The 72,089-nt window shown below is 36.0% G+C and overlaps 1 protein-coding gene across 1 annotated transcript; it reads right to left on the bottom strand.

The window, feature by feature from the left end:
- Positions 1-11,766: 11,766 nt before the first annotated feature.
- Positions 11,767-14,671, bottom strand: LOC131029526 (pectinesterase QRT1). Its single transcript, XM_057960030.1, has 5 exons — positions 14,284-14,671; positions 14,010-14,199; positions 12,710-12,919; positions 12,368-12,621; positions 11,767-12,061 (listed from the first exon to the last, which is right to left on the bottom strand). The coding sequence occupies exons 1-5, from the start codon at positions 14,625-14,627 to the stop codon at positions 11,908-11,910; spliced, it is 1,152 nt and encodes a 383-aa protein (XP_057816013.1). The 5' UTR covers positions 14,628-14,671; the 3' UTR covers positions 11,767-11,907.
- Between the last annotated feature and the right edge of the window lie 57,418 nt (positions 14,672-72,089).

Genomic DNA, 72,089 nt, shown 5'->3' on the forward strand with positions numbered 1-72,089 from the left:
AATAATTTCTCATTTATTAATTGGCCCATAAAAGGGAAATTAGCCAGTTAAATAAAATATTTAATTGTGACACAAGAGATAGGGTAAATGGATAAATTCATTTATCCTAAGGAGGATGTCGGAAAGGATTAATAATCAAAGAATTATTAAACCCTGGAAAGGAGAAAAGGAATGAAATAGGTCAAAACAATATCATGACACAATTAATTCAATAAATGAATGATGATCATGATCACGAAGATAATTGACAAGGACCAAAAGTTTATTAAATTTAGGACCCCTTATGACACCATATGGTGTTGTTAGGGGTCATATGCTATCCTAAGGGGTCATAAGGGGTCATGGGACACTATATGACCCCTAAGGACAACATACAACCCCTTATGACACCATATGGTGTCCTAAGGTGTCATATTGTGTCTTGAGACCCCTTAGGACACCATATGACCCCTTAAGACACTAAATTGTGTTGTTATGGGTCATATTGTGTCCTAATGGGTCATATTGTGTCATATGACCCCTTTAAGACATCATATGACCCCTTAGGACACCATATGACCCCTTAAGACACCAAATTGTATCGTTATGGGTCATATTGTGTCCTAATGGGTCATATTGTGTCATATGACCCCTTAGTACACAATACGACCCCTTATGACACCATATTGGGTTGCTATGGGTCCTATGGTGTCCTAAGGGGTCATATTGTGTCCTACAACTCCTTAGGACACCATATGACCCATAATGACATTATTTGGTGTCTTAAGGGGTGATATGGTGTCCTAGGACACCATATGACCCTTAACAACACCATATGGTGTCATAAGGGGTCTTATGTTGTCCTTAGGGGTGATATGGTGTCCCATGACCCCTTATGACCCCTTAGGATACCATATGGCCTGTTACAACACAATATTGGGTTGTAATGGGTCCTATGGTGTCCTAAGGGGTCATATTATGTCCTACAACCCCTTAGGATACCATATGATCCCTAACAATATAATTTGGTGTCTTAAGGGGTCGTATGGTGTCCTAAGGGGTCATATTATGTCCTACGACCCCTTAGGACACCATATGACCCCTAACGACACAATTTGGTGTCTTAAGGGGTCATATGGCACCCTAAGGGGTCATATTGTGTCCTACGACCCCTTAGGACACCATATGACCCCTATGGACACCATAGGACTATGGTGTTGTTAGGGGTCATATGGTGTCTTAAGGGGTCATAAGGGGTCATGGGACACCATATGACCCCTTAAGACACCAAATTGTGTCGTTATGGGTCATATTGTGTCTTAAAGGGTCATGGGACAACATATGACCCCTAAGGACAATATACGACCCCTTATGACACCATATTGGGTCGTTATGGGTCCTATGGTGTGCTAAGGGGTTATATTGCATCCTAGGACCCCTTAGGACACCATATGACCCCTTAAGACACCATATTGGGTTGTTATGGGTCCTATGGTGTCCTAAGGGGTCATATTGTGTCCTACAACCCCTTAGGACACCATATGACCCCTTAAGACACCAAATTGTGTCGGTATGAGTCATATTGTATCCTAATGGGTCATATTGTGTCATATGACCCCTTTAAGACATCATATGACCCCTTAGGACACAATATGACCCCTTCTGAAACCATATTGGGTCTCTTTGGGTCCTATGGTGTCTTAAGGGGTCATATTGTGTCCTACGACCCCTTAGGACACCACATGACCCATAATGACACAATTTGGTGTGTTAATCTCTCTCTCTCTCCCTCTCCCCTAATCTCTCTCTCCCCCTCCCCTGATCTCTCTCTCTCTCTCTCTCTCTCTCTCTCTCTCTCTCTCTCTCTCTCTCTCTCCCTCTCCCTTTCCCTTTCCCTCTCCCTAATATCATATACTAATTTATTTATAAATTAATATATTAATAAACATTAGATTGATTATGTGCAAATTTAGTTAGTGAATTTACTTATTAAAATTGGATATCCAATTTTTGTAGTAAAATTTTCAAATTTCAAATTTTGGCTGAGGAATGCTTTGGGATTTGGCTTGGAAGTGACAAGCCTGGAAAGTCAACTGAAAAAATGTGTTTTTCAGTATTCCTTGATTTTTCGGACTTTACACTAGTGGCTGACGACTTTTTTGGTAGCCAAAATTGATAAAACTAAAAGGGTTTTTTAAGGATGTTCTCAGCTTTCCAACAATATAAGGCTTGTCTTATTTTGACTTTAATAAATTATTATTATTTATTTTCTAATTGAATTCTGACAATAGTCCTGATTGATAGACCGATTGAAAAACACTCATAACTTTCAAACGGTATAACATTTTTTGAATTTGAAACATGCATCGCATCCTATGCTTCGTATACTATAGGGAAAAATAAATAAAATTCATAAGGTTTTGACCAAGTTCAGGTGGTCAAATGTAGGAGTTTCTAAATTTCTGAAAAGCTATAGTAAAAAATTCATAAATAATTATTTACTTTATAAAAAATTATAAAAAATATGTGTCACATCTGGACATAAGTCTAATACTTATATTATAAATATTATAAAAAAATGTTATGATTTGATTGTGATTAGGGTGGTCAGACATACGTCTACTTCTTATCTTTTTCCTGAAATTTTAGTACCACTGCATTGAAATTTTCATCAAATAGGATTTTTTTTTTTCCAAAAATCAACTAGTAGCTTAGAAACTACATTCAATTTTCTATAGATTCTCTTCTTACATATTTGAAAAATAATGTTCACAACTTATTCATATTTTCATCTCAAGTTGCATAACTCTAATTTTCTAAAATTTCATTGCCACTTAAGGGCTTGTTTTGGCACACCATGATCCTGCACATACCCTTACATTAAGCTTTATATTATTATAATGTTCTAGCATCATAAATTGTAACCGCTTTTAGAATTTCACACTCCTTTTTGGGGCCTTGCTTTAGGGTTCCCTGTCATAGCTCAAGTCAAAGTCTATTTATGGCCTTGCCATTACCAAACTATTGACATACACCTATTTAGTGACTAGATCCTATTTAGTGACTTGTGCACTCTACATCTCCCTTTGTTTCACCCTTTTTTGGGTGGACTATGACACTCAATGCCATTATTCTAGCACAAACTAGGGTGTCTAGTGCCATAGCCCCCTAAAATATATCCAAAATCAAATGTATTGATGTGCTAGTTCTTGCCATTTATTATTTGATCCCAGTATATGTCAATATGATTATTGGAAGATAGCCTAATTTATGAAATACCTTGTGATACCTATATAGAGGCATCTTTCCTAATTCATTTTCGTCTTACAATATTGAGCATTATTGAGATCGCATCCTTGAGAAAGTATTATGAGAATATATTTAGACTTGAGTATTATGGAGCAACAAAAGCTACAACAATCTACATGCAAGTATGTTTTCATGAGTGATCTTATCCTGCCAAGTCATGTTATTGTATCAACACCAAAAAGTCTTATCCAAATAGCATTTCATCACTACCATTATCAATATTGAGGTAATATCATTTTGATTTGAGAACAATATTTTACTTATATTTAGCCTTTTCCCTACTAGGGGTAAGCTCTCTTTTGTAATCATCAGTATTGTAGTGGAGGTTAATTTTCCTACCTAGGGTTTGACTTAGGCAAACCCTATACAACAAATCACTTTTTCTCTCTTTTGTGTGTGTAGATTCTAGATCCAATAACAAAGATTTGTAGATTCATAGAATTCAGACTAAGGCACAATTCCATATTTTGAATAGGAAATAACCCCTAGTCTATGGAGTGCCACTCTAGTGATTGACACTTTTCTACTAAAATTTTAGGAGAATGATAGATAGAGCACACTGATATAGAATCCACACATTACAATTGATGAAAACACCTCTAGTCTAGGACACCTCACTTTATAGATTGACATTTTTAGTTCCAAATTTTAGACACTAGTTCCTTTCTACATTCCATTTGTAGATCTGGTCCTAGATTTTGTATTATTATGTTGATTCTTTTCAATTACACATCTCTTGCATCATTTCTTGTCTTTGTCATATCCAATCATATAAACATCAAAAAATAACAATCAATCACAAGTGCTTATCTCTCTTAAGGTACTAAGTTGGGTCTAAATGGTTGTTATCCAATGAATTGATGGTACAAGTGCACCACAAATGTAATAATAAAATAAACATTATTACCTTATCCCAACAAAGCCACCAAACTAGCTAGAAATGTTTTTATCTCTAAAACTAATATTTTTTATAAGATTTTCATCCTTAAAAAAATTAGAGATGAACACAAGTTCTCTCTGAAGAAAATATCATAACATGTCTAGCCTTAGTTATGAGTTCTCAACCTTCTTCTATAACATTTCAAAGGAAAAATAATAAAAGAAAATAATAATTTCTCCTTTTCCTCCACAAATGTTTCTATAAAATTAAATAAATCTTTGTAAGAGAAAAATGTTCCGCAGTGCCTAGGCATCCCCCTAAAGGCACAACTTAAAATACTTCAAAATTAAAAATTATAATTAGTTGTTTTAAAAATAATTCCTTAGAAAAATTTAGATAAAATTATTCTAAGAATTTAATAAATCACTCAAGTTATGAAAAATATAAAATGAGACAAATATACAATTTGATCATATCAATATGTCACTAAGGACATAGGATGATGATTTTTAGAAGCAACTTGACTCTCAAGAAGTCAAAACTGTATTCTAAAATGATTAATAGGCTAGCCAAGGCATATAAACTCATTGCCATGGACAACACCACTACTTGACTAATCTTGTGCTCTCTAACAAATTTAGTGTTCACCATTGCTCACTAATTAGGCTATAGAAATTTTTTTAAAAAGAGGCTAGTTGTCCACAAATTGACTATGATTGAGAAGGGGACATTACACCAAATATGATGTCTACGGTCAAATTAATGGATCAAAGGTCAAAAGCTCATATAAATGAAGATCATTTCCATATTTACAAAACTAACCTGGAGAAAGTTAAAACTAGTTTAATAATTTAATAATTGTTATTTCTTTGAGATTTAAGAACAAATTATAATTAAAAAGTAATCAATTATCATTTAAAATAATCATTCACCACTAAAACTAATGGTTCTTCTCACATTAATCTAGGTGTTTCAAGAATTGGTGGGATTGGGTAGGAAAATGCTCGTATAGTTCACTTTATTTTTCTTTTCTATGAGGTTTGGCATTAATAACTAGATTTAGGCTTGAGCCATCCTTGTGGATCTAGAGAAATCCTATGAACTAGGTTGAAAGAAGATAATATGCGAGATAGATTTCATTATTTTAGTCTCACTTTTGAATAATGGAACATCTCATTAATCTTATTGGAAGTTCGTATCTTTTATGAAGTAGACTCTTTGTTTTTAACAAAACTTTGATTCCATCTCTCTCTTTTTAACAATATTAAAGAATTGAATTCTTTTGCAAACTATTTAGACAAATGGGTTGTTGATCTTAATCATAGTTTAAATTTTACAAGTTGGGAGTCCTTGTCATTTTCGCAACCTTTGTATTTTATTCAACTTTTGCAAAATGATTTGGTTTGATTATTCTGATATTTTTTCATCATTTTTTATAATATATTATACTTATTTTATAGTTGTCTTGGTTTCTTGTAGATGATTTAATTATGTGGTAAACCTCCCTGAATTTTCATTCTTTAGACTCTATTGATAGTTGTTGTTTAAAAATATTTTGAAAATATTTTGGTACTTAATTAATATAACCTTTTTCTATATAAAGAAATCAATCACACCAAATCTTAAAACTAAACATATTAATTTTCTAAATATATATGAAGTTAATTATACTTATTAATGCTTACCCACATATGTGTGATTCTATTTTCTTGCAAATATTGTATACAACATCATGCTTTACACGAAAAATTTATGTTATTGTAGTTGTTTGACATTTAAGGAACAAATAGCTTGGAAGGAAATACTCCAAACAAGGAAGAGTTTCACAACCTTGGAACATGAGATCCCAAGTTCACAATTCTATTAGAACAAATACAAAACTCTTGAGGCACAACCATTAATTGTGGAGATTTAGCTAGTCGTCACAGTCAATGAATTGTGTTCTCATGAAAGGTAGTGCTTGTGTATAACTCAAAATATTTTCCCATTTCACACTCTACTTAGGCACATATCTAGGGTTGTGTTGCACCCATATTTTGCCTACATAAAATTTGAACTTTAAGTCAATCTCAGTGTCAAGTAAAGATCCAATAGCTGTTTTTGCATAAACAGTGAACACGCAATCCAAGGTCCTTACTAGTCAGAATATGAAAAATGCAAGAATTTTGAAAATTATCACAAATTGAGGGATTCACTTAACAGTCAGGATCTAAACATCATTTTATATCATGTGGCCAACTTTCACCTGAACCCAGTTCATACTTTGTCGTATTTTAACCTTTCAATTTTTGGTGTCTGTTGCTCCCGAATGATTAAAATTTCTCGTTTAAGGCTTTTTCATGAGGTGTAAATAATTGTGTGGATCTATTTCGCTACCATTCATGCGTGTTTCAAATTTCAGGACCTAACTTCTCACCATTTGAAAGTTACGCCATTTTTCTCCAGCCAAAGTAATAAATTTAAAATATTTAAATTATTTTTCAAATAATAATTTAATATTTTAAATTATTTTAATATGTTTGGTCATTTGTGATTAAAAAAAGGTGTCCAAAAGCATCGGTTGCACTCTTCCTTGTTTCCTCTCTGTGATCAATGGTTTCTAAGGTCTAAAGGATAGTTCGTGGAGTAGAAGGTTAGAAATGCTCAGTTTTTGAGCATTCCTAACCTCATTTCTTAACCTTTTTGCCAAAAAGGTTAGAAATGCTCACTTTTTGAGCATTTCTGACCCATATTTCTAACCTTTTCCAAGAAGAGCATTTCTAACCCATATTTTTAACCTATCACAAAAGGTTAGGAATGCTAAAAAATTGAGCATTTCTAACCTCGTTTCTTAACCTTGCGGGTCCCACTTTATAAAGAGGTTAGAAATGCTCAAAAATTGAGCTTTCTTAACCTCTTTCATAAAAATTTAAAAATGTGCTTCAAACAGCAGGTTATGAGCATTCATCAATGCGTTCAAGGTAAATGGTTTCACCAGATGTTGAAGTTGCAGCTGCTTTGATCGACATGAATGCACATCACGAAAGCACGGATAACGCATGTGGATAGTTTGATAGAATTCCTCAAATAAATGTGGTCTCATGAGATGGGATGGTTGCTGGATATCTACAAAATGCAGACCGTGGGTATAAGGAGAGCACAGACAATGCATGTGAACTGGTGAAGTTGCTAACAAGGCAACAAACTGTTTGACTAAATGCCTCAGACATGTCATCCCACTATATGCAAATAAGGAAGTAGTTGTATGTGTTTGAGGAAAAGTTACAAAGGCATATGATCTTGTGTAGGTCCGTGAGGTGTTCGATAATACATTAACAAGCTGTGAGATAATTGACAAAATGCTTCGAGAGAACATCATCTTCCTCCAGGCCATTGTAATTAGAAATGCTCACATTAATATTCACGTGAATGCCCAAAGGAAATGTGAAATCATGGACAAAGCATGTAGGTTGTTTGACCAAATTGTTTTGGCAGATTAAGATGGCAGCGGGGAAGTATAAATGGCGCCTGTTAATTGTTTGACAAAAATCCCTCACAGCAGCGTGATCTCATGACATAGGGAATGCGTAGACAACGCATATAAACTGTTTGGCAAAATTCCTCAAAGTATACCATAATGGCATGCATATAAACTTTTTGGTGACATCCTTCACAGAAACCGTGGTCTCATAGCATATACGCTAATTCTAGCTGCTGTAATGTTTGACAGAGATCTTAAAGATGCCGTTGGAAGGAGTCACCGCATAAATAAAACACACCATGGCAATATAGCCCACGCATGTAGACCGTTTGATAAAATTCTCTCACAAAAACGTGGTCTCATGGCATATAGATGTGACAATGTGTGAAGGACTGTAATGGACGTTGATTCCAGCCGGGGTAGTCTTTGACAACATTTTTCAATGATGTTGCAAATCATGAGAAATGTCAATGCACAGACAACACACGTGAGTAGTTTGATAGAATTCCATCAAAGAACCGTTATCTCATGGCATGCGTTGATCACAGAAATGTGCTCATGAAATGCGATGCTTGCAAGATATGCACAAAATTGTCACCGTATGGCGCGCTGGAGCAGAATACAGATTTCATCAAGACATGTGAACTGTTTGTTAGAATGCCTCAAAGAGATGTCATCTCATGTAATACAATGATCGCAGGATTTGCACAAAGTGAATTTGATGAAAAACAATGTAAGCAAAAACATGAATTCAAAAAAACCACGATCCCTACCAAATCCTCACTGTTCTATGATAAAATGATAGGACGCCACAGCTGCATAGACATGTCGTGAAGCATTAGACAAATGCAAATTGTGGAAGCATACCTAACACACTGGAAGTGTTCGAAGGGAACACGACAGATGAAGATTATGGAAACATAGATAAAGCACGTCGGATTGCATGACCAAAATGCCACGTCCCAAATGCATGTAAACCGTCTGATATAATGCTTCAAAGAAAAGGTAGCTTATGGAATGCAATTCGCAGTGTAAGGCCAAATTCCACAACTGTTGCCAACATCCTTTCAGTCTGTACAAAAATGGAAGCTTTAGAGCAACAAGTATGACATAAAGATAGAGGTATTTCATCAGGTATTATTGTTGCAACTGCTCAGGAAGATGTGATTGCAAATCGTGGAAGCGTAGACAAGAATGGGCTTGGCGAAAATGCTTTACAATCTTTCAAGCAATGAATGGATCACTGCAGCAACATCATAACAACATGACTTGCAGACAAATAGATTTGTTGAGAATATTCTGCAAAAGCAATTGCAATTGGTATGGATACGCATCAAAGCATAGCGGCTAAAAGATATTTTTAGAAGAATGCCTAAAAAAAATAAGATAACATCTCATACAGTGTGACGATCACAAGTAATACAGTTTTTTTTTTTAAAGCAATGCAAGCGGTGGACCTGCATATAAAACGTGGATGAAGCTCATTAACTGTATGGCAAAATCCCTCAAAGAAATGTGGTCTCATGGTATGCTCGTAGTGCAAGATCCGTGATTGAAAATAATTTAGAAACTATCAAGCAAGTGCAATTGGCAGGTGTAACGTCCATTCCAAAAATCTTGTATCCTTCCTTTCTTGTATACACCAAGTAGACTGTTTGCATCCACATACGCAGAGGAGATACTTCTTGATAATAATGGCAAGCTATGAAATTTCATATGAACACCAAGATGGTTAGATGGTGAGATGATGACAACTTCAGATGAAGTGGATGAAGATGGAGAAGTGCCTCAACATAGCTTATCACTTGGTTCTTCATCGATATTACAAATAATTGGCTAACATGCAAGATGATAGTAAAGGATTCTAGTTGATGTGATCACAACGGGTGTCTCCTCGAACAAAAAATATTGGCAGATGAATGCCTTGTTTCAATGATAAAGATACCGACATATGGAATAGATGGTGAAGTGATGACAAGACCAAATGAAGTAGATGAAGGCATGGAGGCTACCTTGACAAAATCAATAAATGAATTAATTCTTCAATGTAATGGGTTTGATATTATTTTTGTAAAAAGTGACTTATGTCGCTTATTGTAACCCAGGGTTAGAAAGTTGACTTCTTCTGCGCATAAAAGTGTAGGTTTATAACTCATTGAAATTCATGCAGAAAAGAGTTAGTTATTAACCCAAGATTAAAGTTAGTTTCTAAGGTGGTTATTCTAGGGAGCTTATAAATACAAGGCTATTTGTAATGTAAAGGGGAGGGAGACTTTTGACAGAGGGGAAAACTCTGCTAGAATTCTAGGAGAAACTTGTAATGAGATTTTGATTTGCACTATGTATAGAAAGGATTTTGGACTTGTATATTTCCAAAAGGATACTAAAGAATACATCTTAGTTCGTGTGTTCTAAATGTATTCATGTGTTATCATTGCCGATTTCTTGTATGTTAAATTGGTAGTCTTTATATGCATGTGTAATTTGTATAATTGATGTGATGACACACAAGCAACCTTTGGTATCTCAGTTTGAATGTGTTGAAGTATCTTATCTCTCCGTATGTTGAGATTCGACATTCTTCCTTATCATCATCTCATGAATAAGCATATAACCTTATAGACTCCCCTTGTAATTTGTTTCTAATATTGAGAAATCTCAGTTGATGGGCGTATGTCTATTGTTGGGGTTTCTATCTTTATTTCTTTTTAGTTTTATGTTTTCTCCTTTACGTACTTTCAAGTTAAAAGTACACAAAAATCCTAAAAACCCTATCATATGAGGGAGCTGCCCCTCTCAAACGCAGAGGAAGATCATGTTTCACATAACGATCTCTCCAACTGTTGGAACGTTTGTCACTGCTTATCGGGCAAACAGGGTCAGTTTCAGGTAAATGACCGCAGTGACAAATCTGTTTACCAACAGGTTGTTGCACTCATATTTTGTAAAGAAGGAATTTCTACACACATTTGAGAAGAAACAAATAAATCACTCACATTATGAAAAATATTAAATGAGATATAAATATAATTTTTTTATCATATCAATATGTCACTGAGGACTTATGATGATGAACTAAAGAAACTTGACCTGATTATTTAAAAATTAAATGATTTTCTAAGAAGTTTGGAGATCTCTCAAAAAGTTGAAATTGCATTCTAAAAGCAAAAATAGGTCAACAAAGATATATAAACTCACTACCATGAAAAACTTCACTACTTGACTAATCTTGTGCTCCCCAAGAAATTTGGTGTTCTCCCTTGCTCACGCATTAGGTTATGTAAAAACTCAAAAAATAGGCTAGTTGTCCACAAATTGATTATGATTGAAAAGGGAACATTACACCGAATATGATGTCTAGGGGTCAAATTAATGAATCAAATGTCAAATTTGTAGAAATGAAGATCATTTACATAAATACAAAAATAACTTAGAGAAAGATAAATTTGTTTTAATAATTTAATAATCATTATCTCTTAGGGATGTAAGAACAAAGTAAGATTAAAAATTCATCAAATATCTAACAATTCTTCTCACAATAATCTAAAATAATGGAAAATAATATTATCTTGGAAGTTGGCATATTTTATGAAGTAGATTCTTTTTTTCTTCACAAAAACTTTGATTCCATCTCTCTTTTTTAACATTGTTGTAGAATGGAATGCTATTGCAAACTATTTAGCTAAATGGGTCATTGATATTAATCATAGTTGAAATTTTACAAATTGGAAGTCCTTGTCATTTGCTCAACCTTTGTAGTTTATTCTTGACTCTTGCACAATGATTTGACTTGATTATTCTAATCTTTTTTTTCAACTTTTTTTTATATTTTACTTACTTTTTGGTTTTCTTTATTTCTTGTAGATGATGAGTATGTGGTTGAACCTCCCTAATTTTCATTCTTTACACTCTAATAATAGTTTTTGTTTGAGAATCTTTCAATAATTTTTTTAATTCTTAATTAATATAACCTTTTTTATAAGAAGAAATTAATCACACCAAATTTTAAGATTAAATATATTTATTTTTGAAACATATATGAAACTAATTATACTTATTAACGCTTACCCACGTACATGTGATTTTATTTTCCTACACATATTATATACAACTCATATTTTAGATAAAACATTTATGTTATTAGAGTTGGTGGTTATTCAAGGTACAACTAGATTGCAAGGAAATACTCCAAACAAGGAATAGTTGAAGAACCTTGGAACAAGAGATCTCAAGTTTCACAGTTCCATTACAACAAAGACAAACTTGTGAGGCATGACCATTAATTGTGAAGATCTAGCCAGTCGTCACCGTCAATGAATTGTGTTCCCATGAAAGGCAATGCTTGTGTATAACTCAAAGTCTTTGCCCATTTCACACGTTGCATAGGCACATATCCAGGACCACTGCACTCATATTCTGCGAAGAAGGCAGTCCTACACACATTTAAGAAGAAACAATATTAATTAATTATTAATGTAAAGTAGTATATTACAATAGTGGCAAGAGGTGGAATGTAGGACTTGAATTTGTTAACATAAATTCTGAACTTTTATTTTAAATCTAATAGTCATTTATATATTTATATATCAAAATATTGATATTTAATATTTTCAAAATAATCATCACAAAACATTTTTGTCTACATATATTAACTTAAATAAAATAATTCTAAAATCTAAATTCTAAATTAATTTTTTTTTTTGCAATATTTTAGATGTCTATTTAAAAGCCATAATTACCATCTTCTAGAAGGATCTTCCCAGTCACTCCAACCCATAGGCATGACGACGTTGTCAAACTGGCAGTAGATGAATACGGTGAGAGCATAGCGACCCCATGCACGCCCCAGGTACGTCATGCCCGTAGATGATTCTCCTCCTCCTCCTGTCACTTTGCAGTTCACAAAAGAAAATCCCGACTTCTCACTTGGAGAATTACGCTGAGAAGCAGCCACGGCTCCATATCCTCCCCCTTTTACGTGCAGGTGACATCCCTGCTTAACAACTATTCTGTCACCTTCCATGACGTAATTGATTATCTTTATTTTAAACGTTAAAATGTAAAAGAAGACCAGAGTTTACCTTGTAAAGTGACCTCCCACTCCCAAATATGAAGTCTACGTAGCCTTGGATGAAACAGTTGAGAAAAAAATGCCTGCCCATATGATCGAACAATGTGTCTTGATATCCCACCATTCCACAGCCGATGAAGGAAGCTTTGTCTCCTGTCACGCGCAGAGCCACCGCCTGTGATCCTTCTGCGCCTCGCATGTTCACGAACAAGGCCGTGTTCTGTCCTCGAATCACCAGATGGGTTAGAGTTATAAGAAAAAGAATTGGTCTTATTTGAATAAAGATTTTGGATTAAATTGTGTTTATAATTTCAGGAATCAATGTTTTGATTTGATCTATTATCAGAAAGCATAGTAAATGAAATTTGGAATATAAGTTTTGGACCACATGTCTGATCTATCATTAGAAAGTAGAGAGTAAAAGTAGTCTATGAGACGAAACAAGAAGAACGACTATCAGTGGGACCTTTCCATGGACACCTCAGACCCCACTGATGTATAGAAAAATTCATGTGACCGAAATCTTTTTCACTTGTCTGCCATTGATTTAGCCACCTAGCATCATTATATTCATTTCTATATTTCCCTGATTTACCCACCTAGCACCATTTCTTGGCTGACTTTTGTTATTTCACTAGTCTATGGGACAAAAGAAGAAGAATGGCGATCAGTGTGACCCTCCCATGAACACCCCAGACCCCACTATTGTATAGAAAAAATTACGCGACTGAAATCCTCCTCACCCCTCTATTACTGATTTAGCCACCTAGCACCACTGTATTCATTTTTATATTTTTATGTTCTGAATTTTAGTTTCCTGTAGATTCTAAAGGTGTGACTTTTAACACTCATTCGTATACTTTGAATATATGTAATATTAAAATATAAATGATAATCTCAACACTTATTCATAAAAAAGTCAAAATAAAATATAAAATCGAATATCTTTGATTAGAACTCATATCAAAACTTTGGTATTTGTAATTATAAGAAGTTAAGATATTGTTAAGAGGGTAATGCAATAATTAAGGTATGGCGTTGCTTTGTTATGAATCTACATTGTTACTCAACTCATTAGCATTCAAATTGAAGCTGAAGGGATGCGGCTTAAACTAGTCATCTAAACATTGACTTGTTTAGGTGGAGAGCACATCTCTTTACATCTGCATTTTAATAACAGCCACCTATTAATGTGGTTTAAGCTGAGATGTTATGTAAGCCAAAAATAGTTAGAAGTCTATTAACACCTTCAATCAATCAATCAAAACATAAACTATCAAAACTAGAATCAAAATATTACTATTGCCTGCCTGAAATGTGATGTGTGTTGCAGAGAAATAATCAGCTTCAATGGCGACGGAGGCAGAATCTAAAGTGCCTATCACTTGCCCATTCACTCCCTTGTCCGATGCTCTATCCTGCCATGTAATAATCGTCACACTCCTTCCTTGTCCTATAAAACTTATGTATGGCTTGTGGGTGGGCACCAACACCTTCTCCCTGCAACACATCCTCCAAAACCACATAAACGTTACCAAATGTTCTCTTTGTTGAGTTATACATACTATTAATAGAATATCAAACCTGTAAACTCCTGCCCGGATGAAAATTTTCACTGGTTGTCTGTTATTCTGTGGAACCATATCCACTGCAGCTTGTACACTATTAGTATCACCGCTGCCATCCTTGGCAACATATATTTCCTGTTTATATGACTTGGCTGCCACATCTCTTACCTCAGGAAACCCAGGCCTGAAAGCTCTTGGTATTACACCATAGTAGTATCCTCTATAGTCATTACTCTTAAGCCCAGAGGGAAGGAATTGCAATCCTTTATGCAAATTATTGAAACCATTAGTTGCTGAAACATATGAACACAAGGTAGTGAAAACAAGTAGTGGAATTATAGGCACATAACTTGTTTCCATTGTAACTAATTCTGAATCTATAATTATAATATCAGACTCTGATCATAAATCTGAATCTATAACTATAATATCAGAGTCTGATCATTTATAAAGACTGAAACTAAAGTCATAGACTGGCCTAACGCAGTGCATGCGTAAGCTATTAACTACCACATGAGGGCAGTTAGTGTGAAATCAAATTCTATTTGACATGCAGGGAGGTCCCGTGAGCAGATTCTTTCTTTCGTATAAGGAGACAATTTTGAGAGATAGCGTACTTGCGCTGCCAAAGTAGATGTAAGGTTTGTAAAGTTGGGAGTAATATTTTAGTGTATACAACAGAAGTAAGTATACTACCATCCAACAACTAATTGATGTTATGTTTCTCACTTGATAGTGATGAAAAACAAATCCAGAAGGAGACAGTCATGGAGGATATTGTAACGCTGGAATTTGCCTACCCACGTCATTTTCCATTTAGATATATGTTGATTTTTATGGTAATCTTTTAATATATGTATATAATGATGATATATAGTATGATGATGTGTGAAGTTAATTTTTTTTAATCTATTTTCACCTACATTTTTATACATCTAATTTTATTTTATTCAAATATATACACTTTTATGGATTCATCTTCTCCACCTACTTGCATACTTATCCACCTACTTAACAAATTTATTTAGTTGTCTACTTCCATTTAGTTGTTTGTCATCAAAGTTGGCCACTATCCCATTATGGGGCAACTCCATGATTGCTTAAAATTCAGAATTCAAATTTGTCCAACTTCTCCCCTTCACTTTTCCACTAGTTGACTATACACACATTTAGCATGACTTATTGCTATTTGCTCAGGTCTAAAGACATTCAATACATTCATTCTAATCATCAAATCACTAGAGAATAATAAGGTAATCAACAACCATTTTAGAGAGCAATTAACAATGACAAATTTCATTTTGATGCAATAAGAAAAGTGCAGAGTTTAAATACTTAGATGTTTGCCTATTCTCTATTATATTATTCAGGTTCTAGGTATTGATGAGGGTGAAAAATCATTTTGATACAACAACAATACTTTAAGGTATGTTAAATATCATTATTCCTCGAGAATTTAGATAAATTAGAGTAGAAGGTCACATATCAAGCAAAGGTACAAAGGAAAACACTACTAACTATAAGGATGAATCTAGAACACAAGTACAAATCAACAATCATGAGTTTTTTCCAAATGGGTGAACTTATCTTCTAATAGGGAAAAGATTCAAAACAAAATTCCAAGTAGCTCAATGACAAAAAGGAATTGCTCCTATGTCTAACACCAAAAATATTTGATAATCTTATCCATTTGGTATCATTAATTCTTTTCATTCAATTCTAAAACATGTTATCTACTTTATCATCCCCGTTTATATTTAATTAATCTAGGTTGATTATATGTGTTTGGTTGCATCTACTAAATTATCCTAGGTTAACTACGAAAAGGAACTTTATTTTCCTTTTTAGTTTGGTGAGTATGTTTGATCCTACATATTCATGTTGAATATTGTTGCTACTAGGATATGTTGTTGTCATTGATGTCAACATATTCCTGTGTTCTAGTGTTGCAGAGAGTTATTTAGTGTTCTGATGTGTGCATTGAGTTGATCTATTTGGTTTAACTGTTTGGGATGTTGGAATACTTCATTCCTTATTGGTTTTGGTGATTCAGAAGTTTACTTGATCATATTATTTGGTCCGGTTTGAAGTTTAGTCTTTTTATTCAGTGGTTAGCAGAGTTTGATATTTGATCTGTTGTGATCTGGTATAATCAAATATTTGGTTGTGGATTTGGGAGAATGTTTTGGGTGTTCATGTGTATCTATATTTCAAATGGTTCATGATTTGGTGCTCCACAAGTTATCTTTCTAGTCCGAATTGTTGTTGTTAAGTGTTCTTGAGAGTTAGCATGTTGATCGATACAGATTTGAATAAGTGGTGTTGGTGCAACTATTGCGGATGGCTCTATTGGGCTTGTTGGTGTTTCCTAATTGTGTCATTTTTTTTTGGTCCACATTGATCTTTGTGTGTGGTATTGGTGATTGTGTTGATCCGGTGACTTATTTTTGATCCTACATATTCATGTTGGATATTGTTGCTGCTAGGATATGTTGTTGTCATTGATGTCAACATATTCCTATGTTCTAGTGTTGTAGAGAGTTGTTTGGTGTTCTGATGTTTGCATTGAGTTTATCTTTTTGGTTTAACTGTTTGGGATGCTGGAATACTTCATTCCTTATTGGTTTCGGTGATTCAGAAGTTTACTTGTGTTGGTATTTTGGTATGGTTTTGTCATTGATATCAACACCTACTAAAACACTAGCACTTTGGAGATCCAGCAGCATTCACCGGCAAGCAAGTAACTATTGCACAGTTACTAGTATATAGTACACCGGCAGGATATAATGATCACCGACACTTGGAAAGATATGGAAAACACTTGGTAATATTGAAGAAATCGTGTGGACATCTTGTCTTAATGAATTAATCATTGGTATATTCATATTTGCATATTTGCTTTTACCGGCAAATAGGTCCAGGGTTATCCAGGGTTATACCGACAGGTTTATCTTTTCCAAATCAGCATGGATGCTATGGAGATGATTAATTATTGTTGTAAATGCATTAAGATGACATGTTCAATCAGTTTTTGCATTGGATGTTATATTGTTTGTAAAATGTTTTTATTATAATATCTTGTAGAGCCGACCTACTAAAGTTGGTCTTAGGTTATGGTATAAATGTAAGATCTTATTTGTAAGATCAAATGTGGAATGCAAAAAAGATTTGTGTGAAGGTATATGCGAGATTAAACAGAGCAATACACGCAGACATCATTTGAAGGTGAAGCTAGGTTTTTGTGAAAGCATATCAACATTACACCAGTACTGAATCCAGCATATGAAGATGCTATTTTGAGCAGTACATTCTTATTGGATTTACCCATCCAATTGTAGTTAGTGTGACTCCCATTTTGTGATTGAGCAGTGAGCTCTAGGCGCTTGGCCTTTCTACATGTGTAGACCCCATTTATGTACACTTACTATCTGTAGTAGTATCATCTAATTGTGGGTAAGGTTTCCCACCATGGTTTTTCCCCTTATAGGGTTTCCACATACAAATATTGGTGTTATGTGTTGTGGATGACTTTGTGTTTATGTTTCATGCACTAATCTTTACCAGTATAGCAATTAACTGTTAAAACTGTCTACCGGCATACTTAACTGGTTTACCGGTATTAAGCATTAAGTTGGTTAAGTTGTTTTGGTTTGAATTTATTTGACAACTGATTCATCCCCCCCCCCCCTCTCAGTTGTCCCTGGGACCTAACAATTGGTATCAAAGCTTAGTCCTCTTTTGTAGAAGTTTAACAACTTGAGGAGATCCAATATCTACTAACTATTTCAGGAAGGACAATCCTAAACTTGATGGAACCAACTATGGCATATGGAAGATCAGAATGGAGACACATCTGAATTGCATTGGAAATTACATCTAGGATATTACAAAGAATGGTTATACTGTTGTTGTACCAGGTCAGCCCAGTCCAACTAACTTGACTAAAGATGAAGAAAATGATTGCAAAGCAAGAGAAGCACTTTTGAGCGCATTATCATATCAACAAATCATGGGACTATCAGATAGGTCTACTGCTAAAGCTATTTGGGACCATTTGGAAACACTGAATGAAGGAGATTCCACAGTCAAAATTGCAAAACTTGAAAGCTTCCGGGTCAGGTATGAACATCTGAAAATGGAAGAAGATGAAAGGATTTCTTCTTTTATGGAAAGAGTAAATGAAATTGTTTTGGGTATTAAATGTTGTGGAGGAACCTTAAGTGAGGATGAAATTGTTTCAAAAGTTCTAAGAGGATTGCCACCGGCATACAAAATGAAGGTTACTGCTATAAATGAGTTGAGAACAATGCCTAACACATCAGTAACTAGGGCTACATTGATTGGGAAACTTTCAGCTTTTGAAATTGAAGAATTTGGTCCTGTTGCTACTATAAAGACAGATTTGTCCTTTAAAGCATCAACATCATCTGCTCTATCATTTGACAAATCTGATTGGAAATCCTTTTATGCAAGAGAACTTGAAGAAAGCAGGAAAGAAAATGAAGAACTTGAAGAACTTGAAGCACTATTTGCAAGGAAAATGCCTAAAGGTCCAATTGGAAGTAAGTATGAAGGTAAGCACCCTTTAAATGTTTTAACTGCAATAAGATTGGTCATATGGCTTCAAGATGCCCTGATAGACATGCTAGACTAAGAGAAGAAGCTAGAAGAACATACAAGCCTAACCCTGAATATCAGAGATACAGATTTAAGAAGAATAAAGACAAAACTTGTTACATTGCTGATGAAGGTGTGACTGATGATTCTGATGAGGATCTAGCAGACAATGGATGGGTTTTTGTTGCTATAATAGAAGATCAACCGATACCTACTGCTCAATCGGTAGAACAAGCCCTAGCAGCTAAAGTTGAAGTAAAGGATGAATGGATCATTGACTCAGGATGCTCACATCATATGACAGGAGACAAAGGGAAATTCTTGAACTTTCAAGAATACAATGGCGGCTTAGTAAGATTTGGAGATGACCAAGATTGTTCAATCAAAGGTAAGGGTACAATATCTCTTGATGGTAAGCATAACACTGACAATGTCTACTATGTTGAAGGATTAAAGAATAATCTTTTAAGTGTTGGTCAATTAGTTGAGAAAGGATTTCAGTTACAATTTAAGAATGGAAAATGCAAAATCATGAATAGAACTAGTTTAGAAATTACAACCAGTAATCATACTGGAGGTAATATCTTTCATTTGAATAATAGTGAAAAGACATGCTTGATTGCACATATAGATGAAAATTGGTTATGGCATAAGAGACTCTGTCATGTAAACTTTGATTGCATGGTAAAGATCAGTACTACTAAGGCAGTTAGAGATTTACCTAAAATTGTCAAACCTCAGAATACAATATGTAAGGAATGTCAATTTGGAAAACAAGTTAGAGCTAGTTTCAAAAGTATTCCAGAAAAATCCAATAATGCTCTTGATTTGATTCACACTGATTTATGTGGTCTAGCTAGAACTAAAAGCTTACAAGGTGATAGATATTTCATGCTAATCATTGATGACTATTCTAGAATGTGTTGGGTTACTTTTCTCAGAGAAAAATCAGAAGCACTTGGAAAGTTCAAACTGTTCAAAGCAATGGTTGAAAATGAAACCGGTAAGAAAATCAAATGTTTAAGATCAGATCAAGGAGGAGAATTCACATTTAAGGAATTTAATACATTCTATGAAGTGAATGGAATTAGAAGACAGCTATCAGCACCTTGGACACCACAGCAGAATGGAGTTGTTGAAAGGAAAAACAGAACTATCTTGGATTCATCAAGAAGTATGTTATCAAAAGCAAATTTACCACATGTGTATTGGAGAGAAGCAGTTAGTACAACGGTCTATACATTCAACAAAGTTCACATCAAAGGTGAAACCGGTAAGACCCCTCATGAACTATGGTTTGGTAATACTCCTACTCTTAAGTATTTCAGAATCTTTGGAAGTAAATGTTATATCAGAAGAGATGAGTATATTGGAAAATTTGATCCTAGAAGTGATGAAGGAATATTTCTTGGTTATTCATCTAAGAGCAAGGCATATAGATGTTTTAACAAAAGATTGCAGAAAATTGTTGAGAGTACAAATGTAAAGATTGATGAACAATTAAGAGGAACTTCAAGGTATATAGACTCTCAATCGACAACAGAAATTTTGACAAATGAACCTACACTAAATCTACTAGTACAAATTGAAGATCTAGCTACCCCAGTACCATTTGAGGATTCCACAGTAATTGAAGAACAACAACAAACAAAGACACCCCGGTATGTAAGATTGAATCATTCTGAAGATCAAATAATTGGAAACAAGTTTAAAGGAGTTATGACAAGAGGAAGATTGGCAAATGAAGAGGTATGTCTTATTTCTCAAGTTGAACCATCATTTGTTAATGAGGCATGTGAAGATAAATTTTGGATTAAAGCTATGGAACAAGAATTAGAACAAATTGAGAAAAATAACACTTGGACATTAGTTTCCCAGCCTAAAGATAAAAATGTAATTGGAACCAAATGGGTATTCAGAAACAAACTTAATGAAGATGGTAAGGTTGTCAGAAATAAAGCAAGACTAGTGTGTAAGGGATATTCTCAGAAGGAAGGAGTTGATAACAATGAAACCTTTGCACCAGTAGCTAGAATTGAGGCAGTCAGATTATTCTTGGCTTTTGCAGCACACAAGAACTACAAAGTTTATCAAATGGATATTAAATGTGCATTTTTGAATGGAGATCTTGAAGAGGAAGTCTATATTGAACAACTTGATGGATTTTCTTTGACAGATGACAATGATATGGTTTGCAGGTTAAGAAAAGCTCTGTATGGATTAAAACAAGCTCCAAGAGCTTGGTATGCAAGATTGGATAAGTATCTTTTAAAGATTGGTTTTACTAAAGGAAATGCAGACATCAATTTATATTACAAAATAACTAATGATGACATCTTGATTATAGAAGTATTTGTTGATGATATAATCTTTGGAGGAGAAGATGGATTATGTAAGGAATTTTCTATTAAAATGCAGCAAGAATTTGAAATGTCTATGATTGGAGAAATAAAATTCTTTTTAGGATTGCAGATTTCACAGACTGATAAAGCTATATTATTGAGTCAATCCAAGTACCTAAAAGAGTTACTAAAGAAATTTGGGATGGAGAACTCTAAACCGGTAAGCACACCTATGACTACAAATGACAAATTATCTCAAAGGGATGAATCTACACCTATTAATCCAACTAGATACAAATCTATGATAGGAGGTTTACTATATTTAACACAAACCAAAATTGATATTATGAATGTAGTATGTATTGTTTCAAGATTTCAAAATAATCCTAGAGAAAATCATGAATCAGCAGTAAAAAGGATTTTCTGGTACTTACAAGGCACTATAAATCTTGGATTATGGTACCCTAGAGATGAAAATTTTGATCTATGTGCATACACAGATGCAAATTGGGCAGGAAATGTAGATGATAGGAAAAGCACCACCGGCAGAGCATTCTTTCTTGGAAACAGATTAATTTCTTGGTTGAGTAAGAAACAAAGTTGTACATCTTTATCAACAGCAGAATCAGAATATGTTGTAGCAGCAACTAACTGTACACAGGTACTATGGCTTAAGGAAATGTTGAAAGACATAAAGGTAAAATGCAAGGAACCTATTACTATCTATTGTGATAACACTGCAACAATTGATATATCTAAGAATCTAGTACTACATTCTAAAACAAAACATGTTTCTATCAAACTGAATTTTCTAAGGGAAAAAGTTGAAGCAAAGGAGATAAAACTAGTTTATGTGAATACTAAAGAACAGCTTGCAGATATTTTTACAAGACCTTTGCCTAAGGAGACTTTTGAATATCTCAGAGACCAGCTTGGAGTCATACCACCACCTGTAGAGACTTAGGAAGTTGATGATTGTCATCAACTGGATAATTTATAGACAAATCTTTAATTCGGGTCTTTGATGAGGAAGCTACTTCTTAGGGGGAGTAGTTGGTATATTGAATTGATTGGTATTTTGTATATGAACTTGGTTTTGTTGTAACTTTGGTATTTGATGTCAAAGGGGGAGAGATTGGTATGGAAAAACTTTGAAAAACACAAAAACTTCGAAAAACAAAAAGAAAACACATGTTGCTCCCAGGGGGAGAGATTGTTGTTTGGGAGAGATTATTACTCTCTGTATGTATTTTGGTTTCTGGTTATGATCTTTTTGGAGATTGTTGGTTTTTTTGGTATTTGGCATTTTTGTTTTGGCACTTTGATGGTTTTTCCATCTTGTGTTGCCATCAATGCCAAAGGGGGAGATTGTTGGTATTTTGGTATGGTTTTGTCATTGATGTCAACACCTACTAAAACACTAGCACTTTGGAGATGAAGCAACATTCACTAGCAAGCAACTATTGCATAGTTACTGGTATATAGTACACCGACAGGATATAATGATCATCCACACTTGGAAAGATATGGAAAACACTTGGTAATATCGAAGACATCATGTGGACATCTTGTCTTAATGAATTAATCATTGGTATATTCATATTTGCATATTTTCTTTTACTGGCAAATAGGTCCAGAGTTATCCAGGGTTACACCGGCAGGTTTATCTTTTCCAGATCAGCATGGCACGCTATGGAGATGATTAATTATTATTGTAAATGCATTAAGCAGACATGTTCAATCGGTTATTGCATCAGATGTTATATTGTTTGTAAATTTTTTTTATTATAATATCTTGTAGAGCCGACCTACTAAAATTGGTCTTAGGTTATGGTATAAATGTAAGATCTTATTTGTAAGATCAAATGTGGAATGCGAAAAAGATTTGTGTGATGGTATATGCGAGATTAAGGAGAGCAATACACACAGACATCATTTGAAGGTGAAGCTAGGTTTTTGTGAAAGCATATCAACATTACACCGGTATTGAATCCAGCATATGAAGATGCTATTTTGAGTAGTACATTCTTATTGGATTTAACCATCCAATTGTAGTCAGTGTGACTCCCATTTTATGATTGAGCAGTGAGCTCTAGGCGCTTGGCCTTTCTGCATGTGCAGACCCCATTTATGTACACTTACTATCTGCAGTAGTATTATCTGATTGTGGGTAAGGTTTCCCACCATGGTTTTTCCCCTTACAAGGTTTCCACGTACAAATATTGGTGTTATGTGTTGTGGATGACTTTGTGTTTATGTTTCATGCACTAATCTTTATCAGTATAGTAATTAACTGTTAAAATTGTCTACCGACATACTTAATTGGTTTACCAGTATTAAGCATTAAGTTGGTTAAGTTGTTTTGGTTTGAATTTATTTAACAACTGATTCACCCCCCCCTCTCAGTTGTCCTCGGGACCTAACAACTTGATCATATTATTTGATCTGGTTTGAAGTTTAGTCTTTTTATTCAGTGGTTGGCAGAGTTTGATATTTGATCTGTTGTGATCTGGTATGATCATATATTTGGTTCCAGATTTGGGAGAATGTTTTGGGTGTTCATGTGTATATACATTTCAAATGGTTCATGATTTGGTGCTCCACAAGTTATCTTTCTAGTTTGAATTGTTGTTGTTAATGTTCTTGAGAGTTAGCGTGTTGATCAATGAAGATTTGAATAAGCAGTGTTGGTGCAGCTATTGCAGATGGTTCTAGTGTCCTTGTTGATGTTTCCTGATTGTGTCCTATTGTTTTTGGTCCGCATTGATCTTTGTGTGTGGTATTGGTGATTGTGTTGATCCGGTGATATTCTTCGTGTTATGCGGTATTTCTGGTGGTGTAATGTATTGCGATTGACCTTGGCGAGATTTCTAGTGATGATGCATGTTTGGAGATTTGGTTTAGGTCCATGCTATGTCATCTATGACAATTGTATTGGTCTGATGGTTGATTTTGTTGGAATCAAGGATCACTGAGAGGGGGGGTGAATCAGTGATCTACTGGTAAACAAATTATCTGACTTATTATAAAATCACCGGAAGCATATGCAAGAAAGTAAAGTGCAGAAACACAAGATAGTCAACCACAAAATCATAGCACCAAGATTTTATGTGGAAACCCAAATGGGAAAAACCATGGAGGGATTTGAACCCACAATATTATTCCACTATGGCCAGTAGTAAAACAATATTACAAAAGGGGAATGCAAAAGCATTCAGGCACACTACCTAGAGCTTACAACTCAATTATAATAAGGGATACAACCTCAAAAGGATCACTGCCTTACAAACCACTTACAATGATGAATTGCAATTATTGAAATCCAAAATAGCATCAATCAATGCCTAGATGAGTTCTGGTTAAATGCAAAACTCCAGGACTGTATCTGCTCTACAACCTTGCTCAATTTTCTGTCTTAGTTAACTACCAAATCAAGAATGTGTACATGAAACTATGCCAAAATGGTTTCTCGATCACAACTCACTCATTCCATCATCCAAAAATATCTTCTACACTGGTCTTATATATCCGCAACCACAAAATAAAATATTCATCAAGTCGACCAACACAATATACAATGTAACGTGTAACTGGGTGTTGGCTCAGACCGGATCACCAAAACATATGCAGATCCATCAAATGATGTCAAAATCACTTCTACAAGTCGTCTTGTCATCACATGCACAAATATCATCATTGTAATCACTCGAAAATCTTTCGGAACAAAACTGTACTGCTTATCCTAAAATATGGGAGATAGATTACCAGATGACTTTCTCCACCAATTACCAAAAACCATGACTACCGGATAGGATTTCCAAGGAGAGTTGTCATCAATGACAACTTTTGATCATTATCCATGTATTAAAATCCACTGGATGAGCGTCAATTGCCAACAATCTCTCCCTTTGGCATTGATGGAAATACTAAGGCTCCCCCTTAGATCAAAAAATCAAAAACTTGAATCAACCCAAAAACTTGCATCCTTCTATATATTTTTCCCTCTACTCTCCCCCTTTGATAGCAATGTTAAATATGGGGTTCTCCTCAAAAACTTAATTTACAAGAGTGTATACTGAATATACTATACATACTTGAAGATATCTACAAAAATGGTCTTAAAAAATCCTAGGTGAGTATCCCACAGAGTCTTCAAGTTATCCAAAACTATGATGAAGGCATTGAAAACTCAAGCATATATCTCTACATCCTTCAATTCAGATGGAACTTGTTGAGCCATAGCCTTGATACAATCTTCTTTATTACTCAACATGGTGTCCATCCGAGGGGCAATTAGGTTCTGGAGTTCACCAACTCCTCAAAATTCTATCTTTTTCTGCGTTAAGGCTTGAGATTTGATCATTTAGAGCCATTACTTTCCCTTCTATGATGCTAATTAGCACCACATTAGAACATTAGAATCAAATGACTGAGATATTCTAGCTAGCTTTCCTTGACAAATATTAATTTGTTTGTCTATATCAACTATGAATTTGGGCAAAATAAGACAAGATTTATATATCTTTCCACCTTCAATCAATGCCTCTGAGATAGTTTGCAAACCTTTGTTTAATCTTACCTTGTCATCCTCTATCATCTTTCACAATGCATACGAACATCCTTAGATCTATCTAATACCTGCTTGGTGGTAGACTTCTCCATCGATTCAAAATTGGTATTTACATTATTAATCAGCTACAATAATTTACCGAACGGGTTAGAGTTGGGATCTAATTGCAAGTCTAGTACCACCTTTTTCAAAACATCACTAGACATCTAAATAAGCTTTTTATCTTTACTTTTAGATTTAACCAAGTCTTGACTGGCTTGGGCCTGAACTGCTGCTACAACCATCATATTTTTAGCTCAAGACATCTGCCCAATATCCAAAGGGCGATCAAGATTAATTAAAATCTAAGGTAGGAACTTTTTCCCTTTGTCCTATGGAGTGTCAATTGCCAAAGTATCAACAATTTATTTCCTTTATCCACCTCTTTTCCCTTATCTTACACTTTTGTTTTCTCTAGTTCCTCTTTCTCTGCATCATCCCCTTTATCTTGTGCATCAGTGTTACCACTTGGTGTAGTATCATCACTTGGAACCTTAGGAACTTCTCCAATATTCCCTTCCACTAGAGGTTTCTCACTGATCTCGGCATCAAGAGTTACATTTTGATGATCTTTCGGATGTGTCTATTAGACAACTCAAATAACCAGAGGACAACTGAGAGGGAGGGTGAATCAGTTGTCACCGAATTATAGAACTTTAAGAATTCAAATCCTTATTACCGAAACACATAAACTCAATACTGAAATGCATAAACCAAATACCAAAATAACTGTTATAGCAATTAAACATAAACATAAATCACAGAATAGTTACCATCCATCCATAACACATGACACCAAGATTTGTACGTGGAAAAATCGATAAAGGGAAAAACCACGGTGGGAAGCCTACCCACAATTAGATAATACTTCTGCAATACGTATGTGATTACAATATGAGGGGCCAACACATGCAGTAAGACCGACAACCTAGAGCACACTGCTCATCACAAAAAGGAGCCTCACCAACTACATAAACATCATACTACAATCTGCAAAGAAGAGTGAACAACAAAAGATAACATCTCTTATACCTGACTACAATTATGGTTAAGCTCAATACTAGACATCTCAAACCTCTCTTACAAACCCAATTCTATCATCTATGATCAACCAAACCTTCTGCATATGATTACAACATTATTTGCACATAGATCATCCCTTAACCTTGACCTATTAGCATGATCTACAAAGAGATCTTACATTATATTTATACTAACCTGGGACCTAAACAATTAGGTAGGCCTCTTAAAATATAATACAATAAGTTTACAACATAAACCTACAATCCAATGATTAACCAAGTCATCTTAGGCTGAAAAAAATGTAAACCAATCATTAAATCCTGTCGATAACACATTAGGAACATCCTCCAACACATTACAGAAACCGGTCCATAACCTAGGTAGCACCAAACCCAAAATAGGTTGCCATAAACCAAATCCAACACCACTGATGAACTGGAACACAAAAAAGATAACCAACGACATCTTGAGAACCATCTAGAAGTCACACCAACACCACTTATCATGTGCATCAAAATATCTTCAACAAATGGGTAAGTGCACAAAGATGGTGGTCAAAAAGGGGGGTACAAGTGGACACTTTTTTTCTGAAATCAGGTGAACCTGAACTTAGAGGCAAAATTTGAAAGTCATACACTCAAGATATGAAGATAATTTAAGAACAAATATTGTAGTACTCCGAATCTAGTTTTCAAATTACTAAACTTTTTCAAAATTGGATAAGATTAAGGGGGTCAAATCCTTCACGCACGAAAAACTGACCCTATTTTTTTTTTTTAAAACATAACATAGTGTCTAACGTGCGCATCAAAAAAGTCATAGTTAGATTTAGTATTTTGACAAATCCTTTGGCAGAAAGATAGTTAAGAGTGAGCACTAGAAGATGTGTATTTTTTTGTAATTTTTTTTTGAGTATTTTTTTTTTATGATTTTTCCAATCGAGCGCATTCTGAAAATTCAGTACCTGTTCATGCACGAAGCATAAGTTGCACTAAACAAATTGAAAGTACAATTTTTTAAAAAAAATTGTAAAGAATCAAGTGCACTACGATAATATATAAAGTTTTTTAAATTTGGATACGTATATCAAAAGTTATTCAAAAAATGGTGCACCTATGTCTGTGAGAACTATGGAGACACTAGTAAAAGAAATTCAATAATAATATGTTATTGTTGTTCAAATTGAAAAAAAATTATATGGTTAGAAAGCTCAAAAGATGGGTGAAAATATGGTGGCAATTTTAAAAATACCCACTTTACGAAGTGTAAACCTGATGATGACAAAGTCGATAAACCAAGTTGATAAAATAAAACACGTCAAAAATGAGAGAAATGGAGGGAAATCAAACTTCCAATCCATAGCTTTGTCATCCAGGTTTCCAAGCCTAAAAAGTCAAAAGTGTGTATAGGGTACTTATGGTTTAAAAAGCGCGTACGGGGTATTTATAGTGTAAGAAGCACGTACGCGCGTGTTTCCCATTAAACAGCGCGTACGCGCTATTGTTTAATATTATATTCTATGTATAATATGTGTATATTCATATAATATATGTAATATATAATGTGTATAATATGACATTGTATATATAATATGTTTATATACATATAATATATTAAACATATATATACACATGTAAGTGTATCGTCTCTCCCTCTCAAACGCATACAAGGTCTCTCTCTCTCTCTCTCTCTCTCTCTCTCTCTCTCTCTCTCTCTCTCTCTCTCTCTCTCTCTCTCTCTCTCTCTCCCTTCCTCCATACCCCATCCCTCTTTCTCTTCTTCTCTCCCTCCATACCCCACTGCAACTATGTCTGCACTTCTATAGAAGTAAGTGAATTTATTTCTTATCTGCAACTTCCTCTTTGATTTTTATCATGTATTCTCTCCCTCCCTCTACCTCGTCCTTCCCCCCATGTTCTCTTCGTCTCTCTCCCTCTCTTTTCTCCTGTCCCTCTCTCCCTCTCCCCTCTCCTGTCCCTCTCTCCCTCTCTCCCTCTCCCCTCTCCCCTCCCTCTCTCTCCCTCTCCCACCCCCCCTCTCTCTCTCTCTCTCTCTCTCTCTCTCTCTCTCTCCCTCCATCCCTCCCTCCCTCCTTCCCTCTCTCCCTCTCTCTACCTTCCCTCCCCCCTCTTCTCTCCCTCTCTCCCTCCCTCTACCTCTCCCTTCCCCCCATGTTCTCTCCCTCTCTCCCTCTCTCTCTCCCTCTCTCTCTCCCTCTCCTCTCTCCTCTCCCTCTCTCTCCCTCTCCCACCCCCCTCTTCTCTCTCTCTCTCTCTCTCTCTCTCTCTCTCTCTCTCTCTCTCTCTCTCTCTCTCTCTCTCTCTCTCTCTCTCTCTCTCTCTCTCCCCCTCTCCCCTCTCCTCTCCCTCTCTCTCCCTCTCCCACCCCCTGCTCTCTCTCTCTCTCTCTCTCTCTCTCTCTACCTTCCCTCCCCCCTCTTCTCTCCCTCTCTCCCTCCCTCTACCTCTCCCTTCCTCCCATATTCTCTCCCTCTCCCTCTCCCCTCTCCTCTCCCTCTCTCTCCCTCTCCCCTCTCCTCTCCCTCTCTCCCTCTCTCTCCCTCTCCCCTCTCCTCTCCCTCTCTCTCCCTCTTCCACCCCCCCTCTTCTCTCTCTCTCTCTCTCTCTCTCTCTCTCTCCATTAATACATTTGGGGTCAAATTCTAATGGAGGTTTCCGACGAACAAGGAGCATTGTGTGAAAATTTGATTTAAAAAAAAAAAAATGCCCATGTTTGTCGGAATTCCGACGACCTCAGGCATTTTATTTTAAAAAAAAAACACAACGCATTTTCATTTTGAAATCAAACCGAAGCAAGTGGCGACCGTCTTGCCTCCCTCCCCCCCGCTAGAGTGATCTCTGCACAAGCAAGGTAAGGTTTTTTTTGCAATCAAAGGAACTCTTTGTTTTTCAATGAAGGGCAACTAATTTTTTTTTGCAATCAAGGGCAACTGGTTTTTTTTTGCGAATTAATCCATTTTGTGCATATCTTACAATCTTAAAATTCCATGAAATGACATCTCTTTGAGGTATTCCATCATACAGTTCACATGCCATGTGTATGCTACCCCATTTTGCGATTTTTGTTATTGGAGCATTTGCAACTAATTTCTGACAAAAAACCCCCTTCGATTATGCTTTGATGGATGTCCATACCTTGTTCCAAAGCTCCTATTTTGGCACATGGAGGGAGGATACTGGTAAACATTGCATTGAGATAAAAATGATTGTATTTCATGAGGATTTGAACTCAAAGCATTTGCACTATCACTTGTGGCTATATTAGCTTTTTAAGACACTTTCATAGTGCACTTCACCTATCCTAATAATGGACTATCATGAGATTCTTAAGAATGGAAATACTCCAAACATTCATGCCCTCTATGTTATCATTGTGGTTTTCAATCATTGCAACTACATGCTTTTCAAGGACCAAGTAGTGTTCTTTTTTCATTGTTTTACTATGCTTCTCAAGCTACACCAACATAGTTTTATTTAATGGCTTTGTTTTGATAGTGATTTCTCCATGGCTTCCACTGTCTTTTTCTTGGCACATTCAATGCATTGTCATCTATCACTACTATTTATTGTCCTTTTTACCTTTATTGAGGTTGTTCTCATACATGTCATTCACTTTGTCTATGAGTATATCTCAACCAATTCACTGTTGTAAGTAGAAATAAAAGATTAGTCTCATCTCTTTTACTATTTTAGAACTTCATAGTAATCTTTGCAATATATCATTTCCTTCCAATTATATGGAATAATGATTTTCTTTTTATGGAATGTGATGAAGGCTTGAGTGTGTCTTCTTGAACTCACTTATTATCAACTCCTCTATGATTACCTTAGATCTTTGTGGCTAAGAATTGTTCTTGATGAACTTATGCTCTTTATTGTTTTCTTTTACTACCATTATATTATCCTGAAAAAGGCTTGTTCAATGCTCCCTTAGCATGCATGTGCTCTCTTTGTATTGATCTAGGGCTATTCATTAATGTATCTATGGATTTCCCTTATTCACTATGTTGTGACAGTCATTTGCAGATTTGGGACTATCATCTTTCTTAATTTGATCTCTTTGAGATGTGGGTACATTTCTTGACAAGAAAAGCTCAAGCATTTGTGAAGTTCAAAGAGTTTAAACCCCTTGTTGAATGGTCATCCAGTTGTTCTCTAAATGCAAAATGCTTAAGTAAATGAGAAATTCACTCAAAATGGTTTATCCACAACTAAAAGAAAACAACTAACCACTACATCTATGCATCAACAAAATAGTGTTGTATAGAGACCTAATCATGCCTTCATGGATATGTAGATCAAGTTCCTACATTTTGGACAAAAGCAATTCACACAATAATATATTTGTTGAACACACCCACCACAAAGATTTGGTTATGCAATAATATATTTGTTGTTAACTTTATCATGGAGGATTTGGTTATGCTTGTTACAATCAAGGTTTGACCAAGCTAATTCTTAAATATACAAATGAAGAGTGTGACTGGTTGGTGACTAATTACTCTTTTTAACGCCATTTACAAGATCATATCTAAATCAAGTGTCTCAAGAATTAAGCTACTACTAAGAAGATAGTTTGCCTAAAGCAAATGGGTTTCTTGGGTGGCTATTTATTGTAGATAACTTAGTTCCTTCATGAGAATCAATCAATTTGGAACATGTATAACTCACATTTGTGACATGTCACTAATGCAATTCCTTAGTACTTGTTTGAGTACTATCTCCTCTATTGTTTTCTATCCACTTTTGTGTCCTTCTTAGAACAAATAATAGATTAATGAGAAGGTGGAAAAGGTGGATTCACCTAAGAGGGAGTGGATTTTCCCAATAATATGTTAGATTCTCCCAAGGATGGATGGACTATACACTTGAAAGGTAGATGATTAAGGATGATGACAAGGTGAATTTTCCTTAGAATGATAGGGTTGATTTTCCTAATAACAAGTAGATTCATGTCAACTAGAGGATACAAATTTGGACAAAATAATGGAAGGAGACTAAAACTAGATAGATTCACCTAAATGGGAGTGTAGTCATCCAAGGATAGGAAAAATTCACCATTTGCATAAGAAAGATGGATAAGATAAATGATTTATGTGAAATAGATTCACCTAAGAGAAAGTAGATTCACATAAGGATAGGTGGATTTTCCTAAAGATGAAGGGAAAAGACTTAACAAAAAGAGGACTTAGGATGATGACAAGGAGGATTCATTTAAGGATATGGCATATTCACCAAGGGATAGTGTATTCTCCCAAGAATATGGAAAAATTATTGATTGGTGGAATGACATACTAGATCAAGGAATGATACAAGGGTAGATTCACCTAAATATAGGGTAAATTCAGCTAAAAGGGTACCCATGAGATTGTGGTACTGAGTACCTATCTATGGATGGTGTATTTGGATTCAAGTATGATGAAACCATGCTTGTGTATGATGAAACAAAGTCCAGATCTCTATTATAGGTCCAACATAATCTCTATTATTTGAGACACCATTTTATTAGCATATCTAATTAGGGTAATTTATGGGTTTAATTATGGATCATGTTGTCTATTTCCATGCACTATTGAACTTATTTGGATGTATTGTGATTAATTTAATTTTGAAGTTATAAATAAATTATGTTTGTACCTTAGAAAGGGTAACTCCAATTGATGTTTGGGCAGTTTATTTGAAAACTTATGGTGATTATTGCCCTATTCTATGTAATGGAGTTATTTTTACACTAAGTAATTAACTAGAAAAATGAATTTGTATTGTTGTACAAGTATGATGAAACCATGCTTGTGTGTTTACATGTTTGTGCATCCTATTGAGAACCAACCTCACTGTTGAGGAACTCAGTAAATGTGGTGTTAAGTAGAAGAATAGAAAACTCAAGAAGCTATGGTGATATATTGTGGCATTAGTAGGGATTATCTCTATTGACCAAACCTTTCAAAGATAGTATCTCCTAGTTCTCCTCATAGAATGGACCATTGGATGGCTCATAGTGGTATCCTATCCTACATTTATCTTGATGGCATTGCTGATAGTTGGTATGTGGTTCTTGGTACAGGTTTTCTCTTACCCTATTATATTATTTATATCTTTGTTCCAACATGTGGAGATTGATTTTTGTCACGCTATGATGATTTTCATGTTTGCATGCGTTTTGACATTATGCAAATAGATATGATGTCACACCATACTTATGTTTGATATATTGTAGGTGATGGTTACATGTTTTTGATGGTAGCGATTTGGGTTCAAAGACACAATTCCACACACACACACAAATATTTGAAGATGCATTTTATATTATTCCTTCTTAGTGGCGATTAGTGTTGGAAGATTTGCACACATGTAGAGAGGAACTCATGTTAGATACAATAGGTTGTGTTTGATAACATATGAATGTGCCTCATAATGTATACATATAGCTTTGGTGTGTGACATGCATGCACATTTTTCTATAAGACACATTGCTATGTGGCATGTGCCCTATGCATGTCTTCTTTGTGAGGCACGTTTCTATGTGCAATGTGGCCCTAGGTGTGTCTTCTCTATGAGGTGTATTGCCATGATATGTTAGGATTTGTAGTGTGCAGGCCACAAATGCATGCATGAGGGACTATTATTATAGTCATGTTTTTTGGGCATGTAGCCTAGGCATGTCTTCTCCATTAGGTACATGGCCATGCCATGTGGGAGTTTTTGTGTTCATGCCACAAATGCACATATGAGGGACTATTATTGGAGTCATGATGAATCTTCACTCTATTTAGCCACAATTTCTAGTCGTATAGTTATGTAATGTGCACTTTTAAGGATTGTGAAGTTTCCTTCAATTATTGATGATCTCTCATCTTTGTTGCATGGGCCAACAATTTTATTTTATCTTGTTTGAATTAGTTTAATAACTATTGTGAGTTTTCTCTATTGTGTAGTTATTGTGGCTATGTTTGATTTGCTATTGGAATTGAACACATTTATTTGACTTATTATTGGTACTATTTTTTCTTTCTTTCAATATTTATGATCTTTGGTAGTTTAGTGAAACTCTTGCTATTTTTAAATGTTGCCTTCTTTGTTGTGATGTGATTCCTCACCAAGATCGACGTAGATAACCTTGGATGAGTGTATATAAGGAATCAAACATTGGGAAAATTTGAGGATAGGGGTAAGTCTTTGTTGTATGGGTAGCTACGATCCACTTGTACATTCTTAGTGATTATTGACGGCTATGTCTTGGAGGCTAATCCCATTAAACAAACAAGGGGGAAGTCATACATAATCATATGGATCCTCCCTAATTGTGTGTGGATTCAAGACCCTCATTTCATATGGTTCTTGGTTACTTTGTGAGACCATGGCATCCTCTTAGACCAATATGTGAGCCTTGTATTGTTATCCCTGCAATGTGGATGAATAAGTGTATGTTAAAATAAATGCTTTGCATGCCATATAGTTGCATATGAGTTGTTCACATCATCAAATCATGATTTAGAATATGTGAATTCTTTTAGCCATGTGAAGTCGAATGATTGATTATGAAAATGTGTTATACATTGAAGCATAATCTGTAAGATGTTCTCTTCAAGAAAAAATATTTATGCTTTCATAGTGAAATGTTGACGAAATAGGGTCCTAGTCTAGGAAAGTAAACTACAAACTTATACATTCACCATTTCAAAATAATTTATTGGGGAATAGTCAATTTGGTTCAATTTGATTCCTCTACGAGAGACTAGCAATATGATTAATTGTTCCATTTTGATGTGATTGGATATGATTAGATATAATTTCATTGAAGATGCAAGAACTAAGTAAAATTATGCAAAATTGACAAGATTAAGCATAAACAGGCAAATAATAAAGCAAAAAGCTAACATAGAGGTACATATTTGGAAATAAGACTCTAAAATGAACCTAATCAGTTACCTATAGGGAAAATGAGGTTAGAGATAATCTACCTATATGGAAAGTGGTTAAACTCTATCTCTAAGTGGCTCATCTTGAGCATTGTTGGTATATGGGCATTGATGGCATATTATATCTGGTTCTATCATTTTTGTGGGTGCAAAATTAACAAGGCAAAATAGTATTAGTGGGATCATGATCTCATCAAAATGGTTTTGGCTTTGCATTTATGATAGCACATTGATCACACCTTACAAAAGGTTCCAATCTCATACATAGCATCCCAAAGTAAGGTCAATAATGATGTAACTTAATGCTTAAACTGGAGTTCTGGGTAGTCATATACCGATCATTTCCAGGATTGATGCTTAAACTGGAGTTCTGGGTAGTCAAATACCCATGTCATAGGGTGGGGGTGACTTGCAAACAATGCTAGTTCTAGATGCCTGTTTTCTTGGTGTATAACTTGTCAAAATTAGATCGATTGGCTACAGGTCTACCATAAAGTTTCCAACTTATCACCAGTGAAAATACAAGAACCAAGGCTTAGAATACTCAAAAATGTCTCTCAGAAAGTCTGCAACAGGCAAACTTTTAGTAAGAATTTGCAGACACAATGCTCAGAAATTCACACAATTAGCTACATTAAATACGTTCTCCATTAAGTTCAATGTTTTAAGATGAAAAAGAAGAGTTAAATGGTTTTGGTTTGATTTGTAATTTTTGTGAAGCTTTTGCACTGAAGTTTCCATAGCCTAATTTTTTTGCCTATGAAGAAAGACCATGTCAGATAATATTAGCGAAGAACAAAATAAGGAGACAATTGCTAGATTATGGTCTAACTTGAAAAAAAAAAGTGATGGGAAATGTTATTGTCCTTGCAAAATTTGTAAGGGCTTAAAGACTAGAAGACTTCTAATCAAAACAGCTAAGAAACATTGTAGGCAGCATGGTCACATTGAAGGGGGACATGATTATCATCCTCTGGTAAGTTGTTCATTATATCGTTTTAACAATTTATATACATAAGAAATCACTTGATAATGAGATCATCATCATGGTTTATTTATGTTGATCATTTTTATATAGGTCGAGCACCCCAGGGCACAGGATATGGACCAACACAACTCAAAGAATATGGTTTTCGAAGTGGAGGAACATGGAGGTGTGAATATTGAAGCTGAAGATAATGATCCCATGGAAGATGATGATCATGCACCAGAAAACACAATTGAAGATGATGGTACAAATACATTGATCCATGACACATTTAGTACTGGCACAACTGATCATGATGATCAGGATGACCTTGATGTTCATGATTTACCTCTTCTTGAGAAGGCATATGAGCCCCTTTACAAAGGCTCCCAAACAACTCTTCTCTCTATTGTATTGTTGTTGATGAACTTGAAGGTTATGAATGGTTTATCCAACATAACAATCTCACGTATGTTAAGGTGTGTCATACATGTTACTACAGTTAATAAATGGTGAATCATGTACCATTAATATTCTTTATATTAACACCTCAATTTTTTTTTTTATTTGTTGTAGATTGATAGGTGAGTTTTTCTTACCACCATCAAATACTCTACCTCGCTCATACTGAGAATTATCTGCCATTATGAAAGATATTGGAATGGAGTATCAAACAATAGATGCTTGTCCCAATGATCATATTATATATCATAGAAAACATGAATTTGGAATAGAATGCCCTGAATGTCATATCAGTAGATATCGAATAGATCAAATAACAAAAAAGGTGCCTTGCAAGGTTCTTCGTTATATTCCCATTATTCCATGTATGCAATGATTATTCAGGTGCACTAGCTTGGCACAATTTATGGATTACCATGCACGCAATAGAAGTCGAGATGACATTATTTGAATGCTTGCGGATGGTTCAACATTTATGGACATAGAGGAAAAGTGGCCACACTTTAAAGAAGAACCTCATAATCTCAGGCTTTCATTGGCAACGGACGGTGTCAATCCATTTGGAGAGTTGAGATTTGTTTACTCGATGTGGCCTATTTTTGTTATCAACAATAATATTCCTCCATGGATGTCAATAAAGAGGGAGCACATAATGTTGGCAATGATTGCTCCAGGTATTTTATCATTTAATAGTCATCTACATTTAATTATAAATATTGCAGTAAAATGGTCATAATAATTATGTAATGTTTTTGTTCATTCCACTAGGCAAGTACCAAGTTAAAGATATGAATGTATATATTGAGCCTCTTATCGACGAGTTGCTGGAGTTATGGAATGGTGTGACATTGTATGACATCTCTAGACCAATAGGACAAAGACAATTTCAATTCCATGCAATGCTTGTATGGACAATACATGATGCCCCAAGGCTAACACATTTTTGTGGTATGTTATAGTGTTCAAGTTGCGCATGATAATTATAATTATAAAAATTAACATATTTAATAGAATTATACATTATCTTGTAGGTCTTCAAACAAAGGGAAAATTTGCATGTCCAGTTTGTCGTCCAAAGATGAAATCTCGTCATTCAAAAAGTTTAGGAAAGCAGGTGTTTGATGAGTATAGGCACTTCACAAAAATCATAAGTACCGGAATACTGAAAAACATATTTTCAATGGGAAAGAAGAGACTACATCAAAGCCACGAAGAATGACTCCTCACTTATGGAAGTTGGAATATAATAGAATCAATCGTCAAGGTAATGTCATTCCATCTAATGGTTTATGTTTGGAATTTGAATTTTTCTATCGTGTTTTGTTTACTGATGATGTAATTGATGATATTGAAGGTCGTCAAGGTATGGATGACCACCTTCAAAAGGGACTAAAAAGTTATCCCAGATAATTCAGTAGGTTTCCTTACTACGAGAAGCTACAAATTGTGCATTTGTTTGATACAATGCATATTGGAAAGAATATAACAGAGATATTATGGAAAATATTGGATGGAAGGCGTGACAAAGAAAAAATTGTCAAAATTTGTAGTGATATTGTGGAATCCAATCATGCAATGAAAAATGTCATTCAATCAAATAGCAATGGAGATCAAATTAATATAAGTGCCCTTCCTTGGTTATTAACGGAGGAACAAAGAAATTCTATAAAAGAAGTCATATGAAAAATTCGATTTCCCACAGGATTTGCTGCGAACATAAACAATCTCATATCAAAGAAGAGTGAATTTGGCCCAAGGATGAAAATGCATGATTGGCATACCTTTATTAAGGTAATTAGTGTTCTTGTGTATTTACTATATATTTGTATACTGGGCATGTAATTTTCATTGTATTATGTTAGAAAACAATGAAAAGATCATTTTATAATTGTTGTAGTACGTTCTACCTCTATCTCTCCTAGACCACTTCAACAATAATATCAAGCAAGTCATATATGATCTTGGAAAATACATGAGGTAAGTAGTGATGTTTGTTCAATTTGTTGTATAGATATTATATTTGCCAATTGTTTTACTTGTTATGCAATATATTGTATATTATTTTGTAAAGTCTCGTTTATATATTTTTGCGTCTTCAATCTCTTTTAGATGGTTGTCATCTAAAGAAATCCACAAGGAAGATATAAAATATTGGAAGAGAAAAATCCCTCATCTAATGTGTGAAATGCAAAAGTGTCTACCTTCAACTTTTTTCAATGCACAAGAACACTACCTCATACACCAAGTTGAGGCGATCAAATTGTGTGGACCTATACACACTAGGTCAATGTGGATGGTTGAGAGGCACTTGAAATTTTTGAAGGCTTTGGTTCGACAAAGAGCACGTCCTGAGGGTTCTATGGTGGAGGGATATATGGTATACCAAACTATGGTGTACATTATTGAATATCTTCCTAAGTTTGCAGCAAAAATCCACGTAGATCGCATTTGGGATCCCAACCCCATTAATAAATTCAAAGGGGAGCACTTGATGGGGAAAGGTAGATTGAAGAAAGTGAGAGGTAATTATAAGATGTTATTGCATTAAATTAATTCTTCATCTTCTAAATAAATCAGTTGTAAGTGGTCTATTAATTATTTGTACAATTGGTCGGGAGTGGGATGCGCTAGATTTGTATATTGCAAACAATCTTGATTGGATGACGGTGTGGATTGAACGATGTCAACATTCTGGTCACACATTAACATGGGATGGTGTCGCTTCAATGGTTAAAGAAGCTCATCATAATAGAGATTCCAATGTTACACAAAGGGAAATTGATTTAGCATATGGTTTAAGAGATCAACAGATATGTATAATTTTATTAATCACCCATATGTTTATCAACTCATGATGCAATAATTTAAATATGTTAGACATATTGCAGGTCAAACACCACAAGGCTATGTGCTGCAATGGTCAAAAATTTCGCATCAAACAGTTGGATGACATGAAGAAAACTTGGGATTCTAGGATAACTACAGTCTTTGAGGTGACCAATATTTCATCTAGAAACAACATACATCCTCAAGAGTCTCAAAATCGATACTATGGAATTTTGGATGATATACTTGAGTGTGACTTTAATTCCTTCAAATTAGTTTTGTTCATCATCAAATGGTATAGGCTACGACTGAATAAAAATGATCCTGATAGAACTATTATTGAACATGATAATGGATTTACAATGGTTAATACAAGGTCATTTGAATGAGTTGGGGATGAGCCCTATATTCTTCCAAGTCAATGTGAGCAGGTATTTTACTCGAAGGTTCCACATAAACTGGGTTGGTCATTTGTTGTTGGACATGATCCAAGAGGAAGGCCGATAATGTATAATGTGATGGAAGAAGAAGATATCGAAGAAGTAGAAGATGTTTTTTGTACCCTAATTCTTTAATTTTGACCCCTTACGAGCATTGCCTTAGGTTTTATTGGAATTCTTGCTTCTCTAGCATGGGCACATTTATGGGGTTCATTTGCACAAATTGCTCTTGATGAGCAAGCTAGTATCATGACCATGACTTAAACAAAATTTTAACTTAGTCAAATTATCTCCTCAAAACTTCTATGAGTTCATCGCCTTCATTCTTCATCATTTGGATGTCTTTTGTCATTGGAAGGTAATTCTTGACCACCATACCTCAATCTTTACCTATGCTACCCTAAAACCCTAGAGCCTAGTCATGTTTACAATTGAGATCTTAGTGACTTGATCGCTTAATACAGCTCAATCATGCAGGTCTCATCTAACTCCGACGCCAACACTTAAGCAAATCAACCCTAGCAACCAAGTACTTTGGGAAATATCTTGCAACTTGACAACATGGGTAATGATGGAGGAATGGAAGGTGAGACCTATAGAGGTGAGAGAGAGAGAGAGGGTGAGAGGAAGAGATAATGACCTGGAGAGGGTAGAGAAAGAGAAGTAGAGAGGGAGAGAAGAAGACAGGGATGGAGAAAGAGACCTAGAGAGGGGAGAGAGAAGAGAGATAGTAGAGAGGGAAAGAGAAGAGAGATACCAATGTCAATCTTTTTGTATAAAAGAAAAATTTTCGAAAAATTGGCCTATCGTCGGAATTTCGACTCCAAAGGGTAAAATTCCGACAGAGGAGTGTCGTCAGATGCACAGCATCCTCGTCAGAACTCTCCTGGAGGCCGTCGGAATTCCGACGATAGGCCAAGATCGCGACGGTATTCTTTCAAGGTATGAGCATCCATGGCGGCCGTCGGAAAGGTTGGAGGTGATGTCGGAATTGCGATGACCACAAGGATAGTCGGAACTTCCAACGCAAAGTTTACGACGGCTTTTTTTGTTGGTAGTGTGATGAAATTATGTCAGAATCCTGATGATTTGCCATCAAAATTTTGACCTGAATGTACTAGTGTTCTCTCTCTTATCTCCCTCTCTCTCCCTCTCCCCTCTCCTCTCCCTCTCTCTCCCTCTCCCACCCACCTCTTCTCTCTCTCTCTCTCTCTCTCTCCCTCTCTCCCTCTTCTCTCCCTCTCTCCCTCTCTCCCTCTCTCTCCCTCTCCCACCCCCCTCTCTCTCTCTCTCCCTCCTTCCCACCCCCCTCTTCTCTCTCTCTCTCTCTCTCTCTCTCTCTCTCTCTCTCTCTCTCTCTCTCTCTCTCTCTCCCTCCCTCTCTCTACCTTCCCTCCCCCCTTTTATCTCCCTCTCTCCCTCCCTCTACCTCTCCCTTCCCCCCATGTTCTCTCCCTCTCTCCCTCTCTCTCCCTCTCCCCTCTCCTCTCCCTCTCTCCCTCTCTCCCCCTCTCCCCTCTCCTCTCCCTCTCTCTCCCTTCCCCTGCTCTTCTCTCCCTCTCTCCCTCTCCCTTCCTCCATACCCCTTCCATAACTTTTTTAAGGCTTAGTAGCATGTACGTGGTACTATTCCCATTATTCGATACCCTTGGATAACATTTTTAGGTTTAGTAGCGCATATGCGCTACTTATTAGCCAAGAATACCATTGGGCTTGCCAACATTTTATGGCCTAGCAACATGTACGCGATTATCAATGTAGTACGTATGTGGTTTAGAGACATAGTTTTAGTTGCCCAAGAGCCTCAACGGCCTCAAAAGAAGTTTTTGAGGTCGTTGAAGGCCCCACTTGAACTGTGTCTGCACTTCTATCACTGTTGTATACATAAAAGTAAGTGAAATTTTTTTTTTTTGCATGATTTCAAATGATTGAATTGTTGTTTTTATTAGTTTTTTGTTTTTGCATGGTTTCAAATGATTAAATTGTGATTGTTTAATAGTTTAATTCCAAAAAATAGTAATAAGATGCATACTTATGGTTATTTATTTATTTTTGAACTTTTCTTTGCATATATATGTAATATGATTCTATTTAGGTCAACGGATCTCAACCATGGGAAAGAACAAGCGAGGAACAATGGAACAATGAGAGGCTCAAAAGGAAAGACAAAGGAAGTGTATGGAGAAATTGCATGACATAAGAACAATGGGAGAAGAAGGTATGTCAACCTCAACATCTCAATTTGATTTACCAAACGAATATAATGCACCTAATGCAATTGAAGAAGAAACATTTGATAATTTACCATTTGAACCTAATGCAATTGAAGAAGAAACATTTGATAATTTACTATTTGAACCTGATGCAATTGAAGAAGATAATGCATTGAATAATTAATTAAATGATGAACATATTACACCTTCTCTACTTGATGAATTGAATGTACATAATGCACCGATGTTAACACCTCCTAGAATCATTCGTAGGAAACCAAAGTATCTAATTGACATTGATGAGAATATATTGAAGTCAATGCCCAATAAAATGAATGAACGAACTTGTAGGAGAATGGTTAAAAGAATATGGCAAAACTATTTTAAAAACTTAAACCAAACCGCAAGATGTCAATTAATTGTTCAAATGATTAAAAATTTGAATTTTAGAGAGACAATGAAAATTCTAGGTCTAAGATCATCTGAAAGTAACAGTGAAAGAACTATTGTCAGACATCTATTTGATGCATATCAATCTATTGGTTCAAAATCATGTAGTAAAGATTCTAATGCTACTCGACGTGTCATTACATCAACCATAATGAGCAAGAAAATAAAAAAAGATTGTTTGATAAGCAAAACAAGTAAGTCATTGAACGTTAGTAGAACAACATTAAGTAAAGAATTAAAGAGGTGAGAACAAATAGAGGAACCTAACAATAATTCTCTTTGGGCATTCTCGTGTAGACTACCATGCAAAGACAAGGTTGTTGTAGATGCACTAAAAACATTAATTGAAAATCTTTGGCATGACAACACAAGAGTATTGCCCAACCAAAGAGATGTTGTTAGAAGGTGAATTGGGTCTAAAAATCACGCGCCACATGCGAAACACTATTTGGATATGACTCAAACTAAATTTTATGAAAGATTCCTTCAAAAGTTTCCTCAAATAAAAATTTCTCAAAGATTTTTTGAAATGGCAAAACCTATTTATATTAAGATTAATCATGTACGCACCACATGTTGTTGTAGGATGCATATTGAATTTTCCATGCATTATGATATTTTTCATCATATTTGTTCTACTTTGCACATTGACAATGTTTTGCAGGAATGTAATATACAAGCACCTCCTAAGTCGGCAAGATAATTTATTTCAAGTGTGTTATGTAATAGACATGATGGTTGCATTTATTATAAGATGCCTTGTTTGGAAGGTTCTTGTGCTATATGTGGTGGTTTGCAACGTTTACCAAGATGCATACATTTGGAGAGCACACATGAAATTGGTACGAAACTAGTTTCTTTTGGAAAATACAAGACAGTCACATATGGAGTTAAAGATGGAAAAGATTTGAAGAGATGTGAGCTAGTGAAAAATGATATATGTGTAGCTCAATTTATGAAAATGTTTCAAGAGAAACTAGTTTATGAGTACATAATGCATACACATAGAGCTCGATGGTTAGATGAGCAATTCAAGTTGTGTAAGGACACATTTCCTCTTGGCACCATTGTCTCTATCATTGATTTCACTGAAAATTATACACTACAACCTCAAAATGAAGTGCAATCCATGTATTATCACTCTACACAAGTTTCTATTTTTGTACACATAGCATTCATGCATGTAGATGATAGCACAGAGGAGGATAGAAAGGTTGTAAGAGAGTATCACTTCTACATAAGTGATGATCATACTCATTCATCAGAGTTTGTAAAAGGATTCTTTAAAGTTTTCTATGATATTTTAAGGGAAAGGAACATACGATACAATCGACACTTAATATGGTCAGATAATTGTACCGCACAATTCAAGAATGCAAGGATGTCTTATTGGCTGACAAGGATGCATGTGACAAGCGGTGTACAACATTTTTAGAATTTCACTGAGGCTGGACATGGTAAGGGAGAGCACGATGGTGCAGGAGCATGTGTGAAAAGAACCCTAGCTAGGGAAGAATTGATGTACAAAGGTGGTGCTGAGCTGGTAGATGCAAAAACAATTGTGCGATGGTGTAAGTCTATGATGGGTCTAGGTAATCCAGGTACGTCATTGGTTCGTAGATATTTTTGGTTGATTACTGAATCTAACATTGAAAACTATCTAGATTGTTGTACAGTTGCAAGATCAAGTGACATGCACTCATTTATGAGTTCAAATTCAAGTTCACTGGTAATTTATATGAGATAGATGGTATGTTTTTGCTCTTCATGCATGTATTGTTTGTGGGAAGAATGTGAATCAGAAGAGTGGGTTGACAAATGGTCTTGTAGACCGTTGGTTCCCATTGATTCATATCAAATTCCCAAAGCACTACAATTGAGCCAGATGGAGACATCAGTGGATTTTGACCATGTATCCGACCTATTGGATTCAGGTGATTTTTTGAGTTAATTTTTTTTCTAGTATTCTTTTTGGTTCATTTTGTTGTACATCATACTTTATTTTTGGTATTAATTAACACTTTATAAAATGCAGGTCATGTGTATGCAGTTGTTGCAGAAGAGAACAATGAAGAAGGAACATATTACTATTTGTGTCGTTGTGTTGAGCCTAAAAGAAAATTGACAACAACAATCATTGATGGAGAGGGTATTGAGTACCCAATAGGGTCTGTTGTCATGACAGGAACATTGCTTCGGAGATACCCTATCAAGAATTCTGATGTTTGGTTGTTCAAGGACTTTGAAACACACAAACATATTCTTCATTTCTCTAACCTTGTTGTTGCAACAAATATTCATTTGATGAAGTATCGTGGTAGACCTCATAACAAGATTTTATGAAAAGTTTGTGAATCTGACCACAAGGCAATACTTGACACAATACGGGTTAGAGCCGATCCTGAAGGCTCACTTGATTGATTCTATGGTTCAGAGTAGAATGATTTTGAGAATTTTGTATAAATCAATAATGAATTGTTCTATATTTGTTTTTTGTATATATAAATGCCCATGAGCTGATTTTTACATGTTTAGGGGAATAATTTTGTATATTTAAGTGGCAATGAGCTGATTTGTACATATGTACATGCCAAATTTTGCATATTAAAATGGCAATGAGCTGAATCGCACATATTGTAATGCCAAATTTTGTATAAAAGCCCATGAGATGATTTATATATTAATATGGCGATGAGTTGAATCGCATATATTGTAATGCCAAATTTTGTATAAAAGCCCATGAGATTATTTGTAAGACAATTTTTTGTATAATCAAATAGCCAAGAGCTGATTTGACCATATTTAGAGGCAAATTTTTGAATAATATGTGACAATGTTTTGTGACTATGTTTTGAATATATGTGATGTTTCCCTAGTCAATCATGAGCATTCTTGATTCTTGTATAATCATGGATAATTATTTGAGTCATTATCATGTAATAGGGGTGATAGATTGAGACTAGATACAATTTGAGCAAAAATTGTCATTGTTGTCAAAAAAATTGTCAAAAAAGTTGTCAAGCAACTTCTACATTGCATCGGTAGAGTATGACTCTCGATGTTCTGGTGCTTTGGGATGCATGATAGGGGCATTCCTAGCATAAACATTCCCACTCAGATTTTCTCATGATGTTGGTTTGTGCACACAAGGAACAGAATCAATTCTAGCCAATCTTGCAACTTTTCCTTGCAAGCAACTGACGGTTTTTTGAGCAGGGAAAAAAATGCTACTAATTGAAAATGGCTTTGAGTCATCAAAAACTAAGATAGGCCATTGTAGAGGAATCTCACACGACCTCATGGGATCAACCAGATTGACCATATGTGTCGTGGATTGGAAGAAATAGTCCGTCAATTTTTGACAATTTTTTGGACTCAGGGCACTTGAGAGATCTCATCGGTAGGGTATGACTCTCGATGTTCTGGTGCTTTGGGATGCATGACAGGGGCATGCCTAGCATAAACATGCCCACCTGGACACGTTCGCGACATCGGTTTGTGCACATGAGGAACAAAATCAATTCTAGCCAATCTTGCAACTTTTCCTTGCAAGCAACTGACGGTTTTTTGAGTAGGCGAAAAAATGCTAGTAATTGAAAATGGCTTTGATTCATCAAAAACTGAGATAGATCATTGTAGATGAGCCTCATGCAACCCCACGGGATCAAACAGATCGACCGTATGTGTCGTGGATTGGAAGAAATAGTCCATCAAATTTTGACAATTTTTTGGACTCAGGGCACTTGAGAGATCTCACCGGTAGGGTATGACTCTCAACGTTCTGGTGCTTTGGGATGCATGACAGGGGCATGCCTAGCATAAAAAATCCCACCCAGATGCTCTCGCGATGTCGGTTTGTGCACACGAGGAACAAAATTCTAGCCAATCTTGCAACTTTTCCTGGCAAGCAACTGACGGTTTTTTGAGTAGGTGAAAAAATGCTACTAATTGAAAATGGCTTTGAGTTGTCAAAAACTGAGATAGGACATTATAGAGGAGCCTCACATGACCCCACAAGATCAAATAGATTGACCATATGTGTCGTGGATTTAAAGAAATAGTCCGTCAAATTTTGACAATATTTTGGACTCGGGGCACTTGAGAGATCTCACCGGTAGGGTATGACTCTCGATGTTCTGGTGCTTTGGGATGCATGATAGGGGCATTCCTAGCATAAACATGCCCACCCAGACATGCTCACAACATCGGTTTGTGCACATGAGGAACAAAATCAATTCTAGCCAATCTTGCAACTTTTCCTTGCAAGCAACTGACGGTTTTTTGAGCAGGCAAAAAAATGCTACTAATTGAAAATGGCTTTGAGTCGTCAAAAACTGAGATAGGCCATTGTAGAGGAGCCTCCTGCAACCCCATGAGATCAAACAGATTGACCGTATGTGTCGTGGATCGGAAGAAACAGTCCGTCAAATTTTGACATTTTTTTGGACTCAGGGCACTTGAGAGATCTCACCGGTAGGGTATGACTCTCGACATTCTAGTGCTTTGGGATGCATGATAGGGGCATGCCTAGCATAAACCTGCCCACTCGGATGCGCTCACAACATTGGTTTATGCACACGAGGAACAAAATTTGACCATTGCGAGCATGAGGGTGCTCTCGCACCAAACACATTGTTGTTTAAATTCATATTGTCGATTTTTGTTGTTTATATTCATATTGTTAATTACATATGCAAATATTAATTTAAATTTATAAAAGGGCAGCCACCAAATACAATTAATACACAATAATAAACTGAATACAAGGAGTTTTGTAGGGTTAATTCAACAGTTTAGAAATTTTATCAAATCATATTCCATGATTGCAATGCTTTATATCATATATTTTTATTGTTTATATTCATATTGTTGATTAAATATGCAAATATTCATTTAAATTATAAAAGGACAACCACAAAATACAACGAATACAAAATAATGAACTCATTATACATTTATTGCATCGAATATTGATATTTATATATATAAAAAAAGGCATGTCTGCCAAGTCAATACAAGTATTACAAAAATGTGGCATATGCCATGTCCAAATCGATATACAATAAAAATGTAGAATATATCTACATGTATTGGTCATTCTAGGACCAAAACTAACACTATATAATCCTAAAATTCTGGTGGATCATCAAAATCAAGCCTCTTCGGTGTAGTACATGGCTTTGTAGATGGCTACAAAACCACAATTCAAAAGCCAAGTTAGAATTATTTTGTAGAAAATAGTTCACAATTAACATCATAACTATACATTTAACTTTAATTCCTTTGCAATTGAAATGTAGATTGCCTCATCGGTTGATCCAGGAGCTAATGTCTTCGCTCTCCTCTCCTTGTCACTCTTAGGATTTTTCTTGAAGACATACTTAAATGGATCCATGTTATGGCCATACCGCGAACAAGTCTATTGTAGATTAAATGTACAATTAATACAATGTACTAACATAAATATATCAAAAACACTTAAAAGCTATAATATAGAGAACAATGACATACCTGTGCCTTAGATGCTTCTCCAATGGACTGAGGATGGCTCACCATCGATGTAGAAACGGTCGCTATTACCTATACAAAAAATGTACAAAGATTAAATACAATTAATTTTACATATCAAACAAAAGTGTACCGGATCCTAATATGCTTCTGCAGTGCAAGGAGGAGGGTTTGCCATTGATGAAATAGGTATGGATATTTCTTGTATGAAAAAAATATAAGATTATAATATATCACAAGTTCACATGTACACGTGCATATAATCATGAAATCAAGAAAATAAAGTAGAGATACATACCTCCGCCCTCTCTTGATTCGCGGGTGAATCAGGTGCATTCAGCATATTGACAAAGCTCAATGGCCACTGTACATGTAAAGTAGACAAAAAACACTAATCAATCTACAAACCCCAACTAATACTTGATTTCAACATTTTCAAACAATTGTACAACTAAAAATGTGTTCAATTACCATCTTCACATGTTTTGGCGTCTTCGAGATATTCTTTTTCTTCAAACGAGCCCTAGATGTGGAGGGGGTGCCCTAAAAACAAAAAATTAACATGAGAGATTAGTATAGATAATAAATTAAACATAATTTTAAAAATCTAAAATGAAATGACTTGCATATTCCATCAAAACAATGCATAAAAAGAGTTGTACAAAATATGATACTGTATATCCTTGTAGGCCAAAATTGATGGCCGATAGCATGATGTCATCAATCTGGGACATTTCGTCCCTTGTCAACACCTACAAACCAGAAATTGGACCAAGCATTAAAGATAGTTAGTATATCTTGTATTTTTTTGAATTCAAAGTGTACTATTCTATTTTAACATGTTACAAAATTTATACCTCAGGCATCGAAGTTGCAGCTGTGGTAACTGGGGGAGGTGTATGGGATACTGCTACTGCATCCTGAAATGCATATTATTTGTCTCAATTTAAATCGATGTATAAATGAAAATTCATTTATGTAAATACAAAATTAAAGTGACTGATAAATAAAATGTTATGAATTCAAATCAACACACCTGTGTCTGTGGCTCATGGGCAAACACCATGTCCATCAACTCATCTGTCAGTGCGACATCCTCAACCGTGTGAGCCTGACATCTACAACCGCAAATCGTGCATAGATTATATGAGTATCCATCTGCACCGGCTGCACCATCTATCCCCGAGCAACTGACACACATATGCTCGATGGGCTCTCTGTCACCCTCTAACGGCTCATCATCCAATACAATAGGGTGTGGTAATGATGTCCCATGCTGGATGATGGCACCAGTCAATGTTGTGGCCGTCTGAAGAGCCTGTAGCTCCATCGAATCTTTCAGCTCTAATGGGACAACTTGATGCACCTTGGGTTTGGATGCTAGGGGGCGATGACTCCTTGCGGCTAATCGCCTACGGGCTCCAGGTCTATCTTGGGCAGAGCCACCACCTCTACCATGAAACTCTCTCATGTCAAAATAATTTGGGCACACATTGAGCACAAACTCACAATATATTTTTCTCAAAAAATATAATGGAACCTCATAATTATTACAAGGTGGACCGTCAAAGACCATCCACCACCTCTGCCAAAAAAGATTCTTCATCTGCACATTGGTACACCTATGTATGGGAAACCTCTTTGCATTAGGAGGTAATGACTGACTAGTTTTGGGGTCAACAAAAAGGGCACATATTTGTTGTTTAGAAATATTTTTGTTTTTAACTCCATCGTATGATAGCCCATTGGCAAAGAATTGACGACACCTATCCCTAAAGCTTCCCCATTTGGTAATTTCTGTGGAAATAGCTATGGCACCACTAGCTAGTGTTTCTAGGCTAGTGGCGAGGGATTGATGATGGTCAAGCTCAGAAGTTTTCAATTTTACAATCAGTCTATTGATTTTGGATGTATTTTGCCCTAACTAATTAATTAATTCTTCCTATGTTTCGGTTGTGCGGTCAAAAGGAGGAATTGGGGGTTGTTCTTGTGTGTTTTCAAGAGGTCCATTTGGTTGTTCTTGTGGGTTTTCAGGAGGTGCATTTGGTTGTTCTTTTTCTGGATTAGAAGAAACTGGTTTTTGAAACAAAAAATGAAAAAACCTAATCAAAATTAATGAAATTAAATTCAAAATGTAAAACAAATTGCATAAACTAGAAAGAAAGAGAAAAATAAACAAAAACTAACCTTGATCCATAGCTTGGACGACAAATTTAGCACCCCATTCACGGTTTAGGTTAGAAAATGGGAAAAAAAAACTAAAAAACACACTTTTCGGGTAAATGAGGACCCACTTTTTTTATCAGGCACTGCGTACACGGTTTTACTAGGATTATTAGCACGTACGCACTCATTTTCCTATAAGTAGCGCGTATGCGCTAATTTTCCTAGACGTAGCATGTACGTGCTCAGTTTCCTAAACTCAGCGCATACATGCTACCTTTTCTAGGCTCAAGAAGAACAAACCTAAGCGCGTACATGGGAATTTGAAATTTTAAAACCGCGTACGCGCTGCCTGTTTTTCCAAGTTTTTTTTGGGTGGTGTCCACTTTTCTAACCACCATCTTTGTGCACACGCCCAAATCTCTATTGGTAAAATCCTTACCGCTGCCAAACGGCTTACTAGAACAAATGATAGCTCCAGAGTCATCAAATCCCGAACCAACTGATCATGATACACATCTAAATAGCATGAATGATAGATCCAAACCAATTCTACAAACCAAAGCATACCAGATCCTACTGGATCAATATCATAATCATCTACTCTACCAAAACCAATCGGAAACTAGTAAACAACCAAAACAACCGGTGTTGCCATCAATGACAAAACATCAATGCAACACATAATCAGTTCCTCCAAATTGCCAACAATCTCCCTGTTTGGCATTGATGGGAACACTAGATATGAAAAACATCTAGGTGCCAAGAAATGTCAAACAAGTCTCCCACAAAATGATATAGAAATCAAGTTCCAAACCAATGTGAATTGCTTTGATATGTGGCAAATTGTATTGTATAATGTCAATTCTATGCAGAGTGATTGAATTGTATTCTTAATTATGTGTTTTATATTATATGAGGCTATTGGAAAGTACTAATGTTTAAATTGAGATGCGCAGGAAATTATCCATGTGACCATGGAAATATTATGGAGAATCAAGCCTAGGCCTATGTACGTTCATAAAACCAGGGGTTGTCTATTTGGAGAGACAACACCTCGTATGAATTGTATTTTATTCGTAAATGTAAAATGTTTGCATGAGTGTAAATAGTATTTATTAAATTGTTTAAATCATTAAAGGGACAATTGCCATGTGTATTGTGATGTGGAATTATTTTGTAGTGTCACTTGACACCTATGTTGTATGTTGTGTTGGCAATTGTCATGTCACCTTTTTGGAGAGATTTATTTTTGTTTAACTGTTATATTTCCTAATTATCCTTGAAGGTACCAAGAAACCTAGGATAGTGAGCCACAAGGAGGGTCAACTCAGAGTTGACCCGTAGGTTAACTTAAGGTGGACTTTCTAAGGGTTAAATCAACTCCTAGAGTTAGTTTTAGAGCATTTTTATTAGGCCTCATGGGGTACCTATGGGTGAAGGCCAAATTTGGCCATGTGTCCTTCCCCTAGGACTTGTTTAACCACCCCAAAAAGTGGCTTTCCCAAGATGGACGAATTTCATCTATAGGAGTGTCATCCTTGGTTAGAGAACCTTCTTGGTTTGTGTCATTCCTCTTCTTGAGGTGCCTTGGTTAGGAAGTGTTTAAGACCTAGGGAAGACCAACCGATGGGAGTTCATCACTCTATCCAAGAGGTTGGAAGGAGTGAGAGAAGCCTTCTTAGGCTAGAGATTTAGGCTTAGTGAGCTAATCACCCACTCTCCATCTTTGGAGATTTTGGATAATTTTTGAAGGAAAAACCAGTATGAGAATAGGAAAATTTGGCTAAGTGTTGCATAAAAGTTTTGTGGATTGGGATACTCTTCTCCAAGCTATCCCTAGAAAACCCCTTGGTAGATTCATGGTTGGTGTTTTCTTACTTGTTTATTTGAAATTTGGATGTAGGATGCTTGAATGTAAATGTTGTATCCTTCCTTGCATTGTAATTGTGAAAGCTTTATGTGATTCTTTTCCTATTTCTTTTGATGCATTTTGTTGTGTTTTGGGAGTATCCAAGACTATCTTACCATTGGGAGGGAAAAATGGTCTTGGGGGTGGAAAGAGTTTGACAGCCTTAGAGTGAGAGACTCTCATCATGAGAGTGATCTCAAGGGTTTGTCCACGTGACCCTTGCTACATAGTTCTGTTTATGCATTCGGGGGTCATAAGAGGAGAAAATATGGCATGTGTACCTTTGGGGGTCATAAGGATATGGGGGTTAAGATGAGTTTGTTGTGTTTTTTGGATGCCGTGAGTTGGTTGTGAGTTACTATCTAGAAGATCTCCTCAAAGGTACTTGGTCCACTTCCACCCTAGTAAAACATCACATTATGTGATGAAGTTTCAGCTTGGGAATGGGAATGTGTTTGTTGTGTTTTTCCCCTTGCTTGCTTGTGTTTGCTTGAGTGTAACCTGTAGCTAGGAAATCGGAAATCATCACAAGCAATATAAAATATACTAATCATTAGCTCAATCATGAAAACTCATTGCAATGATCTATCCTAATTACATCCAATAGAGACATAAAAGTTGAAACATTCAAAAAGATTAGAAAAACTAGAGGTAAATCGAAATGCTTCCTTCATGCGGCTCCATTGTTCTTCTTTCCTCTTCAAATGGTTTGGTTGTGGATCTCACCTACAAGTGCACACACATAATTGAAAGCAAGTAGACAAGATTATTGATCAAGAGTACTAGAAATGTGATTGATTAGAAATTCGATAATCTGATTACCAATTAGCTTTGATTGATGAAGATCATCCAATTTATAGATAAATTGGAGAAATGATCAAATTAGCATGATTCAATTCAAATGGAAATTGCAAATTAATTATGTCAATTATGACAAATTATGACAAATTATGCACTTTCTATGCAAACTTTGTTGATTGACAAATTATGACAACTTCTAAGTCAAAAATTGATTGATTGTCAATTATGACAAATTGACATGTCATTTCCATGAATTTAGGAGAGAAATAGGAGAAATTTGAAATTAGAAATTAGAAAATTAAGAAATTAGAGAATTAAGAATTTAGGAATTAAGAAATTGATGAAAATTAGAAATTAGGTAAATTAATTAATAATTTATCATTTATCAATTAATTCACAAAGAGGAATAATTAGCCAATTAAATGAACATTTAATTGTGACAAGAAGACTTAAGATAAATAAATAATTTATTAATCCTAAAGGAAGAAATGACAAACCAGGTTAAATGATGAAATCACAAAACCCTAGAAGATGAATTAGCAATGCGAGAATGACAATTAGGTCTTGATTGAAGATAATTGATATCGATCATGATTTTAAATTGATAAATGACCAATGTGATAAATGATTTGATTGATAAACAATTGAAATTGGTTGACAAATTGACCAATATTGATAAAGAGACCAAATTGATATGCGCCAATTGACATGATTGAAGAGGACAAGGATCGATGACAAATCGATCACAAAATTGACGAGATTGACAAGAGGACAAGGATTGATGACGAATCATGACTGAAAATTGTTATCGACAAGACCTAATTCAAAAGGGAGAAAAATGAGGAATGCAGAAGAAGGACTCGATGCTCGCAAATGATAAAGACCAAGTGCTCAACATAGGAGAAATGTTAATGCGATGCAAAAACCTAAAATGAGGCAATGCACAAATGTTAAAGTACAATTCCGCAAGCGTTGACCATTTTTAGGTTTCTACATTTTGCCCCTCTTTGAGACAATGCGATTTTAAGCTTTGTTTCAAAGAACAATAATGAAAATGCCCCAGACAATAATAATGACATATGCATGCCCCCTCGAGGAATTGGCCGGAAAAATATAGAAAAGAGGCCAAGTGATCGATAAGAATGATAGAAGACGATAGGTTCGAACGGACTGCCAAGACTGATAGAAGAAATGTTAGTAAGAAGAAATTAGACAGAGGATAGTTAGAGATGAATGAAAACTTGCTTTCACATATGCACATAAGTAGGTGAGAACCTTTATTTATTGTAGCAAAGTGGATGCAGAGCATCATGGCATTGAAGGCCAGAGCTAGAATGCAACCCTTATTCGCAAAAGACAAACACATCACAGACAAACAACAATCACAACAAAAAAGAAAGGGACCATGAACCATCACGGTCACTCTAAATCACTCAGTGACATCATGGAGCAACATAGGAACATGATCGAAGATAAATCAATAAATGATAAGACTCGCTAATTCCAACAAGTCAAACAAACACCTTGATCTTCATTGTCAAAAGTTGAAAGTGCTGATAGGATGATCATGCTGTCTAGTTTCAGGAAATGTGGTACCCCGTCTAAGACAAGACATAGTCTAGTTTCGAGTATACCACACCCTGTATAAGACCCATGATATTAGTGACAAGGACAAATAAATTTGTGGTTGAGTGATATGACAAGTGTGATCAGTTTGAATGTCTGGTTTGATGGAAAAAGTTCATCTGTTTACGCATGATTTCATTAAAGCACAATGTGCGATTGCATGTCATTGGATGTATGCTCAGTGATTTGTCTTATGCACCAAGAGGATATATATATTTTTTGTTTTGCTTTTCGAGTGTGTACAATTTTTTTTGTGTTCATTTTTTCAGGACGTTATGTGATTTTTTTGGATTATTTCAGGACATTTTTCAAATTTTAAGAGATTTTTTTTATTTCAAGACATTATTTGACTTTTTTGGATTATTTCAGGACATTATTCAATTTTTTTGATTTTTTTAAGGACATTTTTCAATTTTTTTTTAATTATTTCAGGACATTTTTCAATTTTTTTGAATTATTTCAGGACATTATTCAATTTTTTTGAATTATTTCAGGACATTATTCAATTTTTTTGAATTATTTCAGGACATTATTTAATTTTTTTGAATTATTTTAGGACATTTTTAAATTTTTATGATCTTTTTTCAGGACATTTTTAAATGCAAAAGTTTCAGTGATCGATCATGACAAGGGAAACACACCCAATGCGCATCTGAAAGACATACATAGACCGGGACCAAAACATATGTACAAGGAACCGGGGTATGCAAGACAATGATGTTGACCAATAACAGGCCTGGAATAGAACATTGGGTCAAGACAAAGATAGACGTGAGAAACCGGCCGAGAAAAAGCATAGCTTAGAGGTCATGATAGATGACGGAGTAACGATCTCATTTTACCCATGGCGCCTGTTTGCTAGGTTTTCACCAAGGTACTTGCCCAAAGCGCCTGTTTGCCAGGTTTTCACTAGAGGACGAATCATTTTTTTTTTTTCCTTTACTTTTTTGCTTTTTCACTTTTTTTGTATTTTTTTGCTTTTTCCATTTTTTTGTATTTTTTCAGGATCATATTTGAAGAAGTACTGATAGAAAATTATGCCCAGTACTTGCGAAGATGCATGCTGTTTATAGGATCAGACAAAGGTTCACCTTCTGGGGTAGCAAGCTGATATGCCCCCGAGCCATATGCTGCAGTTACTATGAAAGGACCAACCCAATTAGGTTCAAATTTACCTTTGATGACGTCAGTAGACTATGTATTCTTAGGGTTTGCCTTTAAAACCAGGTCTCCCACTTCGAAGTGTCGCGCTTTGACCTTCTTATTATAAGAGCGACGGAGACGGTTTTGATATGCTTGCAAATGTGTCAGAGCTATCTGACGTTTCTCATCTAACATCTCAAGCTGATGCAGCCGAGAGACTCTGTGTGTCTCATCATCAATCAGAAGTTGCAAGGAAACTCGCAAGGAAGGAATCTCCACCTCCAAAGGTAAAATGGCTTCCACACCATACACCAAGGAATAAGGTGTTGCGCCAGTAGGTGTGTGGATAGAAGTGCGATAGGCCCATAGTGCTGGATTCAACTGTACATGCCAATCTCGACCAACATCATTGACAACCTTCTTTAGGATCTTGATAATGGTTTTATTGGATGCTTCAGCTTGACCATTCCCCTGTGGATAGTATGGACTGGAGAAATGGTGTTGGATATGAAACTTTTCACAGAGCTCTTTAACATCTTTATTCTGGAAAGGATGACCATTATCTGTGACTATGGCAAGGGGAACCCCATACCGGCATATGATATAATTCAGCAATAATTTTGAAATTTGGACACTCATGATATAGGTCATGGGGATAGCCTCGATCCATTTTGTAAAATACTCTGTGGCTGTAATGATGAACTTGTGTCCATTTGAAGATGTCGGGTGAATCTTGCCAATAAGATCCAATCCCCATTGAGAAAAAGGCCACGGAGATATGACAGAATGAAGCTCTTGGGCTGGTGCATGAATATAGTTTCCATGAATCTGGCATTTGTAGCACTTCTTAACAAAATCATGAACATCTTTTTCCAGAGTGGGCCAATAATACCCAGCACGAATCAACTTTTTGGCTAAGCTTAGACCATTGAAATGGCCCCCACATATACCATCGTGAACCTCGTGTAAAGCCATTTGTGCTTCGTCAGAATCCAAACACCTAAGGAGGGTATGGTCAAAGGAACGACAGTAAAGGGTGTTGGCAATGATGACATGTTTGGCTGTCTATCGGATAAAGGCTCGGCGTTGGTTAGCGGAAAGGTTGGGTGGTAAGGTTTGGGATTTCAAATATTGATATACGTCATTCTACCATGGGGAGTTGGGACCAACAAGAACGCACATCACATCTGTTGTCGGAACGTCAAAAGAAGAAACCAGCAATTGTTCGACTAAAAATTCACATTTGTCCATATTGTTTGGCATATTTAACATGGAGGCAATCGTAGCCATTGCATCTACTGACTTATTTTGCATTCTTGGAACTTGACTGAAATGGATAGCCATGAATTTGGTCTTGAAGAAATCTACCATATGCTTATAGGGAATAAGCTTTTCATCTTTTGTTTCGTAGTCATCATTCACTTGTCGGATGACTAATTGAGAATCTCCGTAGACTTGCAAATGCTTGATGTTCCAGTGGACTGCTACTCAGAGTCCTGTAACCAGTGCTTCATACTCTGTAATGTTATTGGTGCAGTGGAAAGTTATTCTGTAGGACTTTGGAATAGCATCACCTTGAGGGGTGACAAACAAGATGCCTGCTCCAGACCCGAACTTGGTATGGGATCCATCAAAGTATAACTTCCATTCATTAGAGGATGTGAGAGCAAAGACTGATTCATCTGGAAAATCGGTCAACATGGGATGATCATCAGAAATAGGAGCCTCTGCAAGTTGATCTGCTATGACTTGTCTTTTTATCACCTTCGCTCCATATATTCAATGTCAAATTCACTAAGAATCATGACCCACTTTGCTAGGTGACCCGTCAAAGCTGCTCGGCTAAGCAAATATTTTAAGGGATCAATTTTTGCAACCAACAATGTTTGGTGGCTTAGCATTAAATGTCAGAGTTTCCGCATTGCAAATACCACTGCTAAGCATGCCCTTTCAATAGTTGAATAATTTAGCTCATAGCCTACCAGTGTCCGGCTGATATAGTAAATGGCTCGCTCTTTGTCATTCTCATCTTGTAGCTAAAGGAATTATCAAGCTCAATAAAGACAGTGACAACACCAATTATTCAGGGGATAGAAACAGATTTTGGTATAAGAACAAGAATGTCACTAATGATGGAGTTGTTGATGCAAGAGCGGTGAATGCAAATCAACCCCCATTCACGATCAAGAAATTGAGTGTTCCTAATATGTCAACTATGGAACAAAATCAAGCACCAATGAGCAATGTTACTCAACAGCTGCAATACCAACAGGATGCTCAACAACAGCATACTCAACAATATAATCAACAACAAGGCCAACAACAAAACCAGCAGCGCAAACCTTTCCGATCAAGGGATGGGCCTCCTCGACAATTTACACCATTGGGAGAGCCTATTGAATCAGTAATGAGACAATTGATACAAGCAAAATTTATTAAACTACCAGAAATCAAGGCAGAACCAGCTGTAAAACTGCATTGGTGGAATGATAATGCATACTGTGAGTATCATCGGTCCAAAGGACATAAAACTGCATCATGTTTTCAATTGAAACATATGATTCAAGATTTATTAGAGCAAGGAGTAATTGAGGTAGATCCACCCCATGTGACCTCTAAAACTGATCACACCATTTTCAATTAAGAAGACTTAAGATAACCTCGTCATGTTTTCAATTGAAACATATGATTCAAGATTTATTAGAGAAAGGAGTAATTGAGGTAGATCCACCCCATGCGACCTCTAACACTGATCACACCATTTTCAATTAAGAAGACTTAAGAATCTCCATAGACTTGCAAATGCTTGATGTTCCAGTGGACTGCTACTCGGAGTCCTGTAACCAGTGCTTCATACTCTGCAATGTTATTGGTGCAGTGGAAAGTTATTCTGTAGGACTTTGGAATAGCATCACCTTGAGGGGTGACAAACAAGATGCCTGCTTTGGACCCAAACTTGGTATGGGATCCATCAAAGTATAACTTACATTCATTAGAGGATGTGAGAGAAAAGACTGATTCATCTGGAAAATCGGTCAACATGGGATGATCATCAGAAATAGGAGCCTCTGCAAGTTGATCTGCTATGACTTGTCCTTTTATCGCCTTTCGCTCCATATATTCAATGTCAAATTCACTAAGAATCATGACCCACTTTGCTAGGCGACCCATCAAAGCTGCTCGGCTAAGTAAATATTTTAAGGGATCAATTTTTGCAACCAACAATGTTTGGTGGCTTAGCATATAATGTCGGAGTTTCTGCATTGCAAATACCACTGCTAAGCATGCCCTTTCAATAGTTGAATAATTTAGCTCATAGCCTACCAGTGTCCGGCTGATATAGTAAATGGCTCGCTCTTTTCCATTCTCATCTTGTTGGGCCAAGAGAACTCCTAACGCCGTTTCAGTTGCAGAAATATACAATAAAAATGGCTTTTCATCTATTGGAGGCATTAGAATAGGTGGCGACAGCAAATAGTCTTTGAGAGCTTGAAAGGCTGATTGACATTGCTCAGTCCATTTAAAAGCGACACCTTTGTGCAGTAGATGTTGGAATGGATGACATTTGTTGGCCAACTAAGCTATGAAGCGGCGGATTGACTGGAGCTTTCCTTGCAGACTTCTTAATTGCCGGAGGTTTGAAGGTGGAGGCATATCCATTATTGCTTTAACCTTGGCAGGGTCGACCTCAATGCCTCTATGAGAAACAATATACCCTAGTAACTTGCCAGCTGTGACACCAAAGACACACTTCTTTGGATTAAGTCTGAGCTTGTATGTCTCCATTTGGTCAAAGATCGGGCCCAGGATGGCTAGATGACTATCTCTGGTGATAGATTTGCATAACAAGTCATCAACATAATCCTCCATCAAAGTGTGCATGAAATCATGAAAAATTGTCGTCATTGCTCTTTGATATGTTGCGCCTACATTTTTAAGACCGAAGGGCATCACATTCCAACAGTAGGTACCCCAAGCACAGGTGAATGTTGTCTTATGCTGATCTTCAGGAGCAATGCGAATCTGGTTATAGTCGGAGAAACCATCCATCAATGAGAGCATCTCATATCCAGCAGTCATGTCCACTATGATATCTATGTTTGGCAATGGAAAATCATCCTTAGGGCATGCTTTATTGAGATCTCTAAAATCTGTGCAGATTCTGATGCCCCCAGTTACTTTGCTAACTGGTACTAAATTTGAAATCCAGTCTGCATAATCAATGGGTCTGATGAAGCCCACATCTAGTAATTTTTTTAGTTCCACTTTGACCAAAAGAGCCACCTGAGGATGCATCTTTCTAAGTTTTTGTTTGATAGGCTTGGCATCAGCTTTTAGTGGTAAATGATGAAGAACCAATTCTGGATCGAGGCCAGGCATATCTGCATAGGACCATACAAAGCTGATCTTCTTCTCAAGAAAGAAATTGACAAAATCTATTTTTTCTTATTGTGATAGAGAAGCAACAAAATGAATGACCTTAGGGTTGTCATGTGTACCCAAATTGATTTCCTCGGTCATTTCCACTAGCAATGTTGATTTTTCCTGACTTGATAGGGGTATGTCCACTCTTCCACCTTTGGGCGCCTTAGAGAGGTTTTCACCCGCAGGTACGTCTTTTATTTTGACTTTTGTATGATTAGAGAGTGCCTTACGGTTTTCACTCAAAGATCTATTCTTTTGAGTTTTTACTTTTTCTTTTCTTTTTTCATTTTGATGACTAGAAGAGGGAGTTGACTCCCAAAAATATGCTGTGGAATCCAGGTCAATAGCAAATCCTGCCTTATGATCACCTTGTGGTATGCCTTCCTGTAGTCCAAGGAATTCTGCAATTGCTTCGTCATTTTGAAAATAGTCCAATGTGAGCGGTTCTTATTGGTCATGTTGGATAAGCTGGGGATAGACGAGGGGCATGTCATCATCAATTTTAAGGAGAGAGAGGGCTGATATGGTAAAGATATGAACATCTGTGGTATCACTATCCACACTGCTTGTATCGGATTCGAAGCTTGGATCCCAGAATGACTCTATCCAAGCATGAGGACATGTTTTAGGAAGAGGAGTTATTTCATGTTTGTCTTCCATAGGCAAATTATCAGGGTCAATGAAAATATTGTCGAGGGCATAGGAGCTAGAAAAAAAAGAACTCCACTCCCATTCATTGGAATCAGTTTCGGGTCGGGTATCCTCAGGTGTTATTTCATTGTCAGAATCACGCCCTTTTCTACACGTGGGCACTTTGGTAGATGTAGATCCAATTCGCAATGGTACAAAACATAACCCTAAAGTTGGAGGTTGCCTCTTGGGTATGACATGTTCTAGCCTTCCATTGTTGTTCAGGCCTAAGCCACTGCAACCATCATATCCTTTCTTTTGCAGCATAGTAAATCCTTTGCCGTATCGTTCCACTGGCAATTTGACAGGTGGGGTCTCAGTTGGATCTTTATAAAGCCAATCTATGACATCATCATTTACAATTTCTTTGTCAAGTTCACCCCATCTTGTAAATGTAGTGGGAGGCTGATATTGAATAATGACCTTAGGTTCCTTTTGCAATAAATGTGGTTTGCCATATGATTTTGGAGATATTGGTAAATTCTCGATGAGGAATGTTTGATCCATTGAATATTCTCCACACCCTTGGTCCTGTATCTTCAATTTTCCTTTGACAGCATCTAACAATTCATTAGGATCCACATAGCTATGTGATTTGGCCTCTCTATTGACTGGGACTTGCTGCTGAGGGGTACCCTTTAGAGTAGCACAAAATTGAAATGGATTAGGATCTCCTAGAATTGTTATCTCAGTTACATTGTAAGGATATTTTAAACATTGATGATAGGTGGATGGAACTGCTTTCATTGCATGGATCCATGGATGGCCAAGGATCATATTATAAGGGAGATCAAGGTCTAGGACTTGCAGGAAAGTGTTTTCTGTCACTGGACCGACTCTGATAGGCAATGTAATTATCCCTTTGGATGGGATCTCAGCATCATCATAGGCTTTTATTGTTATTCTTCTGGAAGCATCAATGTCATTTTCCGTATATCCAAGGCCAATGACCACTCTCAAGGTACAAATATTAAGACCTGCTCTACCATCTATCAAGACTCATCGGATTTTACAATTATGGACAAAGACTTCAAGGTGCAAAGGATCATTATGAGGGAGCTTATCAGGTGAGATATCATTATCGAAAAATGCAACATTTTGGGAAATAGCTAGATGTCCAATCCGGGCTTGAAACTGGTCAACATCAATATCTGTCGGAACAGTGGACTCAATTAAAGCTTTATCCAAGACTGCACGATGCATGGGGGACATTTTTAATAATTCAAGGATTGATATTTGTGCAGGTGTCTTTCCTAGATGATCCAAGAGATTATACTGGCTTGCAGGAGTTGGCTTGGGAGGAGCTGCAGGAGCTCCTTTCAGGACTATTTTGGATCGATGAGTGGTGACCGCGCAAGAAGGATCTTGTCCCTTTATTCTTAGGGTAGAAACATACTCATTTGATGCATGAAAACAATTAATGACATTATTATAACCAGAACTTGCATAATTTTCCATTTGAGTAGAGTTTGAAGAAGCTGCCTTCCCCTTGTCATGATCAAGCAAAGGAGTTTTGAAAATGGTGTGATCAGTGTTAGAGGTCGCATGGGGTGGATCTACCTCAATTACTCCTTTCTCTAATAAATCTTGAATCATATGTTTCAATTGAAAACATGACGCGGTTTTATGTCCTTTGGACTGATGATACTCATAGTATGCATTATCATTCCACCAATGCAGTTTTACAGCTAGTTCTGCCTTGATTTCTGGTAGTTTAATAAATTTTGCTTGTATCAATTGTCTCATTACTGATTCAATAGGCTCTCCCAATGGTGTAAATTGTTGAGGAGGCCCATCCCTTGATCAGAAAGGTTTGCGCTGCTGGTTTTGTTGTTGGCCTTGTTGTTGATTATATTGTTGAGTATGCTGTTGTTGAGCATGCTGTTGGTATTGCGACTGTTGAGTAACATTGCTCATTGGTGCTTGATTTTGTTCCATAGTTGACATATTAGGAACACTCAATTTCTTGATCATGAATGGGGGTTGATTTGCATTCACCACTCTTGCATCAACAACTCCATCATTAGTGACATTCTTGTTCTTATACCAAAATCTATTTCTATCCCCCGAATAATTGGTGTTGTCACTGTCTTTATTGAGCTTGATAATTCCTTTAGCTACAAGAGTCGTTTCAATGCTCATTCCTTTCTTAATGAGTTTCTCTATAGTACTGGGACTTTTCAATTTTAGCTCATACATCATTTCTGGGACCAAATTCTGGATAAACAGATTCACTTGTTGTTCTTCGGGTATATCAAGAGAAGAATGACTATACAAGCTTTGCCATCGTTGCAAGAAAGTCACTAATGATTCACCTTGCTTTTGCTTGGTGTTGCATAAATCTGACATGGTCACATCACTGTCGATGTTGAACGCAAAATGAGATAAAAACTTTTGAGCCAATTCAGACCAAGTCTTTATATTTCCTGGCAGATGTGAATACCAATCCATAGCTTGTCCCGTGAGACTTCGTGCAAATAAGCGCATTAAATACATCTCTTCATAGCTTACCTCAGTACATGCCGCGAAAAATGCTCGAATGTGATCTTTTGGATTGCCATTCCCTTTATATTTCTCAAAATTAGGTGCCTCAAAATGCTTAGGGAATGGAGGCATGTATACACTCTTGTCAAAAGGATTAGGACATAAATCTTGATCTGTATACAACTTCTTTGTTCCTTTAGTTTCTAATGCATCAACTTTTCGTTGCAACTTCTCAAGTTGTTGCGCAATTGTATCAGATTGTGGAGGTCCATCATTAATCCCAGTTGGTATTCTTTGTCGATACATCGCATTTCCGATCGGTTGTTGATACTCTGAAATGGCCATTTTTGGTGTCTCCGGCATATAAAGTTCTTGGTACATCTCTTGTTGTTGCGGTTGTGCTATGCCTTGATATCGACCTTGTTGTTGTGCTTCTTGTAGCCTAGGTTGATATTGCAATTGAGTATGTTGTTGATATTGCATAGGTGCCGATTGCGGTTGTGAAGTAGGATAGCTTGTTTGCCTTGGCACATATTGTGGCACATGTTGGTGTTGAGGCTGACGAATCAGAATTTGTTGACTTTATGCCAATTGTTGTCATGGTGTATATCCCATCATTTGTAAAAAACTTTTTTTAGGTGCTTTTTGTTGCTTCTCCTTAAGATGGGGTATAGCACTTGTATTAACTTGCTGTGTTGTTTGTCCAATCCCTTGTGATGGTTGCAAGTTTGCATTACCTTGTAATGGTGCCGAAGGCGCTACAATTTGTTGTCGAATGCAAAATTGTTGTTGTGGTACATTGCTTGTTTGCACATTCAATTGTACCTTTTGTATATTACTCAATTGTTGCAACAATTGTTGTTGGTGCAAACCACTATCCGTAGCTCTTTGTGTCGCCATTATCGAAGGATTTGTCGCAATAGTGTTTGGCAAAGATATTGAACTTAATGGGACATAAGAACTTTGTTGCATCGTGGAATTATTTTGGACATTGGTGATATCAGGCATTCCAGTTGTGAAGCTTCCCCGCATCTTAGATTTTGATCCAATTTTATGCATGTAAGGAACCACTTCTTGTTGAGAGACAACTGTGAATACTTGCGTGTTCTTCATTTGATCTTGTGTTATAGGTGTTGTGTTGAATAATGGATTATTTATTGTCTAAAATGGTGACTTTTGAGGAATAGTCACTGTCAATGCCTTTGAAGCACGTTTGCTCATCAAGGTAGGTTGAGTTTCTTGTTGTGTATTTTCTTCATTTGGATGCGGAGAGAAACTTAACAACTCACCGCCTTGTTGTTCTTGCACATTGATTTGTTCACTTGAAGAGGTCACATTACTCATCATGTTAAGATACTTTTGTGGAAACATCTTAAAGACCTTGTTCAAGAACTTATCCATCTTTTTTGTTATCTTTGGATCTTGAAGGAACATATCAACATCATCAGAAGCATCAGAATCGGAGGAAGAATCCGGTTGGACATTTGGATTCGTTTCTTGTTGGATGCCTTGATCTAAACCAAATCCTTGCGAAAGAGTTTGTTCTTCATATAACATTTGAGTTTGAATATCATGTTGCAAGTTTGGTTGATTCCAATTGAAAGGTGCACTTCCTCTGGGAGTAGGTGGAACACTCCCATGTCCTAGTTTCATAGGTACAAATACTGGTTCATATAATGGAGGTGGCCCAAGTTGAACCATTCCATATGGTGGTAAAGATGTATTTGATGAACCTTCAATTTGCACTGTTTGACTAGTTTGAAACTGTGAATTTGCTATGTTGTCCATGGGTTGATACGTTGGTTCGCCCATCTTTTTAGATTTTGATCTTGTCTCAACAGGCATGTCACTTATGCAAATGCAATATTTTTGGAATTTTTTAAGGACAATATATGCTATGCAACTAAATGCGAACTTGAATAGATGAAAATGCAATCTATGTTTTTGGTTGTTTCGAAGATTTTGACAAACTTATGAATGCAAATCTAAAAGAGACCCTTAGGAAATTGGAATGATGTCTAGACCTCAAAGGACAAAAGGACTTAAGTGACAAAAGGACAAAATGACAATGTCTCCCCTATATGCTTGGCTACTAAGCTAGGTTTGATGAAATGACATAGATGACAAAAGGACAAAAGGTTTGATAAGGTCTAGACTTCCTAACAATGACTTAGGGTTTATCAAAGATTTGTATTACTCAAGTATGACAAAACCTAGTTTTGGCACTATACGCAAAGGGACAATTACTATGCAAGTGACCCTAATATGATATGATAATGACCTAAGCTTAATGAAGAGACCTAGGGTATGCAAATATGAATGTATGACAATGATATGACTCTAATGCAAGAGGACACATGCAAATGGATGACCCTTATTGATATGCAAAGGAGTATGACTTAAGATGAAACTAAACCTTGGTACTTGACAATGACTTTGAAAAATGCAAACCTAGGATGAACCTAAATGTAAGTGACATGAATGTTGAGACAAGATTTTGAACAATGTTTGCTAACCATGTTTGAAGATGAGTTTTTGAACTTTGTTGAACTTTTGTTGGATGAATGGCTCTTGTGTTTAATCTTATTTTGAATCAATTTGCCTTGTTCTTTTGAAATGAGATGCAATTCAACTTTTGACAAGCAAAGAATACAAGATATTTCAACTTAGACTCAGGAAAATCATGCTCATTCACACATTTCTTATGGATGGAAAGGACATTAGGTACTTGAGAGGTAGACTCATTATGGGATTCAAGGAGAATACATAGATGGTTGACCCCATGGGCTCCCCTCCACGGCACTCACTTCTCAGGGCAGCCAAGAATCAGTCCCCATGGAAATCTCCCCATGGCGAACTTAGTATTTCTTCCAAGTATCCGAACTTGTCCTTCTCAAGCAACTAGAAGGGTTTTTAGCCTCTAAAAACAAGGTGTTTAGTCAGGATTTATGTTAAGCGTTACTCCTTGATGTCATGCAAGCGTGATTGAGACATTAAGCCCATCAAGATACCAAAAAAATGTAGTCGCGCAAGCACGATTTAGACCGTGAGGTCCTACTTAGATGTTGATATGAGAAAGAGTCCAAGGGTCATCACTTCCCAAGTAACTGCAATTCCCACGTAACCCTTCCTTCAAGGCTTTCGCCCATCAGGTATTTGTTTATAGTGAGTTAGAATGCCAAGGTATTCTAGCCATACTCACTTTGGGTCATTCTCTTCTCACGATTATCACTTGCTTACAAAAGCAAAGTGGTCAGGAAGGCAGGCCCTCTAAAGGAGACACACAATCAAAGACACGAGCATGGTATCGAAGATCTGGATTTCTGATCACCCTAAAAAGGATGAGAGCATACTCTCCTACTCCAATGTCACACTCAACAATCATAGAAAAAACATGTTCATTCCAACCTATTTAGAAATCACTAGGTGCCTAAAACATTAATGACAAACACCAAGTTTAGTTGTTTCTCCAAGGCAATCTGCAAAACCCAGGTTAGAAGTTTGAGGTGCTTATTCTTTGACTATCGATTCTGCATAACACATGTTAGTAGTTTGATTTTTTGTCTTTTCCATGCGTATGCCAAGATTCTACATAGATAATTAGTACCAAAAACCAAAAAACAGAAAACAGAATGCAAAAACAAGACAATTTTCAAGTAAAACACTACATTTTTACCTCTGTTCTGGACTTTACACAGGTGCAGAACTCAGGACACAGGCACAGAATGCATGAAACAGGCACATAATGTCTTCAATAGAGGCACAAGTTGCTTCACATAGGTGCAAGTTGCTTCACACAGGCGCAGAAGTCTCCAGAAAACCCTGCACGACCCTATTTTTGGGTTTTTGGCCTGCAAATCAACTTGAAAGCACTCAAAAACACCATAAAGGGGTTAGATGGTTAGTGTTCACATCGGGTTCACCATTTAATGTACATTAGGAATTTGGAAATCATCACAAGCAATATAAAATATTCTAATCATTAGCTCAATCACGAAAACTCATTGCAACGATCTATCCTAATTACATCCAATAGAGACATAAAAGTTGAAACATTCAAAAAGATTATGCAAACCAGAGGTAAATCGAAATGCTTCCTTCATGCGGCTCCATTGTTCTTCTTTCCTCTTCAAATGGTTTGGTTGTGGATCTCACCTACAAGTGCACACACATAATTGAAAGCAAGTAGACAAGATTATTGATCAAGAGTACTAGAAATGTGATTGATTAGAAATTCAATAATCTGATTACCAATTAGCTTTGATTGATGAAGATCATCCAATTTATAGATAAATTGGAGAAATGATCAAATTAGCATGATTCAATTCAAACAGAAATTGTAAATCAATTATGTCAATTATGACAAATTATGACAAATTATGCACTTTCTATGCAAAATTTGTTGATTGACAAATTATGACAACTTCTAAGTCAAAAATTGATTGATTGTCAATTATGACAAATTGACATGTCATTTCCATGAATTTAGGAGAGAATAGGAGAAATTTGAAATTAGAAATTAGAAAATTAAGAAATTAGAGAATTAAGAATTTAGGAATTAAGAAATTGATGAAAATTAGAAATTAGGTAAATTAATTAATAATTTATCATTTATCAATTAATTCACAAAGAGAAATAATTAGCCAATTAAATGAACATTTAATTGTGACAAGAAGACTTAAGATCACGAAACCCTAGAAGATGAATTAGCAATGCGAGAATGACAATTAGGTCTTGATTGAAGATAATTGATATCGATCATGATTTTAAATTGATAAATGACCAATGTGATAAATGATTTGATTGATAAACAATTGAAATTGGTTGACAAATTGACCAATATTGATAAAGAGACCAAATTGATATGCGCCAATTGACATGATTGAAGAGGACAAGGATCGATGACAAATCGATTGCAAAATTGATGAGATTGACAAGAGGACAAGGATTGATGACGAATCATGACTGAAAATTGTTATCGACAAGACCTAATTCGAAAGCGAGAAAAATGAGGAATGCAGAAGAAGGACTCGATGCTCGCAAATGATAAAGAACAAGTGCTCAACATAGGAGAAATGTTAATGTGACGCAAAAACATAAAATGAGGCAATACACAAATGTTAAAGTATGATTCTGCAAGCGTTGACCATTTTTAGGTGTCTACATAACCCATCTAGGACTTGGTTCTCAAAGCTCGAGGGTGGATTTTAGTAATCCTAGGCTTGGAGGTGAGTACCCCATTGTCACAGACTTAAATTTTAAATGTAGGTTGCTTGGAAAGGAAAGCTAGGAGTTGTAGATTTTACTTAGTTGCAGAAAGAAAGAAATAAAAATGTAATTATTGTAATTATTTTGAAGGATAGAATGCGTTATTTAGTTAAGTCCTCACCTATTAGAGATGAGAGACTAATTGAGTATTTTTCCCCATTTGTAAAAAAATATTGACAACTTGTGTTCAAACCATTCATATAAGAAAAATATTTTTATTTAAATTCTGTAACATCTTATGCTGCTGTTAATTTTATTTAATTCTGTCTTAAACTGAAATCTGTTGTTATTTATCTCTGCAATTTTTTTTCTAAAGAAATGAAAGATGTAGAAAAAGAAATGCAATGTGTTTTAAAGTATTTTCCTGCAATATTTAAACGATATTGTTTATTATTAACTTATTTTACTTAGAACAAAAAAAAAAGAAACAGAAAGCTAAAGTAGAGCCATGTAAATCTACTTTTCCTATAAGATATCTAATTGAAGTTAAAAATGCCCTTATAGTCATATTTTACTTCTGTCATTTTTTCTATTTATACATTGCAAAAAATTAATTATAATAAAACCTATTTATAGCCTTTAGCTTGCTGCTAGCATTACTATAAACAAAAATGTATTGTTGTTTTAAAAAAAATAAAAAATGCATGCAGATCTAGTCTTAGACAATTAAGGTATAAGTTAAACTAATTATGATTAATTAAATCCTTTTAGAAAAGAAAATATATATATAGAATTACATCTATCTATGAATAGCATGAACATTCTTTTTTTTACATTCCTGCATGTTAATATCTAAGTTTCCTTTCTAGGAGAAGTGACAAAAAAAATCCTAACCCTAAGAGTTTGATATGCCTATATAGGTTTATATATATATATACACACATTTAAAAATACACATAAATGTAACAAAAATATATGTCTGAATCTGTATACATACATAAACATATATATATATATATATATATATATATATATATATATATGTATATATATGTATATATATATATATATATATATATATTGGGGGCATAGGGCCGAACCACTGTGTTTACACATAATGGTCGACACTGGCCACGACTATGTGTACACATAGTGGATGAAACTGGCCACCACTGTGGGTGCACACAGTGGACGACACCGACCGCCACTGTGGGTGCCCACAGTGGGCGACACTCGACCGCCGCTGTAGGTAGTCACAGTGGCATCCGGGGGGGAAAGCCCTGCACTATAAAACCCAACCTCTTTTCGGCCGCCGCCTTGCTCTATCTCGGCCGCCGCCTTGCCTTGTTCAGCCCTGCATAACACACAATATACACACACACAAAAAAAAAAAAGAGATAAACCCTAACCCAATTTCGGGTTAGGGTAAAGGAAATACAATTAGATTAAGTTTTTAGTTGGATAAAATATGAAACCCTAATCCAAATCTGGATTAGGGTTTGCATTCAAATAAAAGATATAAAGTATCAGGGTTAGCTAATAATATAAAAATAAAAGAGATGGATTATTAAATTGATTTTAAATTAAAATATAAGAGAAGATAATTACTCAACCCTAGTTAGGGTTTGAGATTTAAAATATAAATTAAAATAGGAAGAGGGGGAAATCGGAAATACTTTTCTAATTTTGAAAAACATATCCCCCATATAATTTTAGCCATATGTGTTATTAATTTAAAACTCCCTATTCGATTTGGGAGAAAATTAATTTTAATATAGTTTATTTTATAAGATTTAAAATGGAGATTAATGTTATATGGTTACATTAATCACATAATTGATTTAATTTATTCAACTAGGGAAACTATATAGTTATTTGATATATTCAATTAAATATGGACGTTGAGTTATATTTTAAATTGGAAAAAAAATTATAATTGAAAATTATTAATTATTTTTACGAATTTTTAGCCTATGAGGCCAATGTTGGCCAAATTATTTATATCATCAAATTTGAAGGTTTAGGGGAAATTAAAATTGACTATAGGATAAAATTGGATTTATTTGACAAATGACATTATGAAATTTGAACCCTTATTGGTTAGGTTTAAAATAATGAAATTTGCATGTGCTTGATTAATTAAAAAATTAATTTAAGATATCCTCATCATCATTCAATTAGCCCAACATAATTTAAAATGCATTAGAGATATCTGAATATCCCTCGACTTTAATTAGCGGGAACTTATTTAAGATAATTAAATTAAATAATTAAATTGTGACAACCCTCATGGGAATAATTAATCTCCATTAATTAATGTCACTTATTTGAGTTAGTTAATTAATCCAACTTTAGAAAACAATTCTATTTACATCATAGTTAAGACAAGACTTATTTGATTCCACTTTAAATGTAGATTATTTTGAGAGTTTAGGTGTTTCAAAAAAAAAATTGTTGTTCCGTTTTTAGCCCAAAAGTTTGGGCATGACATTTTGGTACCAGAGCAAGGTTTCCAACACTAGGAACCTTTCTCCATTACATTTCGCTTTAATTATTTAATTAATTAAATTTTTTCTCAAAAATTATTTATTTATTTTATTTTCTCATAAGGATGCCTCTGACTATGCGACAAGCTCGCAAGCGCTGAAGGGGTCCTAAGCGTACATGTATGACACGCGAGGATGTTGATAGGGAGGAACCGGTTCCAGAAGGGAATTCGGAAGCCCCTCCCAAACCACCGATTGACCCAAACTGAGACATCTTATTAGCACTTTAGAACCTGATTGGGATAGTGCAGGATAGGCTTCCAGCAGTTGACCATCATGCAAAAAACTAGAACTCAGGGAGCCATAGGTCAACAGATAGGGAACAGAGTAGGATTCCACCTCCTAATCCCATAAAGGGTTAGGCTGAGCATGAGCCTGAGTCCGTTCATCTACCTAGACCACCTCTAGTAGTAGCACTTGTGTACTTTGAGAGAGCACGTCGAGAACCAGGAGATCTGATCAGAGAGGTTTTGCGCCTCCAGCCACCATCTTTTGGGGGATCTACCAACAGGGTAGAATCTGAGGCTTGGGTTTTGAGCCTAGATCGGTGCTTCACATTGCATTCTTACAAAAGCAATATGAAGGCACGAGTTGCAGTCCACCTTTTGAGAGGAACGACCTCCACATGGTGGAGACAGGAGGAATACAAGTGTGGCATAACTGTAGACACCCTCACATGGGAAATCTTCACAGAGAGGTTTAGGGAGAGATACATGTCTGAGCACTTCAGGCAACGTAGGATTGATGAGTTCCACGACCTCTAGCAGAAGGGTCTCTCAGTGACCCAGTACGAGAGCAAGTTTTTTGACCTCCTACCTTATGTAGATTACTTGAAGGATGAGAAGGTGCTCGTCAACCATTTTGTCAGAGGACTGAACGCCGAGATAGCAGGATCGGTGAGGATGGCCGCTCTAGGAAGCCTTTGGGTTGTCATGGAGAAGGCCTTGATAGCCGAGGAGATTTAGGTTAGGCCATAGGACAAGAGGGATCGATTTCAAAACTGAAACCTGACACCCCATTCTTTCGGGTTTCAAAAACCCCACTGGAAGGGCAACCACAGAAATGCATCGAGGTCCTATAAATCCCCTCCTCCACAGTAGTCACAACAGAGTCAGAGACAGAGGCCCCCTCAGGGACAGCAAGGCTCCAAGCCCAAGCAGTGGCAGTCACAAGGTCTTAGGCACAACCAGAGAGCACAGGGTACATACACACCTCTGACATGAACTCAGCATTCCTCCAGGGGTGGGTATAGTGGTTCAAGTAGGATAGGTGGGCAACCTTTCTCTAGGCCTCAAGGCGCATAGTTTCAGGCACACGGTGCTTGTTTCACATGTGGAGCCATGGGGCACATGGTGAGAGAGTTCCCGCAGGTTCAGATGGCAAGTAGTCAAAGGATGACAGCATCAGAGCCTACAGTTGGAGATATGG

Source organism: Cryptomeria japonica, chromosome 5 (genome assembly GCF_030272615.1).
Source record: "Cryptomeria japonica chromosome 5, Sugi_1.0, whole genome shotgun sequence".
Lineage (NCBI taxonomy): Eukaryota > Viridiplantae > Streptophyta > Pinopsida > Cupressales > Cupressaceae > Cryptomeria > Cryptomeria japonica.

Excerpts from the sequence above, each read along its gene's own strand:
- LOC131029526 (XM_057960030.1), bottom strand. The coding sequence starts at position 14,627 with ATGGAAACAAGTTATGTGCCTATAATTCCACTACTTGTTTTCACTACC. Across the intron at positions 14,200-14,283 it reads ATCCGGGCAGGAGTTTACAG|GGAGAAGGTGTTGGTGCCCA; the intron begins GTTTGATATTCT and ends GATGTGTTGCAG. Across the intron at positions 12,622-12,709 it reads GTGGGAGGTCACTTTACAAG|GGATGTCACCTGCACGTAAA; the intron begins GTAAACTCTGGT and ends GTTGTTAAGCAG.